We start from the raw sequence: 55,676 nt of genomic DNA, 5'->3' as shown, positions 1-55,676 counted from the left end.
GCAAAATTTCAAAAAAATCTTCAAATTTTGGTTTGTTTTTTGCAAAATTTTTTTTTGGCGATACATCATAACCAAAAATTATATAACCTAATTTTAAATTTTGAAACATTGTTTTTTATTTTTTGTAAACCCAAAACCCTTTTGTGATTTCCATTTTTTTTAAACAAATTTTAAAAAATTAAGAAAAATTTTGATGTAAAATTTTAATTCAAATATTTTCGAATTAAAATTATTGAAAATTGAAAAAACTTTTGAAAAACAAAAAAATTAAAAAAACCCTCATAAATTCGTTTTCAAAAAAATGTTAGTATTTAAATCAATGAATGAAAAACCAGAAGTTGCTAATTAAAGTGATTACCGTCGAACTATTTAATATGTCCGCAATGTCAGAGAAATTAATCTTAAAATATAGTTAAAAAAAAACGTTAAATTAAAATTATAGTTTAAAACAAAACGTTAAATTAAAATATAGTTGAAACAAACGTTAAAGTAAAATATAGTTTAAAACAAACGTTAAATTAAAAATAGTTAAAAACAAACGTTAAATTAAGATATACGTTAAAACAAATGTGAAAATTAAAATAAATTAAAAAACAACTTTAAAATAAACTGATTTACATCTAAAATTTTTGGATTAATACTTGAATATGGCAATATATTAATTTTATCCAGAAATGTTTGACTTCCTTGGGACTCTAAGTGGTAATTGACTTTATCTGCTCCGTATTACATTATTCAGTTTACTGTTTTTTAAGAAACTCTATAAATTTAGATTAATTTTTTTTCAATCTTTTGAATTTGTTTTATTTGTTTCAATGAGTGTTTCAGTAGGCTTGTTTTTATCCAGTATATTAAACTCATAAATATATATATAACCCACATGTTTATTCATTATTGAAAAGTTTCAAAAGATCATTACAAAGTATATGTATGAACAAATGATGATACGACTTTAAATTGAAAATGATAAAAGGATACTGATTCCCCTAATTTGAATTGATTAATGTTAATTGCAAATTGGACTGAAAATCAAATATAACATTATTAAGTTATAACAAAGTAATTAAAAATCATTAATCAATTGTTTGTTACGAAAGACACAATTCATTACATTTTAACCTCTACTTCTTTTCTAAGATTGCATTTACATGGCAATTTGTGATATTTCACAAAAAATGTATTATTTAAAAATACTTAAAAATTTTAAATAAAATATGACCAACCGAATTATTATTAACGTATCAATCAGTTTGCATTGGCAATACACGTGCTTTAACTAAAATGCGCCAGGCTAAAGCTTCTTCAGGGGATCTCCAAAACGTTATTCTGTATTTTAAAATGTTTTTCCTAGTCATTATAACTGGGCAAAGATCACTGTACTTTCAATATTTCTTTTTTACCTCAGTTCTTGTGCCTTCTTTTCGTCTCAAATGAATCTCATATATTTGGCTTCGTTTATGTGGGTGTTCCGTTCATTGAACGCCACCCTTATTTGTTTTTCATCATTTTATATACAGTGGAAATTGAATAGAGATAAATAATTACCATTTTTTGTAAACTCTAGGAAAAGCTACATTTTTTGCCTTAACGGGCGGGTGAAAACTCATTACAAATGGAATACACAAATACGTCTCTCCGTGCACATAATAGGTTTCTTTTTTTCTATCATGGTTTGACCGGTTTTTGATAACATAAGGTTTTAACTTAGTCTTTTGTAAATAAAACTAACTCGAAAAATAAAATCAAGAAGATAACCTTTTATGTATACCTATTTAAACTTCAAATAATACTGATTCTATAATCAAAATAACATTTAATCAAACCAACATTTAAACTTTTATAGTCCCTATCAAACTACGTCGCCATTTGCAATATTAAACATGTTTTCGATACTTTTTTCTACCTTCATAACAACGAGTACTAGTATACAGTCACTGTCCAAAAATATATTCCAATCTTAGAAAAAAAAACACTGGTTGCTTCATAGGCCTATCCTGATAAGCTAACATATTAGCTTACTCTTCTGTAAAACTGTTTTCGTGGCAGGGGGAAATAACTTCATCATGGAGTCTGACTATTGACTGCTTACACAGCAATACTTTAAGTGTGTCCAATGGCCACATTCTGGATAGCCACACTGAAGCCCATTTAGTAAAAACACAACTGATTTACAATTTTCTAAGTTCTATTGCTTGAAACAAAGAGCAAACACAACACTTTTCTTCTTCTGTATTTTCTTCCTCTGAAGAGAAAGTTAGAGACAACATATGGAGATGTGAGTTTTGATTTCCTTGAGGAATAAGGCTGGGGACTTGTATGCATTACAAACCAGTGATCATACATTGTACCTGTTAATCTTAGAGGCTGGATTTTTATAAGAAACTTGTGGCACTGAGCATTATAAATGTGCTGCATGGGCCCAAAGCAGCCTACATCAAAGAGGTTGAAAGCACATGACTTGTGTGGGCAGGCAACACAACAAATCAACATTATGATCCTTTGCCCAAGTACTGTCCCTTTTGTTCCAGGACTTGCTCCCTCTAAGATTTCATTCCTTCAAATGCGCTTTTGCGATTTAAAGACAACAAATGGAGGTATCGTGTGTGTCTATTGTATTGCCACAAGCTTTAGTATTGTTGTAATACAGTTTCTTGCAGACCGTGATTGCAGGTGTTGATTGCTCTCCACTTTTGTCTTTTGTTCCCTTTCAATTATTGTTAACTTTTAAATACATATTCAACATTTTTCATGAAAATTGCGATGAATCTGGAGGCGTTGCTGGCTTTTATATCGTGAACCAGGCTAAAAAGAAATACGTTGTCTTCACCTAAAGAGGAACTGTTCGCATTTGCGACAAAATGCAGCGGGGAAAAAACTGTTGCATTGTTACTGTCATTAATGACTTTTTTTAATTTTCAATTTATTCACTTGTTGAACTTTAAAAACTAAGAAAACAATTTTCGTTTATTAAGACATTTATCTTTTAAAAGTTTTGTATTTTTCTTTTGAGATGATTTCAATAGTGCTGTATGGACATAGCTTGTGTTTCAAAGTAAAGCGGGGATTACACTTTGCTGTTGTATTTTGGTTGGATTTGGTAATTGTCAGATGCCTTTAATGTTTATATACTACGTTTATGCTCAAATTTGATGTTTTATCGTTGACCAATTGCTTATTAAAAGTTTTTTATATCGTTTAATCGGGATATAAATGAATGTAATTAAAGTTCAAGGCATAATGATAAACCATTATGACCAACACTGTCTATATATTGATAAGACACATTGAGTCTGATTCCTGGCACATTACGACATTGACTGTTCAAAGCGTACCCGTACCTGTCACAGTATAAAACGAGTAATACTGTATGGGCGTAAAAAGAGATTTCGTGTCGTAAACGCTTCAACAAGTTGAACAACAGCTCAGATCTAAACAGACATTCATCCAGGTAGCATTCTAAATGTAAGCAGTGCACAGCTAACCATTCCATCGCAGCCAAATTGTCATGCGTAAAGTAGAGAATAACAGAATCCCTAAAGAAAGTCCGACACAACAAAAATGGAAAATGTTGCAGGCTCGGTTTGATTGAGCCTGTTCATGGACGGTACTGAAAAGTGCAAGTTACCGTCCACGCCTCCTAGCACCGGCTTAAGCAGAATTCAACATTGAACACGGAAATGGTGAAATTTTGAATTTAGAAACATCCGCAGATATTTAAACCTCGCTTGTTCCCTCTTTATAGAGGTGTTGAAAAAAACTACTGGTCATGATTTTTGTTTGATCATCATCAGATTTCCTATTGCAATAATACATTGGTTAAGTTTAGACTATTAATAATCTTTTGTTAAAAAAACGTTTGTTGAGTCATTTGAAATCATGGTTACTGACTCGGGAGAGCGGGTAAGGATTTTGTCTACAATTCTACTGAATACAAACAATCCTGCCGATTTATAGTTGTCCTGTATGACTTCTTTTTCTCGGGCTAAATTCTATTCCTGTTGATTACTGTTCTTAAAGTTTTGCTTTCTCAGGTGGCATCGCCTAATTTGTGCTTCTGATTGCGTACTTACATTTACATATTGTTTGTTGTTTTTTGTTGTTGTTGTATTGTTTTTGTTGCTTTTTTGTTGTTGTTGTTTTTTTTTTTTTGTTTTTTTTTTTTTGTCTAAATTTTGAGCCGATTTACGCATATGTTTGCTCATATTCGGTCCATCTAACCGCCTTTGATTTAATTTCAATTGTTCATGATTTCTATCTATTATCTTTTACCTTCATGAAGGCTGGGTGGTTTTACTTGAGGAAAGGCTCTCCTTATTCTTAATATTGTTGTAATTCTAGACACAATAATGTATATTTTAATCGAAATATTGTAAACGTTTTTATCAAAGGGGATGGTTCTACCTTAGTATGAATTTTATAGTATAATAGAGAAGTTTAAAAATTGTAAATGTAATTTTGATATTTGAGGATTAGCCCCCCTTACCACATACATTGCTTTAATTAAACCGTTTATGTGTATTAACGTAGTTTTGTTTTTAAATCTTCCGAGTGATATTCTTTTGAAACAAAATAATGGGAAACTTCGAGTAGAAGTCTTACAAGTAAGGGTGTCACATTTATCCGTTTAAGCGGGTTTGGTCAGTTCTTAGCCAAAACCCAATTAGAAAATTAAAACCCCATAACCAAGTATTAGATCAATAGCAAAAGAAGTTTCAGAATAATGATATTAACTTTGACAAGATATGACGTTTAGTTTTAAATGTAGTTGTACAGACCAGTGATTTTTCCAATTGCATGATATGTTATTGCTAATGGTACGCGGTCCTAGCGGAAAATAATTCCTCTATAATTAGATATCTTGGTACAAGGAAATGCGAACTAAATATCATATCTTGTCATAAAGAAACAAAGTAAATATTTTTTTAATCTAAGAGTTCCTTTTGTATGGTCAGTTAAAAGTTTAAAGGGACTCCACCGATGTTTTAAAGCCTAAAAACATAGCATTTGAATTTCTTACATACATGAGCTGGGGCACTTTAAACAGAAATATATGCAAAGATAACTAAGAAATATACTTTAAAATAAATTGAAAATTGTGTTTTTGTGCTTTTCTTAGCCCATTTTGAGTGAAAACCGTTTAAACGTCTTTCATTTTGTGTTATTTTTTTACAATTTGAATAATTATTCCGAAAAAAGAAGTGCGTGAATGATCTGAATTTTGCTCTAAACCTACTTCAAATGGTCCATTTATCTGGAAAAAATATTTTCAGTCCCATCATGTCAAAACACCTCAGTGGAGTCCCTTTAAAATAGTTATTTTGTCGCCGGTTTAACGGTATGCAAGTCCTTGCAAAAAGGTTATCACGATATGATAAATAGATTCATAAACAAACACAGTTTATCAATATATGTTGGAAGTTCAAGTTTTTTTCCTATAAAATCAATACAAAAGTGAATGGCGGTAGCCACGAGTTAAATGTCATAATTTTGATACCACAAGATGAAAATTAATCCTGCAATTATAGAAAAAATTGAGTTTTCTGCTTATTATATACATTTTTCTCTTTTTGACATTACATTTATTTGAATTGTGTTTACTTGCAGAATTTAGAAGAAAGTAGCTCGGCAAGACACCAGTGAAAATACTAACTGTAACTGCAGTTAAAATATTGTTTTACAGTGAAAATACGAAAAATGAAAATACGCATTTTATTTCATCAATATTTCTAAATATTTCATTTAATATACAGTTAAGAAATAATATCGGTCTTAGCGATGTTTATCGGCTATTTAACACCGGTTTGGAGTTTTGATGCGTAGGAAAACACCACGATGGTCGTAGGCCTGAGTGTTTAATTTTTTCGCATCAAAACGACAAACACCGCTCAGTCCGATATTATTTCGATTCTAACGAGATAAAATAAGCAAGATCACTAATGTTATTTTTTCAAGCGAAAATAATTTCCGATTCCGATTTTCGTATAACACTGTTCGATTTCGCACCCTACAGTTGCTAAGATATAGAAATTATGAAACAAACAAATTAAAAAGGTTATTTTATCATGTTTTCAACAATAAAAACTAACGTCTTAGAATGGATTGTATTTTGTTCACATCAGTTGCCCAATTTATCATTCTTGTATGTTTGAAATGACGTCAGCGTTTATGAATGAGTTGTATATACTTAGGATGACGGTATTACGATGCTTACGGATTGGCGTCGTTTTGTCAAAATATTTATTAACTGATATGGATCAAATCTGTGGCGTTAGTGTATGTAAGATCTTATTTCGGTATTGTATTGAAAGAAAAAACATTTATAAGAAATAAAAATAAAAATGCCTTAAATGCCTTTTTATTGATGCTTTCAAATCGATGCTTTTTTTGTAATTAAAAGTTAACTATATAATCGCTGGAGAAAAAATAACAGTCGCATAAACAAGTAGTCCCTAACCAGAATTTATTGGCAGTTTAACACCAGTCTTTTTCTTCTTTGTCTATTGTGACAAAATCACGAGGAGTGTTAGAATATATTATTAATGTTTCGCTTTATCAACCTTCTAAAGCTGATATAAATAACAAAGGAAATGACGTAAACGTACCAAACTGACCTCTACGTTACGATACGCAAAATTTGGCGCGTTAAAGAAACGTTATAAACTTTTAAGTTAAACGACTTCTACTGTTTTGTACAATAAAATCAGTAAATGTGCCCTCATTGAATATAAGTGTAATTATTTTAACGAGCACCTATAATTTTCGAAATATTTACATAAAATAACTGGACCAAAAGAAACATGCATTTTCACAAAGAAAAAATTGGGCTGTGAAAAATTCCAAAAGGGTATGAAAATAACAGCTTTGAGTTTCGAACAATACTTGTTTTAATCACATGTGTATAACATTTTATAGACCATCTGGAATTAAATAAAGGGAGATTTTTATTGAGAAAACATCATTCAGTTAGGAAATAGATATCGATTTTAAGAAGAAGAAGAAGAAGAAGAAGAAGAATTTATTTTCAACTTGTACACAACATATGGTACATCGTTGTACAATATACATTTACAAAATACATGGCATATGGTCACTATGATTGACAATGTTAACATTCTGTATCAGCAATCAATAATGTTTAAGTAAAGTTTATATCTATTAAAGATTAAATAAGTATGTGTATGTTCTTAAGACATTACCTTAGAAAATATGTACTTAAGTATTCATCTTAGAAAAAGAAAAGTCAAATTTGAAAATTAACTTAAGTAAAGTGAACAAATACTTTCTATCAATTGAACAATCATACAAGTTAGAATAAAGTTAACACCTGTTCTAGAAGTTTTGTTTTTTTTTAAACTGATTACATCAAATATTATTTTTGGCAGTAAAGAAAAACAATTTATAAAAAGTACTATTGGAGAACGAACGGAATATCATATAGTCGTTGATACTATGGACATGTCCTCAGCATCTGTTTCAATCAATAGTTATGCATGATTAAGTAAAGTAGACATTATGCATCTGTATGCCATAAAAATATTACTTTTGGTGTTTATTGAGAAAAAGACAACAATCTATAGGAAAGTACTATTGTAGCATCGACCACAGATATATGTTTAATACGTTGATGTCGGTTCAGGCCGTTACAAAAAAAAACACAACGAATTATAGTTGATATTGCTTATCACTTTAGAAACGTATATATTCAAACTTGAAAATAAAACTGCATTATGACTGTATTGTATAAAGCAGCTCTGTGCGAATACGACTCGCTTGGTAAATATATTTCGCCAGGTTTCTGGTGATAACTTTATTTTTAGCAGATACTAATTGTATGAATTTGTGCATATTTGGGCGCCTGTAAAAATATTGTTTAATGTATTTATGACGCAAGTTTTCATAGGCTTTGCAAATTATAGTGAAGTGGTATTCATCCTCAATTTCTTGAGAATCACAGAGCTGACAAACTCGCTCGGACCGTTCTATGCGATTTCGACCGTGCCTACCAGTTTCAATGCGCAGCCTATGTGCCGATACGCGTATTCTTGTCAAAGACTGACGTAAATACTTAGAGTTTATTACATTTAGATAGTCACTCGTGACGAACTCATCTTTAAGGTATACATATAAAGTGTTCAGAACATTATTTGCTTGCAAATCAGCTCGCCAGCTCTGTACGTAACAGTCAAATAGCCGTTGTCTAAATAAAGGTAAGAAGAGTTTGGCATCTACGTTATCTTGATTTTCCCAAACGTCAGAAAACCCATACTGATCGAGTAATATCTTAACTCTACCGGCCAAACTTACTGTATTACTATTTAGGCATCTTTTCAACGATTCGTCATATACACATTTAATTATAATGTTATCCGTCGATAGAATTTGTAACCAATACTTAATAATCTGATAGTATCTTGTAATATGCAGCGGATACCGCGCTAGTTCCCCATATACGGCTGCGTTACTAGTACTTTGTTTGACTCCCAAGATTGACTTGCAAAACCTCAAGTGCACGCGTTCTATTTCCTTTGTTTTCGAGAAACCCCAAATCGGACAGGCATAGTTTAAGATCGCACCGACAAATGCATCAAAAAGTTTCATAGATAACGATGGGTTTAATTCATATTTATTGATATTGTTTAAAAGTATGTTTGAAGCTTTAATCGCCTTTCCAATAACGTACTGATTATGCAAAACGAATGAACCGGTATAATTAAACACGACCCCAAGTAATTAAAATCATTTACTACTTCAAGAGGTTGGTTGTTATAATACCAGCGCTCTTCTTCTTTTACGGAACACTACGACTTTGGTTTTTTCTATATTAACTTGAAGTCCCCAGTAATTGCAATAATCATATAATTTGTTTAAACTAGTCTGTAAGTCCTGAACAGAATTACCAATTAAAACCATATCGTCTGCAAATATTAGTAATATTACACAAATATCATACATTGTTAAACCAGACGTGTTTGAATCTTGCAAAAATAGTTCTAAATCCTCTAGAAATAACGCGAACAAGGCAGGAGAATCATTAAGACCTTGTCTTAGACCGATTGATATTTCGAAGAAGTCTGAGTACTTATTACAATTTTTAACGCATGATTTTACTACAGCATACATTGCCCTAAACGTTTGTAGAATTTTGCCATCGATGCCCATATTGAAAAGTTTGAACCACAGTGCATTGCGGTAGACGGAGTCGAAGGCTTTCTGCAGATCAATGAATGCGCAGTGCAGTCTCAACTTTTGTGATAAAACGTGATCTATTAAGTTATGTAATACAAAGGCCGCATCAACCGTACTCCTACCCTTTCTAAAGCCAAACTGAGCGTCTGAAATAAAATTGTTTTTTTTCGAACCATTTTTCAATTCTACCTGTCAGTATACTTGTATATAATTTTCCCAGATTGCTTAATAAAGTGATCCCACGATAATTATTTGGCAAATTTTTATCCCCCTTTTTAAAGATAGGCACTATAAATCCTTGAGACCAGGATTCTGGGAATTGTCCAGAATTGAACACTTTGTTGAATAAATCAGTAATATGGCTACCAAGTATATCAATTGTTTCTATTAAATATTCGTTAATTAAGTGATCACTAGGACACGATGATTTGTTGCGCTTAAGACTTTTTACTGCTGTGATAACCTCTTGTAGCGATATAGGGCCATTAAGTTCACTGAATGTTGAATCATTCACATTAAAATCAGAAGTTTCGTTGAAAGTTTCAACATTATCAATGGAAGTTGTCCTAATATCACTAATTAATTCAGAGAAATATGTCTTAAACTCATCCGGCGATATATTACCATTTGAATTATTATATATTGCCTTAAAATGTTTCCAGAAGTCACGAGGCTTTTTTTGTTTTTAGATCGGTCAATTCCCTTGATTTCTTTATTTTATGTGCACGTTTCTTTTTGCGTGAAATATATTTGAAACGCTTCCTTGCGTCGCACAACTGCGCTCTATTATAATCAGACTTGCAGTTATTAAATAAAATTAGTGTGTTTTTATATTCATTTTTAAGCATTAAACATTCATCATCGAACCATGGAGAACTATTATCACGCGGCGTGTTCCTATTATTTGAATTACCCATATATTCTTTTTTAAATAATGAATCCGCCGCGTCTAAAATAGCTCGCGAGAACTGCGTTACTGCTGAAAATACGTCAAGAGTGTCATCAAAAACAGTATTATTAAAAATATTTAAATTTCCAATAATATTGCTTCTAAATGATGCCTTTTTATCAGCTTCCCATTTATAGTAAATATGTGATTCGGAAGAGTGTGCATCTGTATCTGTACGACACGGCTCAATTCCAGTTATATTAAACGACAACGCTGCGTGGTCGCTAAATGTGTTGAAAGGTAATATTTCAAAAGAATTAAGTGCGTGAAACTCTTTCAACAAAAGATAGTCGATTGTACTGCTTGAATTACGGTTAAAAAATGTAAAAGAGTCCGTGTTTATATAACGCCCGTTAGCAATTCGCAAACCTGTTGCTTTACACAGATCTAACATTTTTAATCCCTGGCTATTGCATACGATATCGCATGAGGTTCTGGGAAGGGTATCATCGGGTATATAATTCAAATCGTCCGTAAAATTTAAATTTGAATCACAAAGTATATAATCTGGCCTATTCCCTACTCTACAATTCCAGTCCCCCGCCAATAAAATACATCCGATTTGATCAAAGTAATAGATGTCTTGCATTAATAGTTCGAACAGATCCGCATCAATTACATTAGCAGCCGGCGACTCATCGGACCATAAATATAGACCACATAAGTAAATATCTCTATCAAAATTGAAAAACATTGCATTTAGCTTTAACCAAATAATAGTATCAAAGTGATTTTTTACTACGGACACTCCCTCATTACAAGTATTTCTAACATATATGGTAATTCCTCCACTATTACGCTTAGCTTTCTTATGCTTAAATTTCCTGAAAAAGTTATATGTAGTAAAATTTTCAATATCAACAACAGAATTATCATCGGTCCATGATTCACTAATAATAATAATGTCATATTTCGTCAAAAAGAAACACATTCTGGGTCTGATAGTTTGCTGTCTGTTAAACCGTTACAGTTCCAGGCAAGAACACTTAGCCCATTCTCCGTCCGTTCCTATTGACACTTAACTGGCTGTCCATCGATATAAAGGGTATCATATACCATCCATGCCTTTTTGTTGGCCTTAATTGCCTCCTGTAGTTTTGGTACTAACCTCCTTCGTCGGGCTGCTATTTCCGGCGGGAATTGTTCATAAAGGTAATAATCCGATCCTCTCAACAAACGCTTTTGCCGACGAACAATCTCCCTGTCTGAGAAAAACGCAAATTTTATAACCACGTTGCGGTCCCGACGAGAGCCGGGCGCTCCCATACGATATAAGTTTCATGGACTCCACTATTGACTGGGCCATTTTGAGTTTGTTCACTAAGAAATCACGAAATTTTAAATCCAAATTTTCACCAGGCTCCTCCTTGAGCCCACCTAGCACTAGATTGTTCCGCATGCTTTGAGATTCTAAGTATGTAATTTTATCTTTGAGGTTTGTGTTTTCTTTTTCGAGAACGTCTATGCGTGATTGGTACTCCGCAGAGATAAATTCAACTCGCTCAATGCGCTCGTCGATCTTGCTCAATGTATGATCCAATGCTTTATTTTGATCGTGTACACGGACGCTCAAAAGTTTCATGTCTTTATCAAAAGAGAGCACCTTTTCCTCTAACGAATCCAATTTATTCAAACGTGTTTCCATGGCGTTCAACTTAGTTTCCAGACATTTCAAAAATTTCATAATGTCACTATTTGAAGGTGTGGGTTCAGCAGGCGACCCTACTGATGTAGACGCTGGGGTGGACGCCATCGTGCGACCCCTTTCCCCTCCGGGCTGAGTAGCGAGGTTTACGTCGTTGTCCAAATTGTCGAAAATAATATCTTCAAATACGTTATTCGAAATGTCAAATAATACACTGTTAGTTTCAAACAAAAGTTCGCTCACCGGTTTGGTCTGATTATCCGAAACGGACTCCTCTGACGGGCCTCGCGCCCTATATATTTTACTCAGATTGACAAATTCCTCCTCATTACTGCTTCTGTTTTTACGCTTTTTATGTTTTTTGGTCGATTTTGAACTCATTATATGTTTATATCCACAGTAATACCAAAAATGTTCCAAAAATGCATTTTAAACTTGTAAAATCCAGATTTAATTTCACAGAGAAAAAACACGCTACTCGATTCAAATCACGTGACCAGAAGTGCTTTGAGTGTATTGTTGTAGAGTAATGCACGGTTCGAATTCAAATGCGTAGGAATATAATCAGAGGCTCGCAAAATATATTTTTTATTTAACTCGTTTAAAAAAATCGGTATTGAACTTACACTCATTCAATATATTCTATTGAATGGCCTATCTGTTTGATAGGGGATAAGTGTGATTGTGTTACAGTATAATATCTTACAAAACGAATAAAAAATACATATATATATTATCTTTTATCTGTTTGAGTTTAAAATTAATTTATGATTTAGAAAAGAAAATGCAATTACCATCAGAGCTGCATCAGTACTAAGGGTGTAGTTACTAAGTACCAGTGCCAGTACTTGCCAAGTTATGCAGTACCAATACCAGTACCAGTACTAGATTTTAGCTCGGTACTGCAACACGGAGTAGTTAAGTATCAGTATCATTACTTTTATATATCATGTATATTCATCAAAGTTTGAATAAATACACCAGTGTCAAACAAAATAATTGAAAACATTATTCAGCAAAAAAATAAAATCATTATTTAATTTAAAGTTAACATTTATTTTTTACAACTTTAATGATTTAATACACTTTTTACAAACACTATTTACAACATATATTCCTGTCATATCTTATTGTTTAGTAACACAATGCAGTCATCTTTCATTTAAAACACAACAGTCTTTTGTTGCCTTTCACACCTGCACACCTCTTTTCAATTTGTACCTATGAAAGTAAATAACAGTTTTTTATGGTGCTAACATGATCACTAAAAATAGGATTATTTAGAATAGAGGCAATTAATAAGTGTTTATATATTTTGCTCTTTTGTACTAGTAAATTTATACAAAGTAATAATAGATTGTAATAAGGATAATTTGAGGTAAAGAGTTATTGAGTCTATTTATCTCAACTCAATTTTTACTTCATGTCTTTGGTGCCAACTTACTTTTTCACAAAAATTAAATAAAATATGGAATTTACAGCTTTACTTTATGAAACAAATTGATGACATTTTTATCAAAACCAAGTACTGCCTTGTAATGCAGTAGCAGTACCACTTTTTAAGACAGTAATGCTGTACCAGTACCAGTAGTAGCAACATTTTGTAAGAGTAATTCAGTATCAATACCAGTACTTGCAAAATCGTTGCAGTACGTACTGCAGTACCTGTAAGACATCTCTGATTACCATACAAGTCCACTAAAAATAATTTATCAGTTTATAAATGTTAACATTATAAAACATGCATCAAAAGTGAAAAAAGTGTTTCAGTCATATGCAGCACAAGGAGATGATGATCGTTTCAAATGTGAGGATTATTTTAATCAGTTCTGATTGTTTAATAAGATAAAAAAAGATAAATGCCACAAATGTCGATATAGTAACATGGACCAGGCGGCTCGGAATCTCTGCGAGTCTTGTATAAGTGTTTTATTGTAAACTTTGCCTGTAGGCTTTATGAATTTTTTTAGCGGTGACTGTCTTTAAAGATCCTGTAACACAATTATAATGGTTTTAAATCATAAATATGATGCTCGAAATAAGATTTATCAATATTGTAGGTTTCAAAAAGCATTATTTTACCGAATTTAGCATTTCATGTAAATAAAGGGAGGAAATAAACTATTTATTTTCTATAAAGTTTAAGTAAGAAATTCAGGCATATATTTTAATGATCATATATCATATGCACAAATATTTGCAGAACATATTTTACATATTCTTCGATGTTTGAAAATTGTTTTATGTGCATAATTCACTAAGTGTGGTTTACCACTTTAATCGCAACATACAGGATCTTTAAATCGTTACGAAATGTTACGTTTTTTATACAATTCAAAAAGTATATTGACTAAGGTGATCTGGCGATCTGTTGTTGATGTTTTTGTTTGTTTGTTTGTTGTTGTTTTATTGCAGTTGTTGCTGTTGTTTATTTTCCTGAATTGTGTCTAAGAAAAGAAATTTAAAACGATGAAGGTGACTAAATAGAGGATGTTGAATGAGTGTAGATTTTAATACTATATTTATTAGCATTTCTAATGCTTTTAAAATGTCAAACATTTATTCAAAAGTATTTAAATAATAGATTTAGAACATTTAAGATGCTTAACAACTGAAGCAAGTGCAGCTGGATGTACATAAATGTGTCCTGAAACTAACAAAATGTAAACAAAGGACTGCTAGATAAATATATTGCATTATTCACTACATTTATATCCAGTTGTCATCTTAGCAAAGAAGCCAAACATACTGCATCTATGCGACAAATAAGTATATATTTTTACTTGGAAACTCCAACAGTTTTTCGAAGCAATAAACAAATAGCATTACCGATGCGTAATTGGACTTTTTACTTTAGAGGCGGAGTTATTTTTGTGGAATCGCTAGTTTCGTCAAATAACAATATTTCACCGACATTATTGATAAAGACCACTTCTATAGAAAAGATTTGTTATATAAGAAATTATCAAGTACAACACGTGTTTTTATTATTCTCATCACAGTCTGATTAATTTCTAGCAAAGGTTCAGAAAACCGTTAAATTATTTTCACAGGGGTATCTGCAAAAATAGGAACTCTTCACACGCAATAAAATGAGCTTGTATAAAACTATCAACTTGTAATATGATATACATGGTGATTCTCATCACTTGGTCGTCCAATACTCGCAGATAGGTGCACTTTTACTAACTGATTACACAAGTGTCCCCGTAAAAATAAAACTTTTAAAGGTGCTGTAGAATAGGATTATAATAAACAGTTGGAAAGTTAGCATTTGAATTGTTCATTACTTTACCGGAAAAATATTACAGTGGTTGGTCCTGACTCTCTTTGCAGATCGTAAAACTGAGTTCAAATGAATAATTAGGCAATAAAATGATGCTTCTGGCAAGGTAAATGGACTTTATTTATTATTACAGTTCATCGTTATTATTATTATTTTTATTATTATTATTATTATTATTATTATTATTATTATTATTATTATTATTATTATTATTAGAATTATTATTATTGTTATTATTATAATTATTATTATTAATATTATTTATAATTATTATTACTTGTTGTTTTCGTTGTTGTTGCTGCGTCTGTTTTGTTCCTATTCTTTGTCCGTGTCAGCAAGTTTTTTTTTATAATTGTTATCATTAATGTTATAAAGATATTTTAAAAACGATATTTGAACTTTCTTTATTTTTCAAGTAAGATGATGTTGAAACTGGTATCAGTTGTAGTATGTTTAAGTATGGGAGGTGGACAATCGGAAAGCATCTCATCGCTTTATACACAAATACCGGACCTCATCGCCTCTCTCTGCCCCGGGAGTAATGTTTGCTCGAGTAATCGATCATCTACAACAGCAGACGATAATGTATTTAGTCAAGGAAAAGTATCGTGTTGTGCTGGTAAGTTTGTATACTTATTCTAAGAAGCAACTGAAGAAAAATCACTTACATATACAGTTTGATGATCTGTAACTTTATATCTGTACTTATTCATGTTAAATGTTGAATATTGCTTAAGCCGGTGCTAGGGGGCGTGGACGGTAGCTTGCACTTGACAACACCGTCCATGAACAGGTTCGATCAAACCGAGCCCGCAACATTTTCAATTTAGCCGTGTTGGGCTTTCTTTAGGGTTTCTTATGTTCTCTATTTTTATCAACGTTAACTAGCTAATGAGGGCCACTTCGCCTTAGGAATGCTTTTACTTTACATAACAAACATTTTTTATTGTTGGTGTCCTCGTAAAGTTTCCAAAAATTACTTATTCGGTAATTACCGGAACCATCTTTTGCTTCTGTTGCTTCTTTGCAGTAAGTACAGTGATTTAATATTGTGTTTAGAAGTCAAATGCTACTTTTAAGACAAATAATAGTTTTTCAGCATACCTATCTTCAGTTGATATTATTACTTAAACGTTATAAAACCCATGTTTGCCCTATTTAAAGCCGGAATTTATTATTGATTTCTTATTTTAACAAACGATATTTACCAAGTATATCCCGTTACGCAGCAATGTGAAATCTACGTAGAAACTGAGCCACAGTTTTGTTTAATTTGTGAATTAAATGACCGAAATGATGACTGATGGAAATTTGATGCACTGGTATTTGAATATTCTACTCTAAAAGATGTTGTGTACTTTTGCAATTTTTGTTAATATGTAAATTCTCATGTTGCGTTATACCAAACTCGCATAATCTTGACAAGGCAGAACAATGTTTACACTCTATCCAAAATATCTTTAAAGAAAGCATGAAAACTTTAAAAGCAATATAGATTCAAATTTCTTCATAACAAACATATTTCCTAGTTTCTAAAATTAAAAAAGAATTATAGATTGAAAACTTCTTGATGCTATTGTCTTAGCCTTATATTGCATTTTCGGATCAATTGACGAAGATAAAAGACGCTAAATTCTGCGATCTTCGCCTCATTATAATAAGCATGTCTGCAAAATATGTTTTCTTTCCCTTAATCGCTTAAATAGTTATATTACAAGCGAGCATTTTTTAGTGTGACATTAATCTTGACCGAAGTAGGTTCCTGACCTCCGCCCAATATTCATAATCATATTAAAGCATTACGCCTCTAGATTCCTACAAATTTTTATGAAAATATTGAAAATGTATTAACAAAGTTTATTACATGCTTTTCAGTGGTTTATAGAAATATATCAGTGATATAAAACTGGTAATTTCACTGTTTCAAACAGTGAAATTACCACTTTGATAATTTCACTGTTTTGAATTTAAGCCCCTAACGTTGATTCAGTGAAATACCAGCGTACACAGTACTGGGTACCAACTTAATGACGTGACGTCGTAAATGACGTCACGTTGTATTATTATTTGGCGCGCTTTTCATTCAGTATTAGGTTAAATGTCTTTTTAAAACGTTTCTTTGCATATAATAAAAAGAAAATTTGTTTAGTTTAGTGTAAGATCGGAATACATTTCACCTTGCGCCACTCGTGAAATATACCTTTTGGTGCTCACTCGGTGAAATATATTCCGATCTTACACTGAACTAAACAAATATCCTCTATAAAATATTGTGAAGTGAACAAAGAAAATAATTTACAAATTGCAAACGGCACTGAAATTCTATGTAAACAACTAAAAAGAGATCAAAATATGCACAAAAAAAGGCCTAAAATATGGTGAAAATATACTGCAAAATCAGTCTTTAATCGAGCATAACATGGAACTTATTACTGTTATCTTGAATATTTCTACATCTTTAAAATGTCAGCACATTTTTCTCAAGTTTGATTTTCTTGGAATATTTTGCCTTATCTGGAGGCATGCAGCTTTTTAGGATAGTTAGCATGTTATTTTAATTTACTTCAGTCATTTCAAAAATTATTGAGTCGACAAGCATATGCTGATAGACAGACAAAAGAATCAATTTAAAGTTGCATGTCACCAGATGAGCCAAAATTTTTTTTCTTAAAAAAATAAAGAAAAAAAAACTAATGAAAACTATACGGAGATTTTAAGATTTTTTTTCGAATTAAGGTTCAGGTAATAACTTATTTATGTTGTTGATTTTGCGGTATTTATCAACATAGATTTCCTGTGTGACATTCTCTTGAAGGAATATTTTTACATATAAGCTGCGTCACGACAAACCAACATAATGCGTTTGCGACCAGCATGGATCCAGGCAAGCCTGCGCATAAGCGCAGTCTGATCAGGTCCATGCTGTTCGCTATCAGTTTCTCTACTTGTAATACGGTTTGTAAGCGAACAGCATGGATCCTGATCAGTCTGCGCGGATGCGCAGGCTGGTCTGGATCCATGCTGGACGCAAACGCATTATGTTGGTCTTGTCCTGACGCGGCTCATATTTTGTTACGTTGATTATAAGTGCTTTTGAATTGTTTTCTTTCCTTCACAGAATGTTCCTTTTCATCTGATTGTTCGAAAACAGGAAATTGTTGTTTTCCGAATACATTGTCAGTATCAAGGGTGTTTGATAAAAAAGATCTCTCTTGTCTTTATCCGATGTCACCGCAACCGAAATATATTCATGAGCATATGTACCAACAGTTCAAGATGGTGTCGTCGGTTGCGAATAGTAGCATAGTCTTTCCAGAAGATGTGTCCAATATAACATGCGGAGATAGGCAAATTGCCTTTTGGGGCAGTCTATATCCTGTCTACTCTAAAACATCAAAACTAAATTACAAAAATATAGAATGCGCACGGGAGGATAATGCAGATGACGACATAATTATTTGGGATGCCGTCATAAGCTGTGAAAATTTAGAAATGGGCATAGCTCTTGCTGGAATGAACACAAATACATTGCCGGAAACCTGTCAGATAGATTTTATCTTTCCTGGTAATTTAAATGTTTTACAACCATTCAAATGTTACAGTAATCTCATTGACACGTGCCCATGGGCACAGGATTTTCTGGTGCCCGAAGGCATCAATATTTCACAAGCGGAAATAAGAACGTTATGTACAAACAGTGGTATTGTTTCACCATATCGAGCAACGAAAATGTATGCCAACGTCTTTTGTCACATATGTAATGCAGAATACTTTGCTCAAGAACTGTCATGCAAAGAATATGAAGGAGACAAATCAAAAAAAGGTTTATATGGCGGATTTGTAGCCCTTATCGATAGCAATTTTGTTGCTGAGACAAGAGATCCTAAAAAAGACTTTTTACCACCTATTGCATGCTCCGTTGAAAATGTAAGTTGTTTTTTGACATGTAGTACTAATTGAAAATTAGCTAATTCTAATGAATTTTAAGTTTTACATACAAGACATGAGATATTTTGTCAACTCCACTTATAACGATATTTTGGGGCCCTCCGAAATTATGTCGATAAATCCGGATATCGTTAAAGAAATCGAGAGTCGGGATTACGGCATAATCATCGTTATAAGCGATAAATCGTTATAGGCTTGTTATATAATTATAAATGGAGTTTGTAATTACATATTATGAAAACTGGAAATTTAGAAAATAGTTCAGATTTAAAGATCCTGTACGCTGTGATCAAAGTGGTTAACCACACTAAGTGAAATTATATATATATCCACATAATTATGCTAATAAAACCATTTTTAACATCGAAGAATATGTAAAATATGTACTGCAAATATTTGTGCATATCATATGTAATCATTATAATATATGCATTCATTTCTTGTTGTAAAATTTGACTTAAACTTTATAGAAAATAAATTTCTAATTACCTCCCTTTATTTAAATGAAATGTTTAATCCGGTAATATCTTTATAAATAATGCTTTTTGAACCTTTAATATTGATAAATCTTCATTTGAGCATCATATTTATGATTTAAAACCATAAAAAAATTGTGTTAAAGGATCTTGAATGCTTAGTAATGCATTGTTTAATTAAAGAATCAATACTATAGTTAAATTTACAAAGAAGTTAACATCTGTACTTTTAAGTTCATCAAATTTTTGTATTCATGTTCAACAAAAACAGCAACTTATTTATTTAATGAATTCAAATGTCCAATTACAATCACGAACTACAATAAGGGTTTGCCGCATTATATTTGGATATACCATCCACAACCATCGTTCTTGGTGTTTCTAATTAACGGATGTTTCTAAATTCAAAATATTGCCATGTCCGTGTCTAAAGATGTATTCTGCTTAGGCCGATGCTAGGGGTGTAAACGGTAGCTTGCATTCAAAACTACTGTATAAGAACAGACTCCACCAAATCGAGCCTGCAACATTTTCAATTTTTACCGTTTTGTGCGTTCAATAAAGTCTCCATCTTTGATCATTTCATTGTTTGTTTGTTTTTTACATTCCAGGAAGACAGGTGCCGTCCAATCTTTTGTCCGACTGGACAAATGAGAGGTAGAACGAATACGTGTGTCTACCCGAATAAACGTTGGTACAATCAGTACTATGCTGTCAATATTAACCTAACTTTGGAAAATTCCACGAGCGTTGCTGCAATGATGAATGGTATGCACGAACATGTGTTTGCTACAGATTTGCCTTCTCTGAGATCAGTTTGGCTAAAACATTGGTCAATTCATTCTATATCTTATAGAGTCATGGATGAGCCACTCGTATCAAATAATTTCGAAATTATTTTACACAGAAAATTATCAAGTGTATCGCCAAACATATTTATAAGAACCATTGGGGAAATGGTCGGACAGGCATGGTCGATAGGATTACGCAATGTTACAGCAGTTCTGAAGTCATCAAACTTTTCAATAAGTAAATGGATTTTAAATGAAGAGATTTTGAATACTGCAAAAGAGTTCTCTAACGTAACTGAGTATCTGGTGATACCAAGGTATAAGCAAGTTTACCGAGACATATATACTTTTAAACAGGAACATGTTATCACTAAGTTATATTTTTGTAAACAAGTTGAACTTGAGTCATCAGAATTCCTGCTAAGTCATGCAAAGAATGTTTTATATCACATTATAACAAAACGTTTTTTGTTTGACGGCCAATTTGCTCTCGTGTATGGTAACGCATTAAATGATGAAGTTCGTGCAAGAATTTGCATTGAAGACTCCGGTCTGCTTGAGAAAAACAGACATTCAACCAGGAGCGCAGGCAGTACATTTTCAAGAAACTTCTACCCTTGTTATGAAGTTTTAGGAATATTAATGATACTTGTATGCCACATTCCATACTGAGTACTGACGTTTATTCCAGCAGTCATGTTTCTTTCATGTTCGTGAAGTTGGCAGCCTAGCAGCCTAGCAGCCTGAAGTTGGCAGCCTAGCAGCCTGGCAGCCTAGCAGCCTGGCAGCCTAGCAGCCTGGCAGCCTAGCAGCCTAAAGAAAACTAAGAATAGTACAAACATGAAAACCGTCGGAAATACATTAGTAGCACTTCTTTAGATCATTCCACGCCTTTTTCAATATCGTGATCTTTATTTTTTAAGATGTTGAACTGTATCGTAAGATATTTTTTTCATTCTGACGCTTCGAAATTTGTGAAGATAGCAGCCTAGCAGGATAGTAAAAACATGAAAACCGTCGGAAATGAATCGGTAGCAAATACTTAGACCATTCCACGTCTTATTTCTGTATCGCGTACTTTATTTTTTTAAATAATTTACTATTTTTTATTTTGACACTTCGAAATTTGTGAAGTTAGTAGCCTAGCAGCCTAGCAGCCTAGCAGCCTGGCAGCCTAGCAGCCTAGCAGCCTAAAAAAAACTAAGGATAATACAAACATGAAAACCGTTGGAAATGAGTCGGTAGCACATACTTAGACTATTCCACGTCTTTTTTCAGTATCGCGAACTATATTTTTTAAAATATTGAACTTTGCTTCTTTTTTTTTTTTTTACTGTTCGAAATTTGAGCAGCTTAGCAGCCTGGCAGCCTAAATAAAACTAAGAATAGTACAAACATGAAAACCGTCGGAAATACATAAGTAGCACTTCTTTAGATCATTCCACGCCTTTTTCAATATCTTGATCTTTATTTTTTAAGATGTTGAACTTTATCATAACATATTTTTTTCATTCTGACGCTTCGAAATTTGAAGTTAGTAGCCTAGCAGCCTGGCAGCCTAACAGCCTAAAGAAAACTAAGGATAATACAAACATGAAAACCGACGGAAATGAGTCGGTAGCACATACTTAGACTATTCTACGTCTTTTTTTCTGTATCGCGAACTTAATTCTTTTAAATATTGAACTTTGCTTTTTTTTTCTTTTTTTTTACTCTTCGAAATTTGTGAAGCTATCAGCCTAACATCCTAGCAGCCTGGCAGCCTAGCAGTCTAGCAGCCAAGCAGCCTGGCAGCCTAGCAGCCTAGAAGCCTTGCAGCCTAGCAGCCTAACAGCCTGGCAGCCTAACAGCCTAAAGAAAACTAAGAATAGTACAAACATGAAAACCGGCGGAAATACATTAGTAGCACTTCTTTAGGTCATTCCACGCCTTTTTCAATATCGTGATCTTTATTTTTTAAGATGTTGAACTGTATCGTAAGATATTTTTTTCATTCTGACGCTTCGTAATTTGTGAAGATAGCAGCCTAGCAGGATAGTAAAAACATGAAAACCGTCGGAAATGAATCGGTAGCAAATACTTAGACCATTCCACGTCTTATTTCTGTAATGCGTACTTTATTTTTTTTAAATAATTAACTTTTTTTTTATTTTGACACTTCAAAATTTGCAGCCTGGCAGCCTAACAGCCTAAAGAAGACTAAGGATAATACAAACATGAAAACCGACGGAAGTGAGTCGGTAGCACATACTTCGACTATTCCACGTCTTTTTGTAGTATGGCGAACTTAATTCTTTTAAATATTAAACTTTGCTTTTTTTTTCTTTTTTTTACTCTTCGAAATTTGTGAAGCTATCAGGCTGATAGGCTGCCAGGCTGCTAGGCTGCCAGGCTGTTAGGCTGCCAGGCTGCTTGGCTATTAGGCTGATAGCTTCACAAATTTCGAAGAGTAAAAAAAAAAGAAAAAAAAGTTTTCTTTAGGCTGTACATGTTAGGCTGCCAGGCTGCTAGGCTGTCAGGCTGCTAGGCTGTTAGGCTGCTAACTTCAAATTTCGAAGCGTCAGAATGAAAACAATATGTTACGATAAAGTTCAACATCTTAAAAAATAAAGATCACGATATTGAAAAAGGCGTGGAATGATCTAAAGAAGTGCTGCTAATGTATTTCCGACGGTTTTCATGTTTGTACTATTCTTAGTTTTATTTAGGCTGCCAGGCTGCTAGGCTGCTAGGCTGCTCAAATTTCGAAAAGTAAATTAAAAAAAAAAGCAAAGTTCAATATTTAAAAAAATTAAGTTCGCGATACTGATAAAAGACGTGGAATAGTCTAAGTATGTGCTACCGACTCATTTCCGTCGGTTTTCATGTTTGTACTATTCTTAGTTTTCTTTAGGCTGCTAGGCTGCCAGGCTGCTAGGCTGCCAGGCTTCTAGGCTGCCAACTTCAGGCTGCCAGGCTGCTAGGCTGCTAGGCTGCTAGGCTGCCAACTTCACGAACATGTTTCTTTCGACATAACTGAATTCATTTATATCATAATCGCTTTATATAGCAAATGAATGGATTTTTTTCTACTGAATTAAGACTTTATATACATATATAAAATGACAGAAAATGATTTAAAACTGAATGATTTAATACGCAATCCTGTTTTATGCTCTTGTATTATGTGTAAAATATGAAAGTGGGCGGAGTCAAAACTCATATTCATTTTTTGGGGTACTAATTTCAAAGAAAATTTTCTTGTATTGCCAATAGCTTCAGATATTTATTTCATGATCAGAATAATATGGTAATGTATCTCAAAGCTTTGATACATTGTCTATTGAACCGCATCAAGCACTTGAAAAATAAATGATTTAAATGCGCTTCGAGGGATTTCAACTGCAAAAGATAGCGTTAAAACTTATACGGAAAGTCAAAGGCCGGGACCGCAAAGCAGATCAGGGTTTTGGCTTGCCCAGCTTTAGACTTCACGTGCACATTTTAAAGAAAAATGAAATAAAAAAGCAATTAAAGAATATACTATCAATGAAATGTTCAGGAGCGCCGCCATTTTCAATGTGCCTAAATAGTAGGATAGTAGGCGGGATATTCCGATAACGAACAAACGCAACTTTACGGATCAATAACAATCGTCGAAAATGGTAGCGGTAAAACAGAAAAATTAAGTATGTTTTTAACCGACTTCCCCGTTCATAGGCTTTGCCTTATTTCGTATTAAGGGTAACGTGTTTCATGATTTAATCATTTAACCAATCATACTGACGCAAATGAATCATTTTAATGACAAGATACTAATCATTGAATTTATTGTCAATTTTAATTAATAACAATGAAACTGAATAAATCATAACGAAGCTAACTTTACTTCTACTAAATTGTTTGATAATTAGGTGTTTACGAAGTCATGTTTGAGTTTAATTTCTATCACTAATATTACTTTCCCATTTTTGAATCGACACCATGGTACCCACATTGTGCGGGAAGGTTGTGTCTGGGGCCACGTTCTGTGAGTAACTCCTTGATTTTTTTGTTCTAAGCTCTATATTATTTAAGACGTCTCTCGGTAGTTTTTTTGTGCGCATCGTTATACGTTTTCAAGGGAAATAGTCACGGACAGTAACTCTTCACAAAGAAATTAGTTTAATAGTACTCGGATAATTGTAATTGTTTTAAATTTAAATTTCGACCGTAAAACAGATCATAAGCTTACTGTACAGTACAGGAGACATTTTTTCTAAATGGTCAGAAGAAAAACGGGTGAAAATAATAAGTGAGTTTTCTAGACAACATCAGACACGGGGTTTCTCTAAGCTTTTGTATGACAACGCTGATAATAATTCTGCGCGAGTTACCCCACCTTCTAGTGACAGTGACGAAAGTGCGTAGCCACTTAATCGTAATAGTAGATAAACAGACGAAGAAGCTTTAAAGGATGTACATAAAAATGTTGAATAGAAAAAAATATAAATCTATGAATGAAACGTTCAAACAGAATACTTAGATCTACTTATTCGTCTCATTTGACGAGGGAAGAAATGATATGGGAGACTTGTTTTAATAACATTTAGCTGTACTGTATACTTCATATAACATGTATAACATCAAAAGAAATAATGATTATATATATTGCCATAAGTTTTATTGTAAATATAACTATGCCTATTGTATTACGTTGTTATCTCTGGAGAAAGCTTGGTCAGTTTGACAGTTGACGTATGCTGAAATTCAACACGTCAACATATATCTTTCTTTTCCTTTTTGAATTTTCCATATGTTTTTACCTTTTATATAAATATATGGAAAATTCTATGAAAGAATGTTTTTGATATCTTCATTTGTTTACAACATTCATGTTTATTTTGGGTTTTTGTAGAGTTAAGACAATTAAAATATTCTTTTGTGAAGAAATGTGTTCAGATTATTTATTTTTTCTATACAGAATCAAAAGAAAAACTTATATATTTATAAAATCATGTTTGTTGTCTGTAAAAAGATTTCCTATAACTTTTTATTATCTAACAGATAGTGTGGCAATTTTGACAGATTTGAGATATACGGTTACCATGGAAACTGCAATTTTACAATAATCCAACGCGTCAACATATATTGTTCAATTACTTTTAAATTTGTCATTAAATTTACCTATTTTATCAAATAAAATATTAACAATTCTATAAAAGGAATTATATTTTCCTAAGACTGTAGAAAATGTCTTTAAACCAAATGCGTCAACTTCTTTGCAAATTACAACAGCATGATGACTTTTGTCTTGGATTTCATTTCTTCACTCGCGCAACGCTGACGTGTGTTCTTTAAAGTGAATTGTTCCGTAGTGGAATGTATTTTATACCAAAAACACTGATTTTAATAGTATTTGGTACTATATAAAATATTGGCAGTCAAAAATAATGGCAATAATATATTTACATCCTCGTCGGACTATGATATAGACGTTTTGTTGCTTGAATTGTAGTCCAAAATTGAGTAAATGCATAAATTATCTTATTAGCGCTCTTAAAACTTCAAGAATTTCTTTCTTCATTTATTCTTAATCCGTTACAATGATGAATAAATATGAAGTATTATGGTGTTTTATCATTTATCTTCAGTTTCAAATATTGAAATTTGGTTTTCTAGGTGAAGTAATTTGTTTGATTAAACAATTTTCAAATGTCCTGTTTTTTTATCCGAAATTACTGTTACAACTGTTCTGTCCGAAATTAGTTCACCTCATTGACTGAAATTCCTTCCGATTATTGTGTAAACAATACCATTTCAAATTCAATACAATTATATAATTAGTTTTATTTTCAATTTAAAAAAAAAAACATGTATTTTGATTCACTTATCAAAACATCTCTCTTACCTTAAATATTCCACTGCAGGCTGTGATTTGGGCGTGTGTCTGACAAAAAAGAGAGAAATAGAACAGAACAGAACATGCATTTTATTAGATGCGTACCATACGAAGATCATCGTAACATATTTACAAAATTGATACATTTACATGTAATATAATATAGTCACATGATCAATCAGTGTTTATAAGTATCGAATCGCAATAACACATACATTACATTTACACATTTACATTTAATTAAATAACAATTACATGCTATTTTAAGCATACAATTTCATCATGTTCTATTCTAAGAGGATGGACTTAAATATGATTCTGAATTTATTGAGGGATTAATTGATACAAATCGGGTTCATAGACAAATAAAAATAGTAAACACAAATAGCTCCGCGTCTGTTGCCGTCTGACAGATAACATGCTTGTGTTTATTTATTGTCGTCATTTGAAACCAATAGGAGCGACTTAATTCAGAAGACTGACATTCTAGTGCAACGGACATACTAATAATATTTGTCATATGTCGCGGTTCAGATTGGAATAGCCGTCCCGAGGGGACCCGCCAACTGGGCGGTAACGAGACTTGCCGAGTGACGGATATTACCGCAAACATATGTCAGATAATTTTTTATATTCCATCATATTTTGAATGATTCACCTTAACAAAACAATTGTTCCATAGAAAATTAGAAATTATGTCATTACACCCGTCACTTTTTTTCGTATGGAATCACAACTTCATTCATAACGGGGAAATTATGTCATCATAAGCATGATATGCAAGAAAACCTTTTTTCATCACAGCATACACTTTTTATTCTTTTACTTCCAATATCATTATCCTATAATAGGCATTTATACACCGTTCCTCGCGTATTCAGAATTTTAAATTCTAACCCGCCATGGATTTATAGTAGGACGGTGCTACAATCAAACTACTGCATCCAATTTAAAACAATATCTAACTAAATAACAGTCGTAGGGAAATCATCAATCAAAAATTAAAATATGAATACTTAATTTATGATGCTAAACACTAAGATGTGCTTACAACGAGAACTAGCCCTGGCTATTATGCGCACATAGACCTGCTGACATTCGTAAAAGTAAACAATGAATTGTTATAGTGTGTGTTGAGATATAACTTTAACGGAGATAAATGGATATAAAGTTGCATGCAGATAAAGAAAGATGAAAACTAAGACATATCATATTTGATCGAGATACTGAAAAATAAATCGAGATAACGAGAGTTAACCCAATCACTTTAACGTCTGATATACTCCAAGTGTGTCAAATACTTACATTTTGTTAAGTTTGTAAGTAATTACGAACGACATTATGCTATGATAGTAAATAGATATGAAGAAGTGAAAAGTAGAAGTATTGTTTTCCATGCGCAACGAGAGTCTTTCAGATACCGGAAGTGGATGTTATAAATTAGTGCAGCTGATATAATCTACAACCGGAAACGGAAATGTATGTCAGGCAAGATGGAGGATGGGGATGGATTGTTGCCATAGCTACATTTTTATGCAACGTGATTATAGATGGAGTAAAATACTCGTTTGGTATCATATTTGTAGAGCTTGTGAATACGTTTAAAGGGACTAAGAGCCAGACATCATGGATAATGTCTATTCAGATAGGAGTGATGTTGCTTTCAGGTGAGAAATAGAGAATACATGGTTGATGTCGGGATGGAGATGGTTTATCCGGTGAGCGCGAAAGTGTATCTTTAAATAGCGAGCCAAGATTCACTTTCGTAGCGAACCGGATAAACCTTCACCTATCCTGAAATCAACCATGTATTCGATTTGTCCTACTTTTGTCTATTTTGATCGTGTTTTTAGATTATTTAAATGGTTTCATTCTTACCTTTCTCCGATCAAAAGCGTCTATAGACATGTAGTTTTGTTTTGCTACTAACCATGTGATGTCAGGCAACTAGTAATATAGAGGATAACATCATAAAACAAGTAATTACATAATGCATAATTATGTAGATTTTAATGGTCTAATAAACATATGTTTTAACTAGACGTTATTTATTCAAAGTAACATTTCATTTCAAACATTTCAACATTTGCAGCAAGTTATTTTGCTTCTGTTAAATAACAAGATATTCCCTACACAGTAAAGAAATTGAATAAAAATGTACACATATGTACTGATTATTCACTATCGCAGTGGTTACATCCCCTGAATAGTACATTACTGAAGGACGACATACTCACTGTAAGGTGTAGGCAGGTGTTTTGAATCGAGAAAACTTTTGACAGGATTTGTTTTCCCTTAGTAAATAGTTCTTAGTGAGAGAATAAAAACAAACTCCCTTCCTTGGCTACTTTTATAATACTTATGGATTATACAAAACCACAGGTCCTGTTGTTGCAGCGTTGGTCAACCGATTTGGATGTAGAAAGATTGGACTGGTGGGCACTGTTGTCAGTTTTTCAGGATTCGTAGCCAGTTCGTTTGCGCGGTCTTTGTATGTAATGTATATAACATTTGGACTTCTAGGAGGTAATTACACTTTAACAAAAAATCTATATCTCAATGGATATTATGAGTCATATAATTATTTATCTTTTTTGAACCGTTAACATATCATTGAATATTGACAATCATATAATTATGTATCTTATTTTAAGCTTTAGCATAACATTGAATATTAATAATCATATGTGGCGGCGCGGCCGAGTGGTAAACGCGTCGGACTAGTAATCTAATGATTGCTGACCGTAGGTTCAAACCATGTCAGGGGCAAGCCGTTGTTTCCTTGAGCAAGAAACTTTACATTCATGCTTAGTACTGGTTGGTTCCGCAACGGATTCGAGAGTGTTTCAATTAGCTTATAGCTTCCAACACAATCGAACTAAAATAAGTTTGTATAAGCCAAGAATCATATCATTATTTATCTTATTTGTTCAAACTAAGTATTTCAGTAAGTTGATCTTGGAAAAGCCTTCTTTAAAAAAAGGGTCCCGATACCTACTTATAACGAATAAGTGACTTTTGTTTCTAGGATAAAGGATCCAGCTTTATCAATTTAAATATAGTAGACCGGTAGATTAGGGGTATCGAGGGGTTTATAGTTTGTGTTTTTATCGTCGGCAAATTTCATTTTTTACTCTAATTTGATTTACACTCAATTATATGAAACGTTTTTTTTTAAAATAACACATTTAACCTGTAGAAAATCCGGAAGCTGTTTTAAGTTAAAAGTTTTCGTTGTTGTTGTTTTGTCAGGTCTTGGTTTTGGGATGATGTCGATGCCAATGGTAGTGACGTTGGCACGCTATTTTGACAAGCGCCTGGCTTTAGCATCCGGTATCGCAGCCATGGGTTCAGGTTTTGGGACACTTGTTTTCAATCCACTTAGTAAAGTAATACTACTAAATGTTCCTTGTTAAGTTTATACACATTCCAATTTAGGTAGAAAAGCTGATACATGTTAACCATGTTAATAAATATACAATTCAAAGACTTTTCATTTATATACTGTTTAAAATACATATTTTTCATAGTTATTTCAAATACTTTACAAATACATATGCAAGTTGAATAAACTTGTATCAATTTGAATGTTAATAAATTGTTTTAGTGGACTGTCTTTGCTTATATTTGCAACGTTACATTTAACATAATTTTTTCTCGGCTTTAGTAAATGTGTTTATTTAAAGCAAACATACCCGGCTTTTTATTGTTGTTGTTGTTGTTGTTGTTTTATTGTTTTTATTTATTTTATTTTTTTATTTTTCGTATCTGACTAGTTTAACATTATTCATTATTTCAAACGTGAAGATAGTAGTAGCAAGGCAAATGTTCATGAGAAGATTTCTAGATGAAAAGTATAATCTGCAAGGTTCACGTTATATTTTATTAGGTCCTTATAGATACATACACCTGGCGCGGAACACTTCTCATAGAGTCTGGAATTGTATTAAACGGCTTAGTATGTGCGCTTGTATTGAAGCAACCAGCAACAAGAGCAGAAAGCACCAACGCAATTGTAGAACTCGATACTGATAACACAAAAGATGATAACACAAAGGAAGAAAACACAAAGGAAGTCGGACCATTTACTGAGTTAAATCATTGCGATCATATATCAGGTATCTGTCGTTCAGATGACCAAGAGCTCTGTAATGAACGTGGACATGAAAATGACAAAAGTGTAAAGCTAGAAACATATAAAGAAAACAGAGATTCGGCGTCGCTTCTTGCAAATGATGGTGAAGTAGAATTATCAATTATTCCTAAGGGAATTGAATTGAAGCAAACGACTGAAGAAGATCCCGATGAGGCGCATCCTTTAATAATATCAACAGATAAAATCATTAATGGTGCAACTTATTCAGAAAATAGCTGTGAAACATGCCATGAAATTTCACTTTACAATAACAAAAATAGCGACTCAAAATTGTTAAATGTTGATAAACAAACCGATGAAAATTCTGTAAAACTTCAAGAAGAGGAGGGGACTGACAAGAGAAAGAGATGGTTTAGTTTATCGCCTTTAAAGAATATAGGTTTTCTGTTTTTCCTTGTGTCAGGGTTCCTTATTGAATTAGCTTTAAACGTACCGTTCACATTTTTGCCGGACATGATGCTTCAAAGAGGGTTTCAAAAACAAGATTCTGTATGGATGCTGTTTGTTATAGGTACGTGTTTATTATTTCTTGGCTGATTTTCTTTTATTAACCATGAAAGTATTTCCCTTTGATGCTATGTAAACAAAAAAAGTAAAAAAGCAAGAATAAATTACAAAAAGTTGTACTGAGTAAATGTTTGAGGTTATGTAAAAAGAAGTTAAATTGATCTAAGTTTGTTATAGTTTTGTTTTTGTTGTTGTTTCAATCTAATTTTAACATTGATTCTTTTCTTTCGGTTGTGTTTTTGTTAGGTTTGGTAAGCACGGTCAGCCGTATAGTGATAGGATTTATTGCCGATCTACGGTTTATTAACCGAGTGAAACTCTGCAACTCCATCGTTGTTCTGAATGGCATAATTGTCGTCTGCTGTCCCTTTTGTTTCAACTATGCCTCTTTTCTTGCCTTTTCCATTTTGTTTGGATTCTCTGCAGGTAAGGCACATCAAAAATATCTAAATTATTATGAACACTTTTTTCTATCATATCATTTGTCTTGTTTCGTTCTGACATTACAAATTTGTTTAATCTTATTCACTTTAAATGTATCATTTTGTTTACAATTTGAATTTCAATTCAATAAACACAGAGATAGTACTTCCTTTATGAGTTGGACAACAGGATACATATTACATTCTAGGTTTTATAGTTAATTTCTATCAAATTATGATTATGTTAGAAATATATGATTTATACATGATATAATAAAAACAACGGAGGAGTTACGTCATCATTTTAACTGATTATCGAATGTTAACATGGCATTTAAACTTCCTTCTCTTTAAACCTTCCATAGGTAGTTCAAGTTCCCTTCGATATGTCCTGGTACCCGATTTGTTTGGCGTAGATATGATAGCAGATTTGTATGGTCTCAACATGTTCTTCTGTGCTTTCGCGGCATTTGTTGGTCTTCCAAAAGCAGGTAGAAAATAAATCCCATTTATCACATACCAAAAATAAAGACTGTTAAAATGAATGAGTCATTTTTCATTGACGCACCTATAGTGTGACGCTTACATTTAGCGTGACTTTACTCTATGTTTGTATAACGCAAATGACGTCTCGTAAAAGTTTACGCAGGGCCGTGTAATTCCATTTTTACGGAGTCCCAAAAGCGGCACGGGTATGTAAGCCATTTAATGAAAACGATATTACACTTTTCTAGTAAAATATTGACGAGACGTCATTTGCTTTATACACGCTTTTGTATCGCCTCTACGGAGTAGTGGCGACATATAGGGATCACTTCTCCGTCGTCTGTCCGGCCGTCCGGCCGTCCGTCCGTCTGTCCGTCACAAAACTCTCCGACTTCTCATAAACTACTGGTGCAATTTCATTCAAACTTTACAGGAATGTTCAGTACCAAGTCTAGTTGCGCATATCGTCAGCATTTTCCGGTTCAATTATTTTTGTCCGAGTTATAGCCCTTTAATAATTTTTGTCCGGACTACTCCTCTTATACAACTAATGCAATTTTAAAGGAACTTTACAGTATTGATCCTTGCGCATCTTGCACGGGTTTTACGGTTGAATGATTGTTGGCCATTTAATAAAAAGGTGGTTTTCTATGTGTTGCCAGATACACAAAAGCTTGTCCGGACTACTTCTCATAAAATACTGTGCAATTTCATTCAAACTTTACAGGAATGATCAGTACCAAGTCTAGTTGTGCATTATCATCGGCTTTTATTGTTCAATGAATTTTTTTTAATTATTGCCCTTTAATTATTTTTATCTTTTAAAGTTTGCCCGGACTACTTTTCATAAACCACTAATGCAATTTCAATGAAACTTTACATGATTGATTGGTAGGTCAAGCACTTGCGCATATAACACGGGTTTTACGCGTGAATGATTTTTAGTCTAGTTATGGCCCTTGAAATAATAAAATTTGTCTGGACTACTCCTCATATATCATTAATGCAATTTCAATGAAACTTTACAGGATTAATTTGTAGGTCAAGTACTTGTGCATAATACACAAGTTTTTTTCTTGAATGATTTTTGGCTAAGTTATTGCCCTTGAATAAAAAAGGTGTTTTTTGTGTTGCCAGCTAGACAGAAGTTTTTCTGGACTACTCCTTAGAAACTGCTGGTGCAATTTCACCAAAATTTTAGGGGAATGATCAATACCATGTCTAGTTGTGCATCTCATTAACAATTTTCGGTTCATTGATTTTTGTCAGAGTTTTTGCACTTTTATGATTTTAATTTTGAATTTGTCCGGACTACTCCTGATATACCACTTATGCAATTTCAATGAAACTTTACAGGATTGATCGATAGCTCATATTCTTGTGCATATTACACAAGTTTTTAGGTTGAGTGATTTTTTGCCAAGTTTTTGCTATCATGAGGCGACACATGTCATCACTGATGGACCTTTGTATATAACGGCTCCCATATAAAGTGATTTTATTAAACTCGTTCTATTTTTATGAAGTGTTTAATCAACACTCATTCAATGCCCTCTATATACAATATTATCTTCATCTTCTTCTTTATAAATGTTGTTTTCTTTGTCGTTGTCGTGATCATCTACATTAGTTATATATTACGTTTGTGCTCACGTATGTATTTTAAATAACTCAATATATAGTTACATTTTAATGTGACATTATGGTCATTATTTCATTGTCAAGATAAGCTGAATTGACTGTATATTTCAAAAGAGTGAATTTATAACAGTGATTGACCCACAGTTGATACTTAATTTAATGCTAGGAGTTGACTTTCGGCATTTTTCTAGTTGGGTGGTTCCAATATTTCTTACTTTTTAAAATTCCATTTTATTTTGTCAAAACTACTGTCCACACCCCATATCACTGGCTTATGCAGAATTCAACATTTAAACATAAAAATGGTGAAATTTTAAATTTAGAAATATCTGCGAAAATGTTCATACGATGGTTATCATGGAATATTCAATGTCGCGCCATTCCATGAAAGGCGGCGTAAGGTCCCAAGGTAAAAGCGTGTGCCCTAAACTAGAAAACAAAATAAAATGGAATTTTAAAAAGTAAGAAATATTGGAACCCCCAACTAGAAAAATGCCGAAAGACACCAACTCCTAGCATTAAATTAAGTTATTTGTTTACATGTTCAGTTTCTTATCGTCGGTTAGACCAAAATACCGTATCCGTTCTGTGTATTCTTACTATTTTGTTCGAGGTTCTTATCCGAAGTCTGACGGAAAAGGTCGAGAAGATGCAATTGAATTTTCTACCTCGTCAATAGACAATTATTCATCTATCTGTATATGACAGGAAATAAACAAAATTTTGAATTTTAAAGTCAACGTCTATTGTTAGTTAAAGTCGTAGTGACTCCACTACTTCCTTTACATATTAAGGCAGCGTAAGTTTACAGCTCGGCTGTCCTATTTCAATATACGTATAATTACAGGTGCTTTATTTGACGTCACTGGAAACTATATGGTGCCTTTTGTTGTTGCTGGTGTGGAGCTTGTTGTTAGTGGACTGCTGTTGTTTCTTATACCAGTAGTCAATCGAGAGCGCAAAGCATCTGTACATCGAAATTCGCATTGTACTACGTGATTCCCACCATACCTTGTGCGTCTTAATATACCACGCCGGTTTTACTGTATTATGTGACATGTGAATTGGCTGTACCAAGGATGTCTAAGTAGAAGATGACTGTCTCATTGAGAAAGAAAATGCGAATTATGCAATGTTCAAGAAGTTGAAGACGAATTTAGTTTTGTTATTATTTGTAATCGTTATCTGGCATTATGTAGAGAGTTTATCAATCCTTATTATTACAAAAAGCAAGCATGTTAAAATTGTTTGAAGCTTCTGATTTCAAGAAATAAATCTGAATTAATAGGACTTGTTAAGTACATTGTGTCGATATGGCTTTATAAAAATTATCATTTATTTTTTTAAACTATATTGTAACTCGAACTGTTAAATTTTACAAGTAATTTGTTTAAGCACATTTTCTTGTAACAAGTTCTTTGTCAAATTGGAATGTATTCAATTAATTACTTAATATGTTTAGAATGAATTCGCCTCAACTTAATCAATTCGGTTATTTACTAGAAACTTATAAACATTCTCAATATTCAAAATTTAAAAGATTGTTATCATTATCACCGTTCCATGACATTGTGATAATCTTCTGTATTTATGACTATGTAAAAATATGTATACGTCAATAAAATAACATCTATCTATCTACTGTAAAATGTGAGTATTACTGTATTGCACCTGTCGCATTGTACCACATGAAATATATATCACGTGTTTCCCACTGTACCACGTGCGTCTCACTGAGACATATTGTTAAACAAACAAACACAAAGTCACTGCCAAAACAATGTATGATTTATAACAGATAAAAAAACTTCATATTAGTCATTTTTAATTGATAGCTTTGCGCAAATGAATTAACATTTATAAAAGTAAACTAGTTTTTGTAACTGATCTATCTCTTTATACTTGTATATTAACCAAACTTCAGAACCATACATAAACATTGGAACAATAAGTCTATCACATAGTATTAATTTTGTTTTTTTAAATCAATGGTTATCTCCTTCAGAGAGGTAATAAACTATGTTTGGCTTTAAGCGCCTAGTCAACTAAGTTTTATACCTAAAAAGCAAAAACTGTCAACTTCTTGATTTCTTGATTTCATTTCGTTATTAATAAGGTAAAAAAAATATATGTTGAATTGAATTCATGTCTTTGTTTTTATTTTTCAAATACACACATTTTTGTCTTTCTTACATTTATCTTAATTTCTATCTGCCTATACTATCTAATAGTGCTTGCAAACTATGTTTTAAAAGTTGTAAAAACTGCTATACCATCTGCAAAAAGCAACATATATTTTGAAAGTTGCTGTAAGTCATTATCCGTCAAATCATCAAACTATAGTGAATCGCTTACATCATTAACAAACAGTATAAAAAGCGACAGTGAGAGTGGTTCCCCTTGCTTAAAACCCAGTGACATATAGAAAGCACAAGACAATTTAGATGCAGATAATATGTTAACATATGACGTGACTCTCTCATATAATGATTTGTCGATACATATATTTACAACTTTACTTAAACCGATATTTACTTACTTTATCCACATTGAATTACGCCTTAAATGGTTTATTTTAAGCTCAGAGTGGTGATAATTTACCGCCATGCAATTTCCACTGATTATTAGCAAACAATAAATTTTGGGCCGAAAGTAGGTCAATGAGAACTTGTACAATAACCAAAGACATTGTGGAAAGGTGAATAAGCCAAGCAAAAATCTTTCAAGCCGCCACTTTGTGCTTGGGACTCACGCACCAAAGCGCCCTTCTTCGTCGTTCCTGTCTACTTTGGAAATCGGTAGCTGGTATTCAGATACAGGTCTGGCGATCCCGAGTTCTTCACATCTTCATCCAATGCTTTGTGCCTCTCTATGACGTGCACGTGCCAGGGAGGTGCGAAAGTCATTCATAGCTCATCTAATCACAGTCTATAAGATGGTGACTGGTACAGACAATTACAGGTTAGTGATTTATATTGAAGTGCTGGAAACGTCGGCATAATTTGCAAAGTTTTTTTGTCTTAAAAGAGTTGCATACATAAAAAAATGTGTATACATGTTTATGAATAACGACAAGAAAGACATATTAATTGAACAATGATACTTTTTATCTATTTAAATTTTTTCAGCTCTCGGGATGTTCATTTATTAACAAGAAAGCACTAAGTACTAAAATGCGGTTACTAAACGCGTTACCATGAAAACTGCAGATGCAGTACAATTTGCTTATCTACACACTTGCGCGTGTTGAGCTCGAGCACTATTGAGTTGCGCTTATTCATTATCCCTCGTGTACAGGCTCAATCAAACCGAGTCTGCAATTCTTATGTATTTTTGCTGTGATTAATTAATGCTTCCGTGGGATCACTGTGTTTCCAGATTTTTATGTAGTATTTGAGTACGAGTATTATAAATATCTTTCAATAAAAGATACTAGGCGGAAGCAAATCTAGTAAAATTGAATATGTTAATTCATATGGAAATGTTAACCAATGACATAATAACTTCTTGAAGGGTCTTTAATCTAAAAAAATGTAACACTTAAAGGATTATGTGTTTCTAAACGAAACGGTCGTGTTTCGGTCAGTGATCTTTTCTAAGACCAACATACAAATACTCAGCCTCTCTTTCCTGTAAATTTTACAGGAAGTCAAACTGATTTTAGACCGGCCTTCGGTCGGAAAAAAAAGAATATACATGCATTGTAAGTTTGTATATACCGGTATTGTAAGATCGTATATACTAGTTGTAAGTTTGTATATACATATACTGGTATTTAAAGTATATATATACTGGTATTGTAATGTAAGTTTGTATACTAGTATACCGGTAGTGTAAGCTTGTATATACCAGTATTGTAAGTTTGTATATACCGGTATTGTATTTCAGTATCAATCATCTATCTTGAAAACAAACAAATAAAAAATAACTGGCAAAACAATGTATGTTCAAATCAAATTTAATTTGATAACAAATAAAACACTTTACATTAGTCATTTTGAATTGATTACTTGACGCACTAATGTATATAACTAAATTTATACATCAAATAGACTCTACTGAGATTTTTAACGTAAAGGGACTCGAAAAGAAACGTTTTTACAAGAGTTTCGCACAATAAGATTAAGGTTTAGAACTCAGTACAGTGCCTTTAATGTCACAAAAATGCATGTAAACGCAACAAATTGTTTAAAAGAATATGTTATGAACAATCACGTTTATAAAGAAACAAGTTTTAAATAAGAAACAAACTGATAAAAATCTGTTCCAGTCTTCTATTAAGCAATATATTTAAGGCGTTTTTTTTTCTTCAGAACGGCATGTTTGTAGATGGCTTGCACAATTATTTTGAATCTAACTAAAAGTATCCATGTACGTCATCCGAATATAAAATTGTGAAATGCAAGTGTAGACCTGAAATACGAAAAAAATAAAAGTTAGCGTGTTTTTGCTGTTGCTGTTAGACTTCAATAATAGAATAAAAGTTGTTTAATTTTCTCACTTCCATGCAATAACAATTATGAAGAAATAATCATAAATACTTGGTAATGCACGTTTTTCTCTTAAACATGTAAAATGTTTCTATGAATAGTAGTAATTTTAAAAGTTGTTTGTTATGTTATTGCACCATAACAGGAAAGGTGATTTTGGCTAACCTCGGGTGTTACAAACTTCAAGTCAACACAAGGGGTCAAAACCACCTCACCTGCTGGAGCTAACAGAAGAATCGAACCCATTCAGTCGATTATTATGATTACGCAGCAATTCTTACCATCAAGGGCAACCCCTCAGCCACATAAGACAAGATACTTACATCCTCAGCAGCATGGGTCTTCTGTCACAATACCTCCTCCTCCATTTCCATTTCCGTTACCATTAACTCTGTTTCCAAACACACCACCTCCCGCTCCGGTAAAAAGAAGCGGCACAGCAAAGATCAAATACAACAGCTCCACTGTATGTAATACGAGTAAGGAAATAAAATGATAAATTTTACCAAACGCTGTTACATATACCAAGTATTACATGTATTATGCGGCATTTTGTAATTCCAGTCTCAACAAAATAGAGCTGATAAAATAAAACGTTTAATTTAAAAAAATACTTTATACTCTGTTTAATTACAGAATGTTTAATAACTGGAAGTTATTGTCAACGCACCCTAATGCACCGGTTTAAGACGAAATGAAGAAAAATGAATAAGGTATTAAAATGGGCCAGTATTATAATAATACCCGCAGATATTCCCATAAGGTTGTAATCGTAAAATCTTTAATATGCCACTAAATACATGTAACAAGAGGGTCACGATTCCATTTCTTGGTTTTCGTGCAATAATACCATTCATTTAACCCAACGATCGGTGATTGAACTGTCCATAAGAAGACGGACAGTGTCCTGTATATGGCAGGATCGTAATTGGTCAATGTCCGTTTGGTTAAGAAATTTTAAGAGAAATTTTATTTCAATAAACAATTTAATATCAGCAAGAAAATGCCCTTTCTAGGAATATCAAGCATAATTAAATATTGTCAAAGGTTCAGTGGGTTTTTTTATTAAAAAGCCTCGTTATTGTTGTTGTAAAAATAATACTTTTCAAATCTTGATTTACATAAAGCCTTAGGAAATCCACTGATGTCAAATGCCTAAAGTGTGAAATTTAAATTGCCTACAAAGATCAGCTGGGACACTTAAAAGAGAAAGATATGAGTAAACAATAAATATGATAAGAGATTAATTGAAAATAATATTTTGTGCGCAAGCGTTGCAGCTCTATAAATTGTAGCTTGATAAAAAAAAGTTGCTTAAATTGTAAGAAATTAAGAATAAAAATATATATATGATGAAAAATAAAATTTTGTTCTAGAACATTTCATTATCAGCTCCACTGACGACATTTTTGTTTTACATGGTTTGATTAATCATGTTATTTATTAATAATAATAAACAACTGTGCATTATTAGATTTTTTTAAAAGCATTCGACTATCTAGTTAAACTGTATCAATTGGGATTACGTGGTAGGCTCTATAATGTTATTGCTGAAGATTGAATAATAATGTTTGAGAAATATATGAAAGTAATGTCGGAATACGACAGGGTGAAAGCCTTTAAAAAAAGACTACTTACGCAGACGGTTTCTGTTGGGTGGTTCTTCTACCAGTACTTTCTGTATCCTGACACGTGGTCTTTCAGTGTCAAGCGTTACCGGGATAAGTAGGTGAGGGTCTCTTGGGTGTGGTATATATACTGCCCGAATTAGGGACACTAAAAGCATCAGTACACATAGCGTGTATAAACGCATGTTTCCTCTCCAGCTGCTGAAAATAGAAAAATAATGCTACATATTGTTTGCGGTACCAATGTTATAGTTGTTTTTTTTTTCGGGTATCACACACTGTTCAATCCAAAGAGGTCAACTTCAACTGGCATAATAGACACAAGTAACTCTACAGCAGGGCACATTCTTAAGTAAACGTTGTAACAATGAACATGACTTCAACCAAAATGTGTTACAAAACTATAAAAGCAAACCCCCTATCTAAATATCGCGTCACATATATCGTTTGTTGCCGACTTCACATGTCGTCCTATTTTTTCGATTGAACAGAAGAGTACTCCTATCCGCGGATACCACTGGCCAAGTTGTTACAATATCTAACAAAACACATTAATAATACCATGGGAAAGAGATGTATTTTTAATATGTTCTATCTTTCTTTGGCATTTGGTTTGCAAATAGAAACTTGCTATCATCATAAGTGATACTAAATCAACATGTAGTATAATGTCCGAAATGTGGCTGATGGTATCATGAGATCCGAGACACAGATTTAAATTAGCCTGCTTAATCATAAAACGTTGACTATCATTTTCAAACATGACCTTTTGGTCGATCGTCAAAGCTCAGACTATAGTTATCAAAGCACTTTAAGTGCTGTAAGCGGCAAGTCCCGAAAATTGCAACAAATAACCAAACCAACCATTAGTTCTAAGAAAAACATAAAGCGTATTAAACAGCTGAGTTGTTCAAATTCCTAATATTAATTTACTTTACCCGACTATTTCTTTATAAACAATGTTCTAATCAAGATTATTAAATGCCGTCATAGAAGAAAGTACCTCCTAACTTTAACTTGTACTTAAATCTTAGGAGTTGGAAAACCTAGGACTTTGTCACTCCTTATTAGGAGAAATGAAAAACCTAATTAGAAATTTGGTATACTCAATAAGCATATTTCTCTTAATTAGCGGTAAAAAATCTTAATTAGATGTAACTGGGAGTAACAAAGATTGTTATTTCTCCACTTTAGGAGTAACAAAGTCCTAATCAGGCTTTATAATCTCATTATCACAAGTCAAATGTTTTAAAGAACTTTTAAGCACAATAATTCTTCCATTCCAATCATTGTCATTTTGTTACAGATATTCGACGGTGCGACCACATACACACATTGAGGAAAGTGACCGTGCGACTACATACACGCATCACAGGATTCCCCTTCTCTTACTAGAAAGGGACATAAAAGCTGTCCGCCCCTTTTTAAATGGCAAACTTTTAAATATGTCTGTTCATTCTTTCTATTATTAAGGAGGCTAATTTTCACAAATGTCTTTAATTGGTATATATACAACTATAGTTACGCAAATCGAACGGGAATCAGTTTTGGCTATGACATTCCAAAAAGTTCATATACATTTTCTTGAAAAATTTTCCGTTTACAGTTTATTGTACTTATCAGTTTATGCATATAATAGAATTATTTCATTTATACAAAACATAAACGTTTTATATACAATAAATGTGGTAGATATTTCAAACTATATATGCAAATGTTGACCTGGGAGTATTTTTTTCCAAATTAATTTCTATACCCGACTTATCCTACTTTTAATAGGTAATGTGAGCGACTGCAAGAAAAATATATTTAACTTGATAAGCCGACAGAGCTGGAAATGGTTGAACTGTTTATATTTGCAAGCGTTATCATTAACTTGCTGGCTTTGTGAAATGAACTTTTAGCTTCCATTTTAAAAACTGTCAATTATCAATTATCAAGATAAAAAAGTTTATCAACATACAGTACAGAGACTGATCATGATGCACGGATGTTCTGTCTGATTCGGCTCTATACTGGTTAATTAATTTCGGTTATATTACGAAAGTGCAGTGTTGTAAACCTTGGTCATATTATTCACATTTATCTTTGTTTAAACGCGTCGGACTAGTAATTTAAGGATTGCCGGCTATGTGTGTTTAAGTCAAGTCAAGGGCATGTTGTGGTTCCACGACCAAGAAACGTTTTACACACTCATGGTTTAATACTCACACCGTATTACTCAGTTTTAGCTGAAAATGATTTTGTAAACCTATTCTAAATTAATGGTAAATTAAAGAAATTCTACTATACAGTTTTCAATCCGCCTCTATGACTAAGCCTTTAGACTTTCATTTGTAATATTCTCAAGATGGAAAAGATATCAATGCGATAGGTGCATCGAAGAAACAATTTTAGTGAAAGATCAGATAAGGAAAATAAAATGCGTTCATGTTAATCGTTCTATTCATCGTTGTTCATAGTGCTGGTCGTACTTAATCTCGTTTTCAATAATAAATAAACCTTTTCGATGCACCTACTTAAAATCTTTTCTGTCATGAAGAAAAATATTAATCATGAGCATATAGTGGATAAAGGTATGATACAGATAAAGAAATAAAATATATACTATGCTCAACTTTGGGTAAAACAAACTTATATCGCAGAAATTTATTGAAATCTAGTAAATTCTTTCCTGAATATGTCTAATTTGAATAATTGAATGTATGAACTAGGTTTGGGAAGCTGCATTCCCTATTACTTTTCGAATTAATTTGATCTATTCTTATAAAAACTGCCAGTTTTTACAACACTATATTATCATACTGTGATTACCTGTAGTGTGTAGAGTTTTAAAACAGCTGTGTATTCAAAAGATGTTTATTGTACATTTCAAAAGAAAACTGTATAGTTATTATTTCTTTAAAAATCAAATTTAAGCATACTTTATCTTACAAAAGAGTGGTCTTGATTTTCAGCAGAAATGTTAGTCACTTTCAGAGCGTGTCTATCATTATCGGAAGCCTTAAAAAACATTTCTGTAAAGAACGGCAACATTTTCACTTCGATCAGGCTATTTTGGATGTTTGTAAAGACACACTGGGTTGAAATTTTGTATGCGTCAACATCAGGGATGATTGTTGAACAAGTATGCAATACGAACATAATATTGTTGCTATCTTCGCTTATGAGGAATTTGCACTTTTATACATGTGTTATTTGGTATTAGTTAAAAAGAATTTTTTAATGAGCTAAAATAGATTACCAGCAGTGTGTTAGGAAAAATGAACATATATTAAATAAGGTTATGCAGCTTTTGCTTTTGGCAGTTAACACATGATCTATTTATTTCCTATTTTTCTCAGGTGTTATTAAACTTTCTTTAAATGTTTGTATTACGAAAAATTAATTTTTTAAATAAAATAATAGTAATAATAGCTCTACTGTATAATTGATTACAATGACAAGAAATTGTTCACGTCCGAGACTGGGCATTTATTTGAAATAAAGAGTTATTTTCATCGGTCTGGTATCTTTCTAAGAAATAACAATCGAGTCTCTTTTTCGGTTCATGTAGTAAACAATTGATTATCACAGTTTAACACAAATAATATAATTAGTTTATAACAAAAACGGTTAAATATCGAAAATATAAAGAATAAAATAGAGAGAGTTTTACCTTGACGTATCCCTGAGATGTCCACACTTGTCATCTACATGTATACGGAAGCTGAGTCGTTTATGTTGAAACTATAAGTGCTTGTAGCAATTTTAGGAAAATAACAATAAAAGTCCAGACTGACCATAAAATAAAGAATATGCGTGATTTATGTGAGTCTTAATGTTTGATATCATATCATTAATGCATGTGTTAAAAACTTTGTTAAGGTAATTGATTAGACGTAAAGACGACCTGGCATTGAACTGAAATATCGCAACTATTAAAATGTACAGACGTATTTTTATTTTAAAATGTTCATGGCCGCGTGTGTTGATGTTGTTGTTGTTGTTTTCTACTTTCTAGATGTTATACATTTTGGCTTGTACATTTAAAACCAATTTTTGGAAACATGTCACTCAATAGTCAGTTTTTATATAAAAAAATGAATAAATTATCGACCGTGTAAGATGGAAGATAGCCTAAAAGTTTGAAATCATATCCATAGTCTGTGCTCGAGGGAGAGAAGGCTCACGACAAATTCTTTCATAAAAAAGAATGCAGAATAAATATAATAACTTGTTATACCAGTTGTAATTTTGGATTAAAACATCAAAATAAGAACTGTTTAGATGCGCTTTGCTCTTTACGTTGGATGTCCCCGTTCATGACATCCTACCGAATTAAACTAAACTAAAATGTTCAAATTACCGTTGTGAGCGCGGGTTCGAATTGTTGTCGCTTGACATAGGACTATAATATCTAAGCAACATTGTCTTAACTACAAATTCAAATGATTAATGTCATATTTACTAAAGAAAATTAAATTTCATTCTAGAAATGAATGCTGACCACCACGACAAAAACAATAATGGCATGAAAACCATTTTCCCAGGCAATCATGGAAATAAAAATATCATTAGAATTTTATTTAAAAAGCGATTAGAATTTCGTTCATAGTATTTCTTACGTAATTTGGCTAGGTCGCTAATCGTATCTGGTTTATTGTTTATTCTTTCTTGGTATCGATAAGTGTGATATTGGAAGGAAAACGCAAACCGATTTAAAAATGTAACGAGTTTGCTGATTTGTTTCCAGATGCCTGTTTTCATCCAGTAATTTTAAAAGTCCTTTACAGAGGATTTGCGCTAATGGTTGGAAAGTTGCGATTGTGAGTCTATATTAATAAATATGGATGTTAGATACACTAGCTGTTGCACATATGTTTTCAAAGTTTACAATATGTAACAGTTATTGAAAAAATCATCCGCAAAACTTTAACAATACCACACTGTCCTGATGTTCATTGCCAATACTGTTAGAAGCCCGTAGTGTTTGAAATTATGTTTGTCCAATAGGATTGCAGTATTTCAAATGAATCATATTTATACACATTAACTTTGTTAAATCGACAAACTGTTATTCAGTATAGTAAATCAACTGTTTATAAAAAATAAATTAAAACACTAAGCTTGTTAAAATTTATTAGAATGTATCTAAAAAAATTAAATCAGTTGCGGCAGGAATTCATGAGTCTACCGATTCGTAGCTCAACAGACACAGCTTGTCATGCGGCCAAACCTACTCATTACTTCCCCTATTGCGACAGCTCTTTGCCACAAAATAGTCACCGGCTACTTTTAAAATTTGTCGCTGATTTTCTAAATTGTAAATGTACTCTTGAGCTATAATATATCACGAGAGAAAACGTTCGTATTAAATTTCATTGGACTAAAGGTTTCATATAGATTAAATGATATGTACATATGTAGCTTTGACATATGACAAATAGGACATGGTGACACTTTAAATACTATATTAGATGTCATTTGTTGGTACGGACCGCAGGCAGCCCTGTATTTGCTGGTTGTTGACAATTCAAAATAGGTAATTACCTTTTAAGCTTATGTTGTTTCTTTTATTAAAATTCTTCAAAGGGTTTAATTAAATGTTTTGCGGGATCAACATAGAACTTGGTTTTTGAAAAGAACTTTACAATGAATATGTAAATTATTTCCGGTCGATAACTAATGTTTATGAGTGACATATTTTAATTAAACTTGGTATACAGCAAACTTATGTGGAGACATCACTTGGGATTGCTTTTGGCCAATTTGGGCCAAGGTCATGCTCTCTTAATTTAAAAAATAGAGTCAGTCCGGTCGATACCTTAAGTTTAAGTAAGGATTCCGATAAGTTCGGAATAAGTCGTTATTTTTAAAAAATCGAAAAATGGTTTCAAGTTCTGAGTGACGTCAGAAATGAGATTTTGAAATCATACTTGGTATAAAACCTATGAAATCTTACGTGGAGCTCGCTTCAGATTCTTTTGTTTGTTTGTTTGTTTTCATAGCTAAATAATATCAAGTTCATACCTTTAGTTAGTATTGACATATCGCAATCAAACTAAGCATATATCAAGTTACATCAAGATGATAACTAGAGTTATACGTGACATAATAAACTCGATGTTGAATAATACAGGTCCAACTTTGACCTTTGAATGATATTGATCGTCAATTTCGCTTTAATTAGCATATTAACTTTGTTATTTATGGACGGATGAAATTCATTTATAAAACAACACTTATAATAGAACCGACACGTCAAATAATTAATGTATGGTCTTAACCTCAAAATGACCTTGACTGTCAGTGTCAAATACGAAATGTTCTTTCCATTTTGTTGTTGTTGTTGTTCGAACATTCTGTCAGAACGAGTTGAACAAAGTCATGCTACCTGAAACTGAATATGACCTTGATCCTAAATAACCTTGACTATAAGTCATATTTAGAATTAATAAAAATTGAAACTACTCCATGTATTGATGGATTTAGTAAAATATTGGCTAAAAGAACATTTGAAGACGAAACCATAATGGCGAGTGATTCAAATCCAAATAAACCTCACCTGATAAAGTTTATCAGATAATAAGAACGATGCGAAAGTACTTGCCTACTTGTGATGGCTCGTTTTGAAAATCTAGTCTGTAACAATGCCATGTTTGTTGTTTATAATTATTCCTTACAAGTCATGTTGCTAGGCAAGGTTACGGAATTTTTTTGTTATAACGTTTGGAATTTAATAAGAAACAATAAATACATGCAGATTTTATTCCAGATATGTTGAATAGTCTAGGTTGAAGATATTTTGATATTGATTGTCGGACATTTTATAGCATATAGCTAATAATATACACTTAATTACATCCTACAAATGTTATTATTTAATGATAACACGGTGTGCCTTTGTTAATGCGATATAACAAAAGTTAATCCTTGATACATGTATATGAAATTACACACAATTAGTATTCAGTGAGAAGTTCCTAATGACATTGAACATTGCACATTTTTATCTTCAGCAAAGGACCAGCCATGCAATGTTCAAAACTAGTTGGAATAAATTGTGTCTTACTGTTATGGATGGTTTATGTGAAGTGTCAATCAGAAATAACTTACAGGGTACCAGTATATGTAGAGAATGAACGAGATGGCAGAATCAGAACATGTATGTAACTTCTTTCATAGATTGGTTAACTAAATAACTGTATGTAAGTTTTTTGCATTCTCATTAATAATAGATCTCACAATGGTTTGTGTAAAAAAGTAATATCAAATACCCAGAAACATTATTCAACTTTTGAAATTTCAAGAAATTATAATTTAGTGTGTGTGTGTTATTTTTCCAGATAATAGGGTTTATAAATTGATGGAATATAATAGGATTTTTTATATTTCTATCATAATAAATCATATTTTTAGACGTGTATGTCATTTTATTCGCCGTAATTGCCGGGAATGCGATCTTAGGAACCCGTTCTTACACTGGGCAACCTTTTAACGTCGTGCATGGTGGTGGTGGTGATGATGATGACGATGTTATTATAAACCCAATCAAATAGACAAGGTAAATTAGATTTTGTTAATGAATCATCACCTTGTTGTCTAATTATGGAACGCTACTTTTGCGTAATGTGTCAAATAATACATTGTTCGCAATTTTAAAAGCTTTCCTTCTAATATATGTAATTCGTACGGCATTTAAACGTACTTGGACACATATGTCGCCGGATGATAGCTAATTAAGCAGAACTGAGGGTCGATTGATAAGTTTGTTCCCTAACTGTCGCATGATGTAGCTACTGTGTAGCAGGAGACAAAAATATCATTAACAGGCCAAAAAGCTTTTTATCCAAGGGTCATTACTAAGCCAAAATCATTCAACTGGAAAATCTATAAATATGTGCAGGTACGTGAGATATCGATCAGCCCTGTAAAGTTGCAATAATAGTATAAAGATCCATAACTCTGGAATAAGCCGACGAAATGCACAACTAGACTAAGTACTGATCATTCCTGTAAAGATTTGTTGAAATTGCACCAGTAGTTTTTAAGGAAAAGTATGGACAATTTTTTGACGAACAGACAGAAGAACAGACATGTGTTACTTTGTAAGTTACTGTTATTATCACATGCCGTCAATAAATGGACCGATTAAAGATCTACGGAGTCCGGGATCCAATTTTTCCTTGCACACAATAATTATATGTATAAAGATTTTCAATCGTAAGAATTATCACTATCATGAAAATTTGTTCTAAAAGAAGCATCATTTAATGGCAGTCATTTTGGATTTTAATGCAATATTCGATTAAAAATTTTATTTTTAGCTGAAAGTTTTACCATTACGTGTTCTGTACGAGATTACTATCATGACCTAAAATGTAAATTCTTATCCATTTTATGCCATAAATAGCTCTGTTACAAGGTGATATTTGATTGACTGATGAAATCTGTATTTTCTTTTTCAGGGCATTTGACATCGTCATATAAATGACGTCACAGAATTCTTGGTAATTAATAGTATTGTACTAAGTTGGTATTTTAGAGATAAAAAGAATTGTATAAACTTCAATTCAGCATTAAAATACTTATAAAAACAAAGTTTGTCTTCCTTTTTTTACAATGAAAATGTGTACACATGTATTACGTAATTTCTTATTTTAGCGTACATTGGTATTACATATTACTGTTATACATGCGATCTCTGGTATATCCATGGCAATAAATTGACATTAAATTCCTGTTCTGTTTCGTTGTAAGCGTCTTTCCATTTTTTGTTATATTCTTCAGCTCAGGAAGCATTACACTAAACCTGCAAACTTTAAAAAGAAAACAGTCTTGACTAGTTTACATATCTTGAATTGTCTACTATAAATTTTGGAAATGTCAAGATGTTGAAGTAAGAACGAAACTTGTGCGTATGTAACAGCACGAGTTCCCCGTGCATTTTAGGTAATTGTGAATAAGCTACTCTAGTGCAAGTTTTATATAGAATAGTAAAGTGTATAAAGCTATAGATCTGCTGCTGCAACAATTATTGTTTGAATTTGTTTTAAAAAAGATTACTTCCAAATGCTTGTATGAAATGGTAGTTAATTGCATTAAAAGTGAATGGCGCATGAACCATTCATCAATCATTGCTAAGAAATCAATGCTAGACGAATAAAACCCTATCAAATAGCAGAACAAAATTGTGTTCCAGAACATTTTATTCTGTGTACGTACAATATTCATGTGTTAAATAACAGTTTTATTCTAGGTGAGTCGACCATAAGCTTATGTAACCAAATTGAATATAATTTTATTGTTGATATTTGTTGAAAAAAAATGTTTCATAACCTCTTAAAACAATTAATACTGCAGTTCAATCATATATCATTCAGTTATATATCTTGGGAATTTTCGATGAATTCGATATAGAATTAAAGATAAAAATTTGGAAGATGGACGATCCCTCCGTAGCATTAATCACAACAAAATCACATGTAAATTGCAGGCTCGGTTTGGTTCAGTCTGTACATGAAGAATAATAAAAAAATGCAACATCTCTCACGCCCCTTAGCACCGGCCTTAGCGGTACTTAATTTTCAACGTTTGCATTATATACTACTGGCACACTAATAAGTTCCTCCTCGTATATAACCCTAATGATTCTTATACTTAATTAAATGATAGTGGACAAAGCAGCTTCATTCCCAAAATATTTGAATAAAACAAAAAATGTAAACTGTTGATGACGAGCACGTTAAGCGCCGTTCTGATTGGCCGATAAGCGTTGACATCACGAGTCCGCAAAAAGAAGTGTAGATCGCCAAAATATGTGTAGATATGTGTAGATCCGACAAACTGTATATAGACTTTAACATAAGTCTATAAATGTATAGTATATTTGTCGTTGATTGTCGAATGATAACAGACAACTTTATAAATGGACTTGGAGCTCTACAATGGTACATGTATGCATGCTTAACATCCCGAATGTACATGTAACGTTATCATATTATTTTCTCATTTAAATAGATACAATAAATTTGACCACCTGTCATTTTGACACATGGCAGGACATGGTGACACTTTTAAGGTTTTATCACACTCCTTTCAATGCTGTCATTGCTTGATAGATTCCGCGGGCAGTCCGACATTTTTTGAATGTTGAAAATCAGGAAATAAGGTACTTACTTTTACACTTTGTATATTCAGATGATTTTTTATTTTGGTTAAATGATAAATGTAAAAATTCCAAATGTACAACTTTTAATAGTAAAATACCAGTTTATACGGTTCGATGCAAGGCGATACCTGTTGAAAGCTGATTAAAGGTACATTATGTCCTAGAAAACCATATTTTCCTTATTATTTGGAATTGTCAAACATGTGTTGAATATTACTTTATAATGGATTGAAGGCATGTGAAGGTTATTTGTATCTACATGTATTATTTGTCCTTACTATTCTTTATTATTCTTTTAGTTTGCAATCTAACTATTTTATGCTCATGTACATTCAGGCATAGTTTTGAAAATTGTAAAATCTTGAAAGAAGTCTTTTTCTTCAGCCAGTGACTTGCCATGCAATTTTCAAAACTAGTCGGAATTAATGCTGTCATATTATTATGGCTGATTTATGTGGACTGTCAAAGTGAAGTTACTTACAGAGTACCTGTTTATGTTGAGAATGCACGGGATGGGAGAAACCGAACATGTATATATACTTAAGGACTATGAAAACGCACGGTCGGGATAATTGCATTTTAACAAGGATAATAATTTTTTATAAATATTTGTTCACAGTTTCATTAAGCCGAATGCATTGCGGTCATTTAGATACCAAAATTATGAAAATTGATTGCATTATAATGCAGTTATTGCGCAATTAAGACAGTACCCGAAAAAAAAAGTAACACTTTTGGCTAATTGTATACTACTGGTACCGTCAACGACCGACGGAGACCAGGCCAGCGGAGTGAGACGACAACACGACAACACGTCAATATATCAATGTTTGCCTGGTACACATTGCCAACGGTTTACGACCAGCAGAAACTGCTACAACTCTTCCAGGTCTTTGCTCACAACATTCGCCGAAATTTGAGGGATGCTGGTCTTCGATGTCACAGGCCTTTCCGTGGCCAACCATTATTACTACGCAATAGACTTGCAAGAAGACACTGGGCAACCGCCCATGCCCGTTGTCGCTTAAACATATGGGACAGCGTTATTTTTTTTTTATTTTTATTTTTTTGACGAGACCAAAGTAATTGTCGACTTAAGTGACCGTAGACAGCGTGTGTATCGCCGTCGTGGTGAAAGTTTCAGGGATAACTGTGTCGTAGAGGAGGAGCGCAGCGGAATAGACTCACTATATGAGTGACTTTGATTTGCAATTTTTGCCTTTGTTAAGTTTGCATTACTGTGATGAAAAAGTGTGATTTGGGAATTTTCACCTTAGGTACTTTGATGGCCTGGTGTACATTTGATTTTAAATACTTTAAATTATTTTCAGTTGTTAAGTTTGCGTTTTGTAATAATGTTATGATATATCGTTAGTGGTTTGAGTTGTTAGTGGTTTGTTTTCATGAAATAAAATGCATATAGTGCGGGCGTGCGTTTTCATTGTCCTTACGTAAAAAAATATCTATAATGAAAATCACGTGTACGTAACTGCTTTTTCATGTAAACCACGTGTACGTTACTACTGTCATGTAAATCACGTGTACGTAGATACTTTCGTGTAAATCACATGTGCGTAGATACTTTCGTGTAATTCATGTATGTTACTTCTTTCTCGGTTCACTACGTAAAGGAACAACTGTTTTGAGTTTCTTTACAAAGGTCCTTTTTAAACTTGTTTATTACTAAGAGATTAATTATTGTCTGCATTTAATACAGTAAATAAGAAATTTTGAATTAAATTAAGTACAAGGAAAATGATTCTGGAGATAAAATTGTGTTAAATATTATTCTAATTTATAAGCAGGACATCAAAAAGTATGAAGAGTTTTGGGGATGGGGGCGGGAGATCCTGTGTGTGACACACAATATATGCCAACTATTGAAATGCAAAAAGGTCATATTTCAGTTTTATTATGGATGGGTACAAAAAGATCGCAGATTTTTATGTATTCTTAATCCCCGGAAATCTTCAATTTTCAGATGTTTATGTAATTTTATTCGCCGTCATTGCTGGGAATGCAATCTTAGGGACTCGTTCTTACACTGGGCAACCTTTCAACGTCGTGCATGGTGGTGGTGGTGATGATGACAATGGTGTTCCTGTACCGGCCTAATAGATAGGTATATCAGATATTGGTTTGTTGAAGCAAATTAATTATTTTATTTATAAAATGAATGTCAAACTTTCTCAAAACCAGCAACCTTATAGTTATAGGACAATCATGTAGTCATTCTACATAAAATAACTGTATGTAATTGTGAATTTATTCTTGTAACATAGGTTTCTGGTCTAAAATACATCACAATACAACAAATATGATATTGCAATGAAAATACAATGGGGTGGTCATCATAAATATACATGGAATATTGTAATAAACATTAGTAGTCATGATATAAAATATGTTGAGAGAATATCGTAGATCATCAGGTATAATGTATATATGTTCATGTATTAGATAGTTGTCTATATTTAAGTCTGTCGAAGGAGAAAGCTTGATAAAGTGTTGTATAATGTTGCATCTGCGTGTCTTAGAACACATATAAATATTTCACGTGACAGAATTTAAATCAATACATTTGGTAGAATGTTTCTACATAAAGTATTAAAGTGAGTACAAATCAATTGAATGTGATATTCATCATCTAGGTCCGTATAACAGAGAGGACATATCCTTTGATCAAAAGATATAGTAAACCGCCACTTAATGTAACGAATAGTGACCGAAATGTTTTCAATTGATCTAGTTATGATTCTCATATTAAGTCAATTTTAATACTTTAATAAAATCAAAAATCTGCTATGCTCCCGCCATGTTTGACAGAACATATCAACATTACCTACCCCCTTGTTAATCCAAACATGACCAAATCCATTTTTAAAAAGGACACTTCGAATATGACATGCCAGACAATCAAATTTATTTTCTGCCCACCGATATTAGACTTAAATGAATTTAATCTATTTTCATTCATATTTAAAATCCTAAACAATTATTTAATAGCTTTAAGAACTCTATTGCAAGTAGAGTTACTGGTAGTTGTCCATATTGGTATGAATTTGTTTTGAGTGAATAAATAGCTTTGTTTATAAATAAACTCAGCTATGATGACATCAATACCAGCTGCCTTACCTAGTTTGAGTTCACCTATTGCCCAAATAACATCCGAGGGAGAGATGGCATCATCTAGTATAACATTAGATATTACATTGTCGTTTATAGTATCATATAACTCACCGTTAACAGTAGGATTAAATATACTATTGAAATAATCATATCTTACCTTTAATTTAAGATTTCGCGATATTTGTCTGTGGCTTATTTGTAGTCATTTAGAGCGTTATCAGTGCGCCATCTACGAAATTCTCTTCATCTTTGACAAACATTGGTACGAAGTCGTTAACAAGTAGAACTAAACCATTTTTTGACATTTCTGATTTGGTTTAAGAGTATTCACAAAATTATTTCTAGCGTGATCATATTTATGTTTGATCTAGATTTGTAAAGGCAATCCTTTAGTCCTTGTTATATTATCAAAAGAATTATTAAAATAGTCATACATAGAATCAAGGCCTTAAATTAGTTTTTAATGTATTGTTGTTTATTTGTTTATTATTTTCATCCCATTTCAGTTTAGTATTTAGATTTTTAGATACATTACTAAAGACTTGTTCTGGAATATTGTCTTCAAAGTGCTATGCGCACTAAATCTTAATGGAAAATGGCATAATCTAGACCTAATCAGACAATGAGATATCAGACAAAACAAAAATCAATACGACTAGGAGAATAATCATGTCTACATAGTTTAAGAATATTGCAGAGCAGTTAATATATATAAATATGGTCTTAATATGTATAGAATTGTATCATACTTTAAGATGTTTAAAGCCAAAAACTAAATCATAAAAAAGAAATCATTTGCCCAATATCTTTGGCGTAACGATATGATGGCACATTTTACACACCTAACCTACCCAGATATTAGTTGGCACTAAACTTACTTTGGCGTCATTGTCGCCATCGCCATGCTTGTTAATTAAACGTTATATGTAAGAACTGTCCTCGAAAAATTGCATTCCCACCAATGACTTGACTTAAATGACCATAACGTCTGAAAATTATAGCGTCCATAGGATTAGGAAGAACACATTTAAAGATGTGGTCATAATCTTTTTTATCCATTTATAAGATATTATCTATAAAAAAAAAATAAGATAACACTTAAATCCGATATATTGGCGATGCAAATTCTAACAATTGCAAATATCAGTAAATGCAAATTCTGGCAAATGGAAATTTTTTCAACAAGCAAATTTTGACAAAAATCTCCTTGCATTTAATACTGTCTCACGCGAAGTATGTTTTTTGTTTTTATTTTCGGTCTTTTTAACACCGTACTTATTAATAAGAATATTGTTTATTTGTTAACCGAAGAAACTACTTTAATTTAACTTTTATTCACTTTGTGAGATGCTTAATATTCCATGGCTTTAAACTGTCCACGATGATATAACAGTTTAAAAGACGATCAAGTTTCTGAATTAGCATATAGTGAATCAAGAGAATCAGCGACACAACTTCTTGGTACACAACTTTCGTTGACTATACCTATATAAGTAGGAATATCTCTTGCCATGGAATTACAAAGCGTCAATTTTTTAAACAGACTAAAGTGTCAAAGAAATTAAGTTGAAGTCGAAGACTTTTCTCTAAAAACAACTTTCTCATAATTTAAATAGTATATAAAAAACATTGTAAATTCCGAAGAAATAGCATATGCTGTTGTTCGAATATACAAAAAAATAAAAAGTATGTTTTTTAGAAAAGTTTTATAACAATTTACACAGTAAATCAAAACATTGTAAATTCAGAAGAAATAGCATAATTATGCTGTTGTTAAATCAAGGAAGTGCTTTCGCAAGAAATGTAAAAACTTGATAAACATTGCAATATTTTAATATTTAAAAATATACATGTAATGTATCTAATAAATGAATGGCAGATGATGATTTTCTGTTAATTTTAATCAAATGAGTTCTTTAATTCTCAGACGTGTATATCATTTTATTCGCCGTCATTGCCGGGAATGCAATCTTAGGGACCCGTTCTTACACTGGGCAACCTTTCAACGTCGTACATGGCGGTGCTGGCGGTGGCGGTGATGATGATTATACCAATGGCATTATGTAGGAACAAACATAGGTAAATTAGAATTTTCTTCTGTAAATGAATGTTGTTACCGAATGCGTCATATAATAAAGTACTGTAGGAGCTCATTTGACGCGGATCCCATTTGTCACCACAGTGTGACAAATTCGCCCGTGCTTGTTGCTTATTTGTCACAAAATTATAAGTGTGACAAATTTTTTCAACAAGCAACGGGGTTGTACAATTAAAGAACCTTTGCCACACTTGAATCCAACTCCAGCAAAGATAGTGTCAGTTTTTAGTACTAACCTATTCTTAAAGTAATATAACATATTTGCAAACCCTGTCAGCTAGTGAACCGATTTTTTGGCTCAAAGGTCTAGATATTTGTGTTTGATTATTTTAAAAGTAAGCAATTGAATTTTAAGTTTGAATTTCTTACTGTGCAGACTTTCTATGCAATACCGTCTTCCTAAAACCTGGACTTAAATTGAAACACAGAAAATCTATAATTTGGCTCAAAGGCCTAAACCATATCATTTATTGTTGTTTATACTTCTAAGATGAATAGTTCCAATCCCGTTTCATTCAAAAATTGCTTCAACCTTGTAATGAACGTATATGGTAATAACTATTTTTTAGTTGTTTTAGACGTAACATTACTATTCGAAAATAGAATAAATAATTGCAAAGTCTTAAGTCAAAATTGGTCACATCTGCCGATGTGCCCAAATTCAAAATTTTATCATGGTGTCCTGATCCATTAAAGAACGGATGATCCATGAATGGCCTAAATTGAGACGTGGACTATACATTAACGATGTTCTAAATGAACAGGTTTGTCTAAAGCCAAAATTGATTTATGATTAATTAGGATTTACAATTAAGATATAGTTTT

The 55,676-nt window shown here is 32.5% G+C and overlaps 1 protein-coding gene and 1 long non-coding RNA gene across 2 annotated transcripts; one reads left to right on the top strand and one right to left on the bottom strand.

Annotated features, from left to right (window-relative positions):
* The first annotated feature begins 27,344 nt into the window (after positions 1-27,344).
* Positions 27,345-35,228, top strand: LOC132740400 (monocarboxylate transporter 13-like). The gene is made up of 7 exons (XM_060728291.1): positions 27,345-27,808; positions 28,524-28,667; positions 29,394-29,530; positions 30,031-30,808; positions 31,051-31,230; positions 31,592-31,717; positions 34,201-35,228. The coding sequence occupies exons 1-7, from the start codon at positions 27,619-27,621 to the stop codon at positions 34,350-34,352; spliced, it is 1,707 nt and encodes a 568-aa protein (XP_060584274.1). The 5' UTR covers positions 27,345-27,618; the 3' UTR covers positions 34,353-35,228.
* A 2,076-nt stretch (positions 35,229-37,304) lies between these two features.
* LOC132740399 (uncharacterized) lies at positions 37,305-43,369 on the bottom strand. Its single transcript, XR_009627153.1, has 4 exons — positions 43,130-43,369; positions 39,482-39,672; positions 38,167-38,307; positions 37,305-37,766 (listed from the first exon to the last, which is right to left on the bottom strand). It is a non-coding gene; the product is annotated as an uncharacterized LOC132740399 (long non-coding RNA).
* Positions 43,370-55,676: the final 12,307 nt, after the last annotated feature.

Source organism: Ruditapes philippinarum, unplaced genomic scaffold (assembly GCF_026571515.1).
Source record: "Ruditapes philippinarum isolate M1 unplaced genomic scaffold, ASM2657151v2 ctg5756_1_1_1_1, whole genome shotgun sequence".
NCBI lineage: Eukaryota > Metazoa > Mollusca > Bivalvia > Venerida > Veneridae > Ruditapes > Ruditapes philippinarum.
This window is presented reverse-complemented; position numbering and strand designations above follow the sequence as displayed.

Excerpts from the sequence above, each read along its gene's own strand:
- LOC132740400 (XM_060728291.1), top strand. The coding sequence starts at position 27,619 with ATGTATGTCAGGCAAGATGGAGGATGGGGATGGATTGTTGCCATAGCT. Across the intron at positions 30,809-31,050 it reads ATGGATGCTGTTTGTTATAG|GTTTGGTAAGCACGGTCAGC; the intron begins GTACGTGTTTAT and ends TGTTTTTGTTAG. Across the intron at positions 31,718-34,200 it reads TGTTGGTCTTCCAAAAGCAG|GTGCTTTATTTGACGTCACT; the intron begins GTAGAAAATAAA and ends GTATAATTACAG.